This window comes from Wolffia australiana, chromosome 12 (assembly GCF_029677425.1).
Source record: "Wolffia australiana isolate 7733 chromosome 12, ASM2967742v1".
NCBI lineage: Eukaryota > Viridiplantae > Streptophyta > Magnoliopsida > Alismatales > Araceae > Wolffia > Wolffia australiana.
The window spans coordinates 9,088,670-9,156,778 of NC_135846.1; the positions used below are offsets into that span (position 1 = coordinate 9,088,670).

Genomic DNA, 68,109 nt, shown 5'->3' on the forward strand with positions numbered 1-68,109 from the left:
TCAGCCACGCCGCGCAACTCGCGCCGACGCTCGCCACCCGGGGTTAAAGTACCCCGCATAAGAACTTTTATCTTTTTACTTATGCTCATTTTCATGTGTGTTTGTATTTTCGGATTCATGGACTGGGCCAATTTAGTTAGGCCCCGTCCTCGTCGTTTTAACTTTTTATGTTTGTATTTTAAATTTGTAAGGAGAGACCAAAGCACGTCTCGTGACGTTTCGTCGTCTCCCACCTTCACTTGGCACCCATCCTCACTATATAAGGGGATGGCATGCCCAAGGAACACCTTGGAGTCATTGTTGAAAAGTTTATTCACAATTCGTCTCCCCCCTATCGTAGAGAATAGTGTCGGAGGTTTGGCTAGGCCCACCCCACGTCGAGATCACTCCGTGGGTAGAGCCCACGTCTCTCCCATCGAGATCACTCCGAGGGAGACGTGTTAAAGCGCACCGTCGAGATCACTCTGGTACGAGGAAAGAGTTTCAAGAAGCCGCCGCCATCAAGAATCGAAAGAGGCCTTCGTCGAGATTACTCCGGGGGTCTTGGGAGATTCAAGAAGCATTGCCGACATGCCATCAACTGGGGAAATCTGCTCCGCCGAGGGAGCACACCCTAGATCCATCAAGAACTCCTCTTTCTTGGAGGGTTCTTGGTTGTTACAGTTCAAGAAAGCCATTTCTTGGTACCTTTTCCCACCGTTCCACCATTCCTGATCCATACCCCACCCTTCTCTTCGTTCTTGATCCACCCCACCACCGTTCTTGAACATCCTCCCACATTTCTTGAATTTCCCCTCTTTCCCCTCCCCCACGTTTTCTTGATTCCTTCCCCTCGCCCCGTTTCTTGATTCTACCACGTCCCACCCAGTTGCTTGAACTTCTTGATCTGTCCCTCCACGTTCTTGAACCCTCCCCATCTCGTTATTGATCCTTCCCATCACGTTCTTGAACCTTCCCATCTCGTTCTTGATCCGTCCCTTCACGTTCTTGAACCCCCCCATCTCGTTCTTGATCCTTCCCATCACGTTCTTGAACCTTCCCATCTCGTTCTTGATCCGTCCCTTCACGTTCTTGAACCCCCCCATCTCGTTCTTGATCCTTCCCATCTCGTTCTTGACCCTTCCCATCTCGTTCTTGATCCATCCCTCCACGTTCTTGAACCCTCCCCATCTCGTTCTTGATCCTTCCCATCTCGTTCTTGATCCGTCCCATCTCATTCTTGGTCCTTTCCCCATCTCGTTCTTGACCCTTCCCCATTACCATTCTTGAACCCTCAATTCTCTCACACTTCTTTCCTCTCGATTCTTGGCCCCTCGCCCTCGCCTCCCGCTCGAGCACCCTTCCACCGTTCATCACTCGGCGCCCCCGTGAGAGGGTACCCCTCCCGCGCACCTCTCCGCCTGCCGCTGCAGGCGTCCGCGCGCCCTCGCCTGCGACCACCGCGCGGTGCGTCCGCTCGCTAGTGCGCGCGTCGTGTTCCTCGCGCCGGCCCGTGCGCGCACGCACCAAAACACCTCCGCGCGTGCTCGTTTGCTGCCACATCCTTTGCCGTGGTCCCAAGGTCGGTTGACTTGATCACCTTCAGCGCTCATCGGTCTGACGTCCGAGCAATCACGCCAAAGTCATCTACCAACACGTTACCATCTACACCACATCACCTGCCAGAACGAGATTTGACGTCGTGGATTAGTGGGACTTAAGGTTAGTCTCGTCTCCCCTCCGTTTACCAGCATTATTATCTTTTCCAGTCTCATCTTCCGCTATTGCGTCCTCTGCCATTATTTTCATTACAATTCACGGATAGGATAGCCACCATCGTCGAGTGTAGGAATTCTTTGAGGTTGACGAATATTCTTTGGCCTAGACGCCGAACACTCCATGGCCGTCATACGCCGTCATTATCTAGACGTCTAGTTGATTTCGCGGGTCATTTGGGAGTTTGATCTAGGGATCATTCTTCTCTCGTTGACCAGCACGGCCGACACCGTTATCCGTCGATTCCCTCTACAGCTCATCCGCTATTTTCCCGTGCATTGAATTACATCTCACGTCATCGCATCATAATTCCTGTGACGTAATACGAGCCGCTCGATCCCGGCCGACATCATATTACATCAAAAAGAGTCCTAAAAATATTAATCACATGCCCAATTTTCCTTTTTGCTACTCCGTTTTGTTGTAGGGTGTTCACAGACGATGACTCTTGCACTATTCCATGTGTCAACAAATAGGCATTCAACGCCTCATTAAAGAAATACTTTGCACTATCCGATCAAAAAAATTTAATAGAAATATCAAATAGGTTCTTCACTCCAACACAAAACTCTTGTATCACTCTCATCATTTCTGACTTAGGCTTAAGTAGATGTTCCCAAGTCAGTCTTGAGGAGTCATCCACTAGGATAAGAAACCACCTCGCACCTGTAAGAGAGGACAGGGGTGCTAGTCCCCACACATCACAATGAACAAGATAGAATGGAGTTCTCCTTCGCTTTATCCGTCTATTATATGAGGCCCTATTATGTTTTGCGTGATGACATGACGCGCGAATAAACTTTGACATGTTAATATCTTTTGCAAAACCAGGAAAGATTTGTTTCATCAATGCAAAAGATGGATGTCCCAAACGAGAATGTAAAATTTTCAGATCTTTAAGTCCTTTGTTGATGGAGGACCATCTCGAGGACGACGCCACGATGACGAAGAACCATCTCGAGGATGACGCAACGGGATGTCGTCAGTCACGCCGAGCAGCTCGCGCCGACGCTCGCCACCCGGGGTTTAAGTACCCCGCGTAAGAATTTTTATCTTTTTACTTATGCTCATTTTCATGTGTGTTTGTATTTTTGGATTCGTGGACTGGGCCAATGTTGTTGGGCCCCGTCCTCGTCATTTTTACTTTTTATGTTTGTATTTTGAATTTGTAAGGAAAGCCGAACCACGTCTCGCGACGGTTCGTCCTCTCCCACGTTCACTTGGCACCCATCCTCACTATATAAGGGGATGGCATGCCCAAGGAACACCTTGGAGTCATTGTTGAAAAGTTTATTCACAATTCGTCTCCCCCCTATCGTAGAGAATAGTGTAGAAGGTTTGGCTAGGCCCACCCCACGTCGAGATCACTCCGTGGGTAGAGCCCACGTCTCTCCCATCGAGATCACTCCGACGGAGACGTGTTAAAGCGCACCGTCTAGATCACTCTAGTACGAGGAAAGAGTTTCAAGAAGCCGCCGCCATCAAGAATCGAAAGAGGCCTTCGTCGAGATTACTCCGGGGGTCTTGGGAGATTCAAGAAGCGTCGCCGACACGCCATCAACCGGGGAAATCTGCTCCGTCGAGGGAGCACACCCCAGATCTGTCAAGAACTCTTCTTTCTTGGAGGGTTCTTGGTTGTTACAGTTCAAGAAAGCCATTTCTTGGTACCTTTTTCCACCCTTCCACCATTTCTTGATCGCCCACCCCCCTTTCCCCATCGTTTCTTGATTCCCAACCGCCTCGTCTTGCCTTTCTTGATCGCCCACCCTCCTTTCCCCATCGTTTCTTGATTCCCAATCGCCTCGTCTTGCCTTTCTTGATCGCCCCCCCTTTCCCCATCGTTTCTTGATTCCCAACCGCCTCGTCTTGCCTTTCTTGATCGCCCACCCTCCTTTCCCCATCGTTTCTTGATTCCCAACCGCCTCGTCTTGCCTTTCTTGATCGCCCACCCCCCTTTCCCCCTCTTTTCTTGTTTCCCAACCGCTTCGTCTTTTCTTTCTTGATCTCCCCCCTTCCTTTCCCCATCGTTTCTTGATTCCCAACCGCCTCGTCTTGCCTTTCTTGATCGCCCACCCTCCTTTCCCCATCGTTTCTTGATTCCCAACCGCCTCGTCTTGCCTTTCTTGATCGCCTACCCTCCTTTCTCCCATCGTTTCTTGATTCCCAACCGCCTCGTCTTGCCTTTCTTGATCGCCCACCCTCCTTTCCCCATCGTTTCTTGATCCCCAACCGCATCCTCTTGTCTTTCTTGATCACCCACTTTCTTTCCCCTTGATTTCTTAATTTCTTGATTTCTTGAATTCTTGATTTCATGATTTCTTGATTTCTTGATCTCACCATATCTCCTTGATTACCCTTCGTTCTCCCCTTTGCCCTCATCTTTCTTGATTTCTTGATTCCCACCCTCTACGCCATAACCGATTACTTGGTTTTCTGCCCCACCCCCACGACTATTCCCACGATACTTGGTTCGCTGTCTTGCCCGCCCACACGACTACGCCCTGCGCCAGCCAAGCGCGTGCCTTGTGCGCCCTCTGCTCCGACTTTTGTTGCACGCCACCCGTGGACTCAGCCCTCTGCTGGTAGTTACGACCGCACCGTCCGCACCCGGTTTTGTCCTCGCCAACGACACTCGTCCGCACGACCCGACACTAAGCATCCGCTCGACGACTTGGACGCCTTGGACTAAGCGATACAAAGGTCAGTCTCGTCTCCCCTCTATAAACTCCAGTATTATTATCTTCGACAGTCTCGTCTTCCCCTATCGCGTCCGCTACCGTGATATTCTCGAACATCATCGGATAGGACTAGCCACCTTGTCGAGCATAGGGATTCTTGTGGTGGACGGACTGTCATCCGACTTGGACGCCGAACGCTCCAGGGCTGTTAGATGCCCCTCACTTAGTAGACGTCTAGTAGGTCCAGCGGGTCATTGGGAGTTTGATCTTAGGTTCACTCGTCTCTCATTGATCGGTACGGCCGACGTCGCTATCCGTCAAGTCCTTATCTGCTCATTCGTATTTTCTCATCATTCGGCTTACATCCCATACATTCGCATCATAACCCTATGACGTGAAACGCGCCGATCGATCCCGGCCGTCGTCGTATCACATCATTTGTTGTTGTTGTCTTCCATCATTTGAGAATTCACCATCATCCCTGCCTTCATTTCATCTTTAACATAGATCAAGCCATTCCTCTCCTTAGAGGGAGAAATCTTTAGGTTCCTTGCTTTGTCATACACAAAACAACCAGTAGAAGCAATAGTTAGTGCACAATTAATATTATTGACCAAATGTTGAGTAGATAACAACTGGGCCTTGAGGTTAGGAACATTTAAAACATTTTTAGTACTCCCAATGCCTCTATTTTCACGTCACCTATAACCATCACAGATAAGATTTCACCTCCTGCAGTGAAGATCAAAATTTTGATCAATATGGAGTCAGATGACCTATGGCCCCGGAGTCCAAGATCCAATCCATATAAATATGGTCAGGAGAAAGATGCTTACCAGATACAAGATAAAAGTTGGTCATGGGCGTAGAACTAAAGAGTGACTTTTACTTCTCTAGTTCCTCCCTCAAGGAGTTGACCTCATCATCCCCTCTCTTGGACTCATTCTTAGTAGTATTTGAGATTGATGTTTCTCCTTCTTCTTGGCGCCTTTCTAGACTAGATACAAAATAAGAATGGGTCTTCGGAGGCTGGCCCTGCAAGTCCCAACAATTCATCTTTGTATGGCCTCTTCATTTACAATAATTACACACTACATTATTTTGATAAAATTTCCCTCCCCAACCTTTCCAAGTTGGATCAAAGATTCCTTGAACACTGTCAGCTTGGGTTTTGCTCTATTCATTTAAAGTTATCTGTCTCATTGATCAACCATTAAACCTGAAAATTTTCTTCCTTAGTAGTCCCCAAATTCAGCTGTAGACAGGGGCTTTTCTTGTCCAATACGATATTGATAGCTTCTTCAAGGTTAGGGACTCTCTCTTGATTTAGAATTTCCTTCTCAAGACCTCATATTCAGCTTTCAGACCCATAAGAAACTTAAACATACGGTCTCTTAGGGTGTACTCCCATTCATTTAGATTTAATATTGGTTGATAGTAATCTAATTCAAGCTAGATAGATTGTAACTCACTCACTTAGTCCGGCACGGTTCTGCCTTCCATGTTGTATACTCCACGCCTTCACAACCAGGTCATACATTCCTTTTGAGAGTTGTCTTCTGGACATAATCCCTAATTTGCTTGGCTGTTATCAAAAAGGACATCTTCGGAAGCATACCTTTCATCATACTAGCTAAGAGGAATACATGGACGTTTGCATCATCAGTTATGAAGTGATCACTTAACTCTCTACCAAGTAGAGTAAGCTCGACCATCTGACCCCACAGATCAACGTTTCTATCATTATATCGTAAAGGCTCTACAATAGGTAGATTTACAGATGGTACCGCATAGGATGTTGCACTTAGATCGTCAACCGACTCATGTGTTGAGCCACCTACGCTGGATCTAGGCAGTTCACAAAATGTCTGTAAGTCTCCCACCACTCAGAGACAATCAGACAAAAAAGGGCGTCACAAACAGCTCCAATTGGCCAAGAGCAGGACTAGTCGAATACAGCTCAAATCAAGCAGCTCCAATCACCAAGAACCAAGAGCAAGACAGCTTCAATCAAGATAACTTCAACCACCAAGATAGCTTCAACCAAGATACCACTCACCACTCAAAGACAATCAGACAAACACTTACACAGCATCACAAACAGCTCCAACTAGCCAAGAGCATGACCAATCGAATACAGCTCAAAATGAGCAGCTCCAACCACCAAGGAGCAAGATAGCTTCAACAACCAAGAATCAAGACAGCTTCAACAACCCAGGTAGCTTCGACAACTAAGAACCAAGATATCTTGAACCAAGATACCACCCGCCACTCAGAGACAATCAGACAAACACTAACAAGATGTCATAAACGGCTCCAACTGGCCAAGAGCAAGACTAGTCGAATACAACTCAAATCTTGCAGCACCAACCACCAAGAACCAAGAGCAAGATAGCTTCAACCAAGATTGCTTCAATGACCAAGATAGCACTCAAAGCGAGCAGCTCCAACTGGCCACGAACACGGTGAGCTCCTACCAGATCAGATCAAGCAGTCACGAATGCAGAGAATACCACTCCGTTGACGCCCTAGCTGCAACCAGCTCACGATTAAAGCTCTGATACAATGAAGAACTTGCAGCCAGCATAGGACGTTCAAGCCCTAGATCATACGAGAGAGAGTCCACTGAAAAAAAACATACTAATCCCAAAAGACCCACGTACCCTTATATAGGGTACTATTATAGGTTACAGCATATTGGGCCTATCAGAATGAGCCATACAGTACATAAGAGAAAATATAGAAAAAGAAAATATATACAAAGACATAATTAAAGTTAACACACTCTCCATATGACCCTCTCCTCCCATTCTTTTGTCACGATCATTTTCATCAACATCCTTACCAAACCCGTCAATTCTTATCATTTTCTTTAATTGTACTCTCTCATCTACACTTCTCCATCTCAGCTCTATTGATGTGCCTTCATATCCATCTCCCCTGCCTTCCCTTTGCCTTTTGTACTGTTAGTAGAGCTGCAGCTGAATGTCAGTCAAGGTCATTCGACATTACATCAACCTTCTCATTGGGTTCCATATCAGAGGTATATTGTTACATCTTAGATTTGATATAGTTATTGGTTAGTGATAATTATTGATTTGCTCTCAATGTTTGTGTGATGTTGTGGTTTTGGTTATAAACTTTGATTGGGTATTCTTGGACCATCTAATCTCATTAAATTAGTAATCATTCCCTTAGTTGGTCAATTCTTCGTCCGCGGAATTAGGTTCCGCTGTACAAGGTTAAAACAGTCCAGATCACCCTCAAAGTGTAACCTAATAGACATGGGCACCGCATGGTAAATGTCGGTCCATAGTAGATTGCGGGTTTACGATCTTCAGTTGACCCACAACAGAGGCCACCAACATTTTTTTGTTAGACGCATTGTGTTTAGTGATGGCACAAAACTTCGACTTGATGCCATATTCATATGCAACTTCCATGACGATCCGCACCAAGTTGGTGCCGCATTGGGATCCCTTGATTTGTCGAAGAGCAAGAAGTAGCTCACAGAGCTTCCAGTCGGCGTCAATCCAGTGGACAGTGACACTAATAAGGGCGAGATTATTTGGGATGTGCAAGCATCCACAGTAAGCGAGAAACTGTGGATGTCAGCAAACATCTCTATAAATTTTTCTTGGACTTCTCTCTACATCTTATCAACCATTGCTTTAACCGCATCCATACTAGCAATGCCCCCAACCACTTGTGTCCCGTAGAACCATATCTCTGGACTGACTTCTTCTTCACAAGTTGCCATGGAAGATCGTTGTGGCAGTTGAACCTAACGAACTCCTCCTTTATACGCACCACATTGATGCCGCGTAAGTACAACTTGTGGGACAAAAATTCTTAGTGGTGAATAATTCTCTGCTTCATCGAGCCTCCCCTAATTTCTTCATGAAATTTACAGTGTGCTTTCTCTAGATGTCTCCAAAATACGTTTGTGCTCTTATCTTTATTGCGATTGCTGATGACCTTATGGGGAGGGTTCTACGCTTGACAAAGCATACACTTGTACTTGTCTAGGCCAACTTTAACAAAACGATCTAAAACTTTACACCAATTATGTCTTATGCTTTGAGATGAGACGTTGTCATCAACCTCTACGGGATAGCAATCCATGGACACTGACGGTGTAGCCCTAGCCATTGACTTTGAAGTGGTAGAAGATGTGAACTCCATAACTCTACCAAATTAATTCATGATATGCAATGATTTGTACAATGTGTGTGACGCAGAATCTTCCTCACACACTAGAGACACATTCAAATATAAAAAAATAATGTGATGCGAAACACCGACGGCCGGGATCGAGCGGCGCGTTTCGCGTCACAGGAATAATGATGATATGATGCAAACACAATGAGATTTTATGATCGAGCAGTTAAGACACAAGGAGATAACGTGATGGACGGTGACGATCACCAAATAGATTGATCCGAAAGTCAGACTCCCAATGACCCTCAAGACCACTAGACGTCTAGACGAGAGGGGCGTCTAACGGCCCTGATAAATTCAGAATTTAAAGATCAAGTGACAGACCGTTTACCTCAAGAAAGTCCTGCTCCCACAACAGTGGCTGTTCCTAATCCGTCGTTGAGTGATGAGTGGCGGCAGAGGATGCGATAGCGGAAGACGGCACTGGAACAGGTAATAATACTGGTTGAGGATGGAGAGGAGACGAGCTGACCTTAAAATATGTAGTCCACGGCGTATCGAAGACGGGCGTAGAGATAGCGTTCCGGGGATGGATTCGTCTTGTCGTAGGCCAGAATGCCGGGAGGGATCAACGTGGCTTGGCGCCAGTGACGGGGCGGCACCGGTCGCGACTGGCAGTGGCGGTGGCGCAGAGCCGCGGTACAGGGCAGAATGGCAGCGCAGGGCGGGTTGATGACGCGGGGCGAAGCCTCGGCGCGGCGTGGAGCCACAAAGTGCGGCAGAGCCGTGGCGATAAGCGGACCCGCGGCGGGGCGCGAACTCGCGGCGCGCGGTCGGATCACGGCTGGGCGCGAGTCCGCGGCACTGGCGAAGCCGCGGCGCGGCGCGGGAGTCGCGGCGCAGAATGGGTCCGCAGGGCGGCGTGGGGTCGCGGCACAAAGCGGGTCCCCGACGCGGGCGGTGATGCGGGGCGGGGCGACAATGGGAGAAGTGGTGGTCGAATCAAGAAGGGGGGGGGAAGCCAAAGGGTGATGCAAGAATGGGGTGGTTATGGTCAAGAACGATGGAAGATGGTGGGGAATGGTCAAGAACGATGAGGGTGAAGAGGAAGATTCAAGAAACGATGGAAAGTAGTGGCAGATGGTCAAGAACGATGAGGGTGAAGAGGAAGATTCAAGAAACGATGGAAAGTGGTGGAAGATGGTCAAGAACGATGAGGGTGAAGAGGATGATTCAAGAAACGATGGGAGGAGAAGGGGAATGGTTAAGAACGATGAGGGTGAAGAGGAAGATTCAAGAAATGATGGAGGGGTGAAGGATGGGGAGATGGACGGGTAGAGCCAAGAACCTGGCGTGGTGAGTTCTTGGTGGGTCGCGGGTGGTTCTCCTCGTTGGAAATGATTTCCCGAATGCAGCGCGGCGCCGTAGTCGTCGCGAACCTTCGAGGACGTCCAGAGTGATCTCGATGGGTGCTCTCTCGATTCTTGATTTCAACAGCTTCTTGAAAATCTTTAACGTACCGGAGTGATCTCGACGGTACGGTTGAACACGTCACGCCCAGAGTGATCTCGACGGACAGGACGTGGGCTCTACTCCTCGGAGTGGTCTTGACGAAGAGGTGGGGCTAGCCAAACCCCCTACGCTACGACTACGATAGGGGGAAGATTCTTGAAACAATTTCAATTCAAAAACTTCCAAATGTTCCTTGGGCATGCCCTCCCCTTATATAGGGAGGAGGGGTGCCAAGAGAACATGGGGAGAGATCAAACCGTCGTGAAACGTGGTTCGGTCTCTCCTTACAAATTCAAATACAATTCTAAAATATAAAATCAAAGACGAGGACGGGCCCTACGATAATGGCCCAATCCATTATTCGGAAAGAAATACAACATGATGATGAAAATAATAAAATGGTAAAGCCTTGCTTACCCGGAGTACTTAAACCCCGGATGACGGAGGTCGACTCGAGCGCCTCGGTGTGGCTGGTGGCGCGTCATCGTGGCATCCTCGGGTGGCGTCGTCGTCGCTGAGCCGCCATCTGCTGGATGGTCCTCCATCATAATGGAGATTTAAATAAGCGTTTTCTAAACTTTAAGTTCATAGAAGTAAAACAATGCAGAAAGTAATGATGTTGTATTACAGTTAATCAATTGAAGGACCCTTTTGCAATCAGATCAAACAATCCATCAATCAGATTTACTCAATGGACTGATCGAATCCTAGGTCACTGAGTAGAATGGACTGATGGATCCATTACAGTAGTGCATATGTGAAGGAGGGTGGGTGGAAAGAACCCATTTCTTCTTCTCCATGTTGTCAGTCCCATTTAGTGAGGACCATTGATAATTAAGCACAACTTTTTTGAACAAACAATAGATCGATGGTTAAAAAAAGTTCTGGCTGACTCTTACACGTTTCACATAACACATGCTACAAATTGATATATATGTAACTAACAAATTGCTATATACGAAAAATTGAAAAATTAATATATATATATATATATGACCAATTAATATATATGTACCTGTTTGGGTCAACGACAAATACGCACGAGCTCAGGTGGCTACACTTGAGTTATATTTCCCCTGCTAAGTAGTGACGGTAGTGACGTGCTCAGCAATGCCACGCGGACTTCTCTAAAGTCCAAGAAAGCTGAGGTATAAAGTGAGTGAGAGCTTTAGAACTATAGAAATCAAGAGAAAGAGAGATTGAGAGAAATGGAGAGTGAGAGGATGGAAGAATAACAAAATTCTGAGAGATAACAAGCAAAAGTGTGAAAAGGAAAGATTGAGTGATTGAGAAATCAAGAAAGAAAAATGGAAATAAGAAGAAAGAGATTGAAATCAAACACGGAGATAGACTAGAAAGAGGAAGATAGATAGATAGCAGATAAAGAGATGGAAAAAAAGAAGAAAAATAGCAGAGAAAGATCGAATAAAGAATTAGACTTATCAGAGGAGGACAAAGAGATGAAGTAAGACATAGAATAAACGTAGGAAGAGATAGATTTCAATAAAACACGGGGACGGACTAGAGAGAGGAACATAGAGAGAGAACAGCAAAAGAGATGGAAATAAGATAAGAAAAATGGCAGAGAAAGTTCAAATAAAGAATTAGACATAACAAAGGAGGACAATAGAGATGAAGTTAGACATAGACTGAAAGTAGGAAGAGAGATATTTCAATGAAACACGGGGATGGACTAGAGATAGGACGATAGAGAGAGAACAGAAAAAGAGATGGAAATAGGAGAATAAAAATGGCAGAGAAAGTTCAAATAACAGGATATACTTAACAGAGGAGGAAAAAGAAAGATGAATTAAGACATACGAAACGTAGGAAGAGAGAGATTTAAATACAACATGGGGATGGACTAGAGAGAGGAAGACAGAGAGAAATCAGCAAATGATATTGAATTAGGAGAAGAAAAATGGCAGAGAAAGAGGAAATAACAGTATACTTAACAGAGGAGGGCAAAGAGAGATGAAGTAAGACATAGACTAAACGTAGGAAGAGAGAGACTTAAATCAAACACGAGGATGGACCAAAGAGAGAAAGATATAGAGAGATCAGCAAAATAGATAAAAATAAGAGAAGAAAATTACAGAGAAAGATGAAATAACGGGGTATATTTAAGAGAAGATGACAGAGTGAGATGAAGTAAGACATAGAATGAACAGAAAAGAGAGATATGAAGATCAAACATGGAGATAGAATACAAAGAGAAAGAGAGGGAGAGTTTATGCAAAAAGATAGATTATACAGATGAAGATGGAAAGAAAGACAAATCATGTACAGACCTCGGGGAAACGATCTCCGACGATGAGGAAGCAATCTTCGAGACGTCCTTCGGGGAAGTGATCTCCGACGATGCGGTCGTCGGTGAAATGAATACCACGTATTGATGGCGCGTCGCCACCGATCGTCATCGAGCCAGCAGCAGAGGAGCAGCAGGACGTCACCGACCCAGCACACGAGGAGCCGTCACTACCCAGCTCGCCACCGAGACGGATCCAGCCACCACGACGAGCCGCCGCAGCAACACGGGATCCCGGATTCCGTTATACGGCATGACACGGACACCGACCACCGGGGCACACCGACACCTTCGGTTACTTTATTCTATAGCTTTTCGCTCTTATCGTGTTGTCGTGTAGCGGGGGAAGGGCCCATATGAGGAACTCTTCCCCCCCCCCCTTTTTTTCTATGTTGGGCCTGACAAGCCTGCTTTCCTTATTTCCTTTCCTTTTTGTTTTTGTTTTGTTGTTTTTGGACTTAAGGAAGGGCCCATCTTCACCCATATATAAGGGGAAGAGGTGGGCGCTTCCCCTTACGCTAAACCTAATTTGAAGAATCGTACGTTGAAAGAAAAGCGTCAGGTCGTGGGGAGAAGAGGAGAAGAAAGAAGAAGAAGAAGAAGAAGAAGAGGAGAAGAAAGAAGAAGAAGAAGAAGAAGAAGAGGAAGAGGAAGAAGGAGAAGAAGAGGGGAAGAGAGAATGCCGCCGCGCCGCCCTCCTGTCGCTGAGCCTCGCCGTACCGCCGTCGCCCTACATCAGGACCTCCGCGGCGCCGTCCCCCAATGCCAGGACCGTTGCCCTGCTGCTCCTGCCGCCAGACCTCGCCATCCCATCGTCGCCCTGCTGCTCCCGGCCGCCAGAGTCCGCCCGCGCCGCAGACACCCTGCGCCCAGGCCTTCGTGCAGCCGCCCTCCCTCGCCCGGATCGTTGCTTGCCCCTCTGAACGCCGAGGCCGCCGCACTGCCGTCCTCCGGCACCTGGATCATCGCGTCGCGGCTTCCCAGCCCAGAGCCGCCGCGTCGTTTCCCCGAGCGCCACACTCCGTGGCCGCCTGCTACTTGGCCACAGGGCCGCTCCCCGAGAGCCCTACAAGTGGTGCCCGCCACGCCTTGCACGGGATCGGGACCACGCCTCGTCGTGGCTGCTACGTTACACCTGCGCCCGCTGCGCGTGCCGCTGCGCTGGCCGCCCGCCGGCGCCGCACGGTCCTAGCAGCGCTCACCAGCTGCGCCCGCTGGTGTGCTGTGCGACACCCGCAGCGCGTGGCAACAGCGCGCGCGCCGGTGCATCGTGCGCCATCTGCTGCGCCCGCTGGCCGTGCTCACAGGTGCCTTATGCGCCCGGCCGTGTGCCACCGTCCTCACGACGTGCCCGCCGTCCGTGATCCGCGCGACGTTCGGGCTCCTGTTCTGCTCACACCGACGCCGCCGCCCCTCCGCACCAGTCACCCTCCGGCGCCCCCGACAACTCCCTCCTCTGGAACCAGTTGGTACGAAGATCCCGTCGCCAGCGCGACGAAGGTACTCTGCTTCCCTCGCTTCTTTACGTCCTTTATTTCCTTCAGTATTCTTTCGTATTGCCTCCACCGCGCTCGGTTAGATAGGTGAGTGGGACAGGTTGAGCGAACGACGAAAACCAAACGAGCGTCTTACCCGTCCGGTACGAGTCGGGACACCCCGACGCGTGTGAGCAACCCTGTGGGGACAACCCCCCATTCGACGGCGTGCGCGCCCTCGACCCCCTCTCAGACGACTTGGAAGACCGGTTCGGCCCCACTTGGCGACTCCGTCCATGCCCCGGGTTGGCATACCATCGCTTGTCGGCGCATTGCACATACCAGATCAGGGCCATCATTATCGTTATTGTGATACATACATTCCTGTTTCCCGCATACCCCTCGGTTGACGTCGCGGACGTGAACCGACTAGTTAGTATCCGACACCGAGTTCCTACCCTCGGTGACGGTCGGACGCCGTTGAGACGACGTCCGGCATCGAATTGGTATTAGAGCCCGGCTGTGGTCGCCCACAGCACGTCTCCGACTTCGCATCGCATCGCATCGCATCCATCAATTTTACGTGCATTCATATAGGTACCCAGGGAATGGCCGTAGAGACGCGATTCGCACGGATGGCGCAACGCGGAGGTTCTACATCCCCGCGACGAGTCGAACCGTCGCGAGACGAGAGAGGCAACGAGATTGCCCTCTCGGGACCTCAACCGGCCTCGCCGGTTGCGGATCCTACCTTACACCATATCGAGGACACGCCGGTCCCACCCGACGTCGCGGGTGCTTCAGGCGCAGCGAGATCACCGGCATCGCCCGGTTGTTCACGCCGATCACAGCACTCCCCATGTGGTACACCGCGAGTCCTCGACGACTCCCGATCGAGTGACTACAAAGACCGGGATACCACGAGACGACGATCACACGGGAAATCTCCCGTCGTCGAGTACACTCCCAGAGCGACCCCTGCACGGGGTAGAGGACGAGGACGAAGAGGCGCCACTCGCCAGTACCCGCCAAGAGAAGAACTTCCGGAAGACCAAGGAGCTCAACGTCGCGCATCGGCAGCTAGGACGGAGCGCTTGGAGCGGATGCTCGCCGACACCCGAGTGTCCGAGCACGGAGTTGAGGCAGGACCGGTTGCACGAGGCCCCCCTCGCCCCCCTTACGGGGCTGGTAGACCCGAATACCGTGGTCACCCCGACCCGGACCTCGCTAATGATTACGAGGTCCCTGATCGCCCATTTTTCGGCGTACCGCCACCGGTACACCTAGCTAGGGAACCCGCGCGCGACCCACAGGATGTCCGCGCTTGGGACATGCATCGCCCGCGGGACGACTACGCCCGTGGCTACGACGGGGACCCTTATGCTCGACCTGATCTCCCTATACGTCAGTACGAGTGCGACCCGAGCCGTGACTACCCGGCTCGTCGGTTCGACCCCGTCCCTCCCCGTGGTCCGCGGTTCGACGAGCCACCGGCACGACGCGAGGACTACCCCTGGCCGCCACCCCCGCCATATTACGGGGCTGACGGTGCATACCCACCCCCACATCGTCCGGTGCCCTTGGACCGAGCACCGCGGGATGGTCGTCCCTACCACGAGGACGACCGTGGACACGACCCATTCCCGCCCCGTCGCCCCATGGACCAGCGACGAGGGGACTACCCCGTGCCCGAGCGGCACTATGACGACGACGAGCGTCGGCGCGAGGAGCATCGTGCACGCATCCAGAGGAGCGTGCGCACTAACGTACCCGTCTACGAGGGCTCGAGGAAGCCCAAGGAGTTCATTGACTGGGAATCAAAAATGAACTCGTATTTCAGATGGATGACGACCTTTGCGTCAGTGCGCGAGACACGCGGCAGACGGACAAGCCAAGATCTTCTGGGAGAATGAGCAATTCTCGGCCGAACGACGAGGACAGCCCATCATGTCGTGGGCAGAAATGGCGCGGAAACTAAGGAACAAGTACGTTCCTCGTCAGTACCAGATGACACTCTTCCTCTCGTGGCTCGACCTTAAGCAAGGTCCACTCCCGGTGTCGGAGTACATCGAGGCTTTCGAGGAATGCCAGATGCGTTGCCGTTTCGTGGAGGATCCCCGCGTCATCATCGGCCTCTTCGCCCACGGCCTTCGGCCCACCTTGCGCAGCAAGGTCCTCGACTGCCAACCGGCAGAGGTCGACGAGGCATACCACCTAGTGGAACACCTGGATCCGCCCATCGAAGACGCCCCGGCCCCCAACGCGCACACCCCGCCGCGAGTTCCTACGGTTCGGCCTGCACCCGCTCGTTCCACCCTACCCGCGACCACTCGGGTCACACTGGTCACCGGGGGCCAAGGAACGACCCCAACCACCTCAGTGGGGTCTACCCCGCAAGCCCGGGCCTCGACCGGCGATGCCCCGGCCCGTAGCGCTGCACCAAGTCAAGCACACATCACGTGCTACAAGTGCCAAGGACGAGGGCACCGGGCACACCAATGCCCATCTACACTTTTGATTGATGTCGGGGAAACCGAACAGGATTATTGCGATGGAGCCGACGTACCCCCGGAGGACCACTATCACGGGAACGAGGAATGCGCCCTTGAATACGAGGAGCCCGATGGACAGATAGGATTCATCCATATCATCGAGGCGCGAGGAGCCCCACCCGTGACAGGCCGAGCGTCCGTCCGGCCGTTAGCCAACATCGCTGTCGACCCACCCGGCAGCAGTAGAGATAGGATATCACCGCGGGTTGACAACCCCGCTAGACTTCCACAGGCTGCTCATCAGCCGACACCGTTCGTTGATGCGGCCACCCGTACATCGATCTTCTACACGTACATCAAGATCAACGGCAAGGCGTGCAAGGTGATCGTGGATAGCGGTAGTTGCATCAACGCGATCTCAGATACTATGGTCAGCGGCTTAGGGTTGACTTCGATAGAGCACCCCACGCCGTACGACGTTTCATGGATCGACGCTTCATCACTATCTGTGAAGCGTCAGTGCCGCGTCCCCCTGAAGGTGAACACCTACGCCGAGGACGTACTCTGTGATGTACTACCCATGAAGGTGGGTAGCATCATCCTCGGTCAACCATGGTTATATGATCACGACGTCACCTTAGCAGGGTGCGTGAACACCTGCTCCTTTATGCACCAGGGGCGACGAGTTACGTGGCACCCGTACACCACGAAGCCGGCCAGCAAGGCAGCCGCGACCAGACCAGTAGGGTTAGTGATAGTCCGAGGACCCTTATTCACTCGCGACCTTGGCCGCGAGGGTGACGATACGCCTTTGTGTCTGGCCGTCACCCTTGACGTCCCTGCTGACAGTGCAGTGATCCCTCGCACCCCAGAGGTTGAGGCTCTCCTATCGGAGTTCGGAGATGTCTTCCCGGAAGAGCTACCAAGCGGATTACCCCCGATGAGGAACATACAGCATGCCATCGACTTGGTGCCCGGCGCGTCACTTCCGAACCTACCGCATTACCGCATGGAGCCGCCGAAGTACGAGGAGTTGCTACGGCAAGTGAGGGAGCTTTTAGAGAAGGGCCTCATTCAGAAGAGCATGAGCCCCTGCGCAGCACCCGCTCTCCTAGCGCCGAAGAAGGATGGCACGTGGCGCATGTGTTGCGATAGCCGTGCCATCAACAAGATAACGGTCAAGTACCATTTTCCCATTCCGCGTGTGCAGGATCTATTCGACATGATGGCAGGATCCACTATCTTCTCCAAGATAGACTTGAGGAGTGGATACCATCAGGTACGGATCCGTCCTGGCGACGAATGGAAGACCGCCTTTAAGATAAAGGAAGGTTTATATGAGTGGAGAGTCATGCCCTTCGGCCTCTCCAACGCGCCCAGTACCTTCCAGCGACTCATGAATGAGGTATTGCGCGCTTTCATAGGGAAGTTTGTGGTCGTCTACTTCGACGACATCCTCGTCTACAGTAGATCCAGAGACGAGCACGTGGAACACCTCCGGCAGGCTTGCACCGTCCTACGACAGGAGCAGCTCTATGCCCACCCTAAGAAGTGTAGCTTCCTCACGTCTGAGGTTGCCTTCTTAGGCTTCATCGTTTCCGCCCAGGGCGTTGCCACCGACCCGGAGAAGGTCCGAGCCATCACGTCGTGGCCGACACCGGCAAGCATGCGCGACGTTAGGAGTTTCGTAGGACTAGCGACCTTTTATAGACAATTCATACGGAACTTCAGTTCCGTTATGGCCCCCATCACCGACTGCCTCAAGGAGGAGTCGTTCGCGTGGACACCGGCAGCAGAGAGAGCTTTCCAACAGATAAAGCTCATGATGACACAGGCGCCGGTACTACGGCTTCCCGATTTCGGGAAAGTGTTCGAAGTTACATGCGATGCCTCGGGCATCGGCATCGGAGGCGTCCTTAGCCAGGAAGGCCACCCCGTCGAGTTCTTCAGCGAGAAACTGAACGAGGCGAAGCTTCGATACTCCACGTACGACAAGGAATTCTACGCTGTCATCCAAGCCTTACGGCATTGGAGACATTATCTCCTATCATCGGAGTTCGTGCTCTTCTCGGATCACGAGGCGCTCAAGTATCTTCACTCGCAGCAGAAATTGAGCGATCGGCACGCCCGGTGGGTAGAGTACCTACAGGACTACACCTTCGTCATCAAGCACAAGAAGGGCAAGGACAACGTCGTGGCCGATGCCCTTAGTCGGAGAACCCACGTGCTCAACGTCATGAAGGTGACAGTCTTGGGGTTTGAGACCATCCGAGATGGGTACGATAGCTGCCCTGATTTCGGCCCTATCATCGCGGAAGTCCGCCGAGGACCATCCCTGGACTACAAGGACTATGTCCTTACGGATGGATATCTGTTCTTTAAGAACAGATTGTGCGTACCCCGCACATCATTGCGTGACTTCCTCACCTGGGAATGTCACGCCGGAGGCCTTAGCGGTCATTTTGGCAGCGATAAGACAATCGCAGCCATGGAAGGCCAATTCTACTGGCCTTCCCTAAAGCGCGATGTTGGCAACATAGTTGCCCAGTGCCGTGTATGTGCCTTGGCCAAGCAGGTCAAGAAGAGCGCCGGACTTTATACCCCATTACCGACGCCGAAGCGTCCATGGGACGACATGAGCATGGATTTCGTCTTGGGACTGCCCCGCACGGCGAGGCACCACGACTCCGTCATGGTAGTCGTGGATAGGTTTTCGAAAATGCCCCACTTCGTGCCCTGCGCGAAGACATCTGACGCCATAAAGGTCGCCCAGATCTTCTTCCGGGAGATCGTGCGCCTCCACGGCTTGCCATCCTCGATCGTGTCCGATTGTGACGTACGCTTCACCAGTTACTTCTGGAGGACCCTGTGGAGCGTCTTGGGCACGAAGCTCAAGTTCTCGACTGCCTACCATCCGCAGACCGACGGTCAAACGGAGGTGGTCAATCGTAGCTTGGGCAACCTACTCCGTTCCCTCGTAGGCGAACACCTCGCGTCGTGGGATATCGTCATACCACGCGCTGAGTTCGCATACAACTCCTCGGTGAACAGAACCACCGGGTTGAGCCCCTTTGAGATCGCCTACGGCCAAGCACCCCGTCGACCCCTAGACCTAGCTCCCATAGATCCTCATGTTAGGGTTTCCGAGGACGCACTTGCATTTGCCCAGCATGTCTCTGCATTACATCATCGCATTCATGATAGGATCACGCAGCAAAATGCATTGTACAAGCAAGCCGCCGACTTGCATCGCCGACCCAGAGCATTTGACGTGGGAGACCTAGTGATGGTCAGACTCAGGCCGGAGAGATACTCTCCCGGGACGGCAACGAAGCTGCATGCTCGCAGCGCCGGCCCGTTCCGGATCCTCCGAAGAGTGGGCGACAACGCGTATGTCGTCGAAATTCCTCCTACGTGGGGAATAGGCTCCACATTCAATGTGGCGGACCTAGCTCGGTACCGGGCCCCTTCTTCCTCCCCAACCCCAGCCTCTCTAGACCCCTTCAGCGTGAGTGAGTTTGCCGCGACCACTCCCTCGATTGTTTCGCCCGATAGGCACGAGGCAATCAATTGTGTACTGCAGGAGGTAATTGACCATGTAGGTGGGGAAGCATCGAGGAGGTTCCTAGTACGGTGGGCAGGCCACACCTGCGCGGACGACACTTGGCTGGCAGAACATGAGCTCCGACGCCTTCGTCCCGACCTCCTTCCACCGTCGCCGATCCTCCACCCTGACTTGCCGGAGTCGAGTCCTTCCCACCCCGGGAGGGTTGATGGCGCGTCGCCACCGATCGTCATCGAGCCAGCAGCAGAGGACCAGTAGGACGTCACCGACCCAGCACACGAGGAGCCGTCACTATCCAGCTCGCCACCGAGACAGATCCAGCCACCACGACGAGCCGCCGCAGCAACATGGGATCCCGGATTCCGTTATACGGCATGACGCGGACACCGACCACCGGGGCACACCGACACCTTCGGTTACTTTATTCTATAGCTTTTCGCTCTTATCGTGTTGTCGTGTAGCGGGGGAAGGGCCCATATGAGGAACTCTCCCCCCCCCCCCCTTTTTTTCTATGTTGGGCCTGACAAGCCTGCTTTCCTTATTTCCTTTCCTTATTTCCTTTCCTTTTTGTTTTTGTTTTGTTGTTTTTGGACTTAAGGAAGGGCCCATCTTCACCCATATATAAGGGGAAGAGGTGGGCGCTTCCCCTTACGCTAAACCTAATTTGAAGAATCGTACGTTGAAAGAAAAGCGTCAGGTCGTGGGGAGAAGAGGAGAAGAAAGAAGAAGAAGAAGAAGAAGAAGAGGAGAAGAAAGAAGAAGAAGAAGAAGAAGAAGAGGAAGAAGGAGAAGAAGAGGGGAAGAGAGAACGCCGCAGCGCCGCCCTCCTGTCGCCGGGCCTCGCTGTACCGCCGTCGCCCTACATCAGGACCTCCACGGCGCCGTCCCCCAATGCCAAGACCGTCGCCCTGCTGCTCCTCTCGCCAGACCTCGCCATCGCGTTGTCGCCCTGGTGCTCCCGGCCGCCGGAGTCCGCCCGCGCCGCAGACACCCTACGCCCAAGCCGTCGTGCAGCCGCCCTCCCTCGCCTGGATCGTTGCCTGCCGCTCTGAACGCGGAGGCCGCCGCACTGCCGTCCTCCGGCACCTGGATCATCGCGTCGCTGCTTCCCAGCCCAGAGCCGCCGCGTCGTTTCCCCGAGCGCCACACTCCGTGGCCGCCTGCTACTTGGCCACAGGGCCGCTCCCCGAGAGCCCTACAAGTGGTGCCCGCCACGCCTTGCACGGGATCGGGACCACGCCTCGTCGTGGCTGCTACGTTAAACCCGCGCCCGCTGCGCGTGTGCCGCCTGCCGCGCTGGCCCGCCGGCGCGCGCGGTCCCAGCAGCGCTCACCAGCTGCGCCGCTGGTGTGCTGTGCGACACCAGCGGCAGCAGCAACAGCGTGCCGGTGCATCGTGCGCCATCTGCTGCGCCCGCTGGCCGTGCTCACAGGTGCCTTATGCGCCCGGCCGTGTGCCACCGTCCTCGCGACGTGCCCGCCGTCCGTGATCCGCGCGACGTTCGGGCTCCTGTTCTGCTCACACCGACGCCGCCGCCCCTCCGCACCAGTCACCCTCCGGCGCCCCCGACAACTCCCTCCTCTGGAACCAGTTGGTACGAAGATCCCGTCGCCAGCGCGACGAAGGTACTCTGCTTCCCTCGCTTCTTTACGTCCTTTATTTCCTTCAGTATTCTTTCGTATTGCCTCCACCGCGCTCGGGTTAGATAGGTGAGTGGGACAGGTTGAGCGAACGATGAAAACCAAACGAGCGTCTTACCCGTCCGGTACGAGTCGGGACACCCCGACGCGTGTGAGCAACCCTGTGGGGACAACCCCCCATTCGACGGCGTGCGCGCCCTCGACCCCCTCTCGGACGACTTGGAAGACCGGTTCGGCCCCACTTGGCGACTCCGTCCATGCCCCGGGTTGGCATACCATCGCTTGTCGGCGCATTGCACATACCAGATCAGGGCCATCATTATCGTTATTGTCATACATACATTCCTGTTTCCCGCATACCCCTCGGTTGACGTCGCGGACGTGAACCGACTAGTTAGTATCCGACACCGAGTTCCTACCCTCGGTGACGGTCGGACGCCATTGAGACGACGTCCGGCATCACCTATGGCCTCCCGTAGAAGGCTGGTTGAACCGGAGGGGGTGGAGGAGGGTGGCTGCAGCTGCGGTAACCCTGGTCGCCTTGTCAGCCTTTTTCTTCCTTCAAAGACAAAGAAACAATTAGGGCGGGCCGGTGGGCACCTTGTTGTTCTAAAAACGATTATTAACTTACTAAATTTAACTTTATTTTTTCATCCTAGACGAGGGAGGGGACGGTTTTTACCCCAGATGGAACAAAAATCATCCAGGGAAGATTGGAGGGGACGGTTTTCGAAGCTTTGGAAGGAAAAGCCATCCCATCCTTTATCCCTAAACTAACTCTTGACATCAAACAGGACAAAATTCGTCCCCTCCCATCCATCGTCCATGTCCGGGACGATCCAGATCTATATAGGGAGGTAGAGAGAGAGAAGATGCAGAGAGATAGAGAGAGAGATAGAGGGAGAGAGACAGAGAACAAAATGGACGGGAGAGGAGAGAGAGGGAGGGAGGGAGATAGAGAAGGGGAAGGGAGGGAGAGAGAGAGAGAACAGGGGAGGAAGGGAGAGAGAGAGAGCAAAAGAAAGAGAGAGAGAGAGAGAGAGAGAGAGAGAGAAAGAGTAGGGAGAGAAGAGAGAAAATTTGAGGGAGGGAAGGTGAGTGAGAGGGAGAGGGAGAGGAAGGGAGGGAGAGAGACAGAGAGGGAGGGAGGGAGGGGGAGAGAGAACGAGGGAGGAAGGGAGAGCGAGAACGAGGTAGGGAGGGAGGGAGAGAGAGAGGGAGAAAGAAATAGAGGGGAGAGTAGAGAGAGAGGAGAGAGAGGGAGGGATGGAGGGAGAAAGAGAACGAGGGAGGGAAGGAGAAAGAGAGGGAGAGGAAGGGAGAGAGAGATACAGAGAGGCAGGGAGGGAGAGAGAGAATGAGGGAGGGAGGGAGGGAGAAAGAACGAGGGAGGGAAGGATAGAGAAAATAATATTCCTTATATTTTATTTATTAATTATTCTTCCAGTCTTGCCTTAATCCAATGGTGCAGTCTTCAAGGGTTCGAGGATCTATAAGAGCCATTTTTTGTGTTCGTTCAAGAAGCGTTGCTGCTGTGATGAATTCATTGCGGCGTATGATACTCTCGTATTTGCAAACTTAAACTTCATGGCCATGCATGCATCCCAGATGGATTCTGTCTGTAAGTTTTGTAACATGTCCATGACGGCCAAAATACCATCCTTGTCAAATCGGTCCTTGACATCGTTGAGGTGGTTCGATACAATCTTGATCACAACGAGCACCATTGTTGTAGTAACAACCTTGGAACTACTCATGAAGTTTTTTACTTCGAGAAAGACTTCTAAGATTTTGAAAAAATCTTCCAACATCAGCGACTCATCTACCTCTAAGCTATAATTCTTTATGCTCGTCAGAATGAGCACATGCCCCATGTGATCAAGATCGTCTCGCTTATCTATGGCACCTCGCATCATAGTGTACGTCCAGCTCCACCTTGTTGGACAGTCCATCAGCACCTTATTGTCGTTTGGCATCACGAAATTGATGGAGGACCATCTAGTCGATCGTGTCCCGAACTGTCGCCAGCCACGTCATGGGGCCCGAGCTGACATGAAGAATCTACAGTTCCACTATCAGGTTTGAGAAGCGACGTCGTTGTATCGCTTCGTGTCGTGTGTCTTTATGTAATTTTCATTTTCATCAATGTTGGACTATTGGGAGGCCCCTTTTGCATGAGCACCAGCCTCTTGTACATTTTTTTTAATTTATTTTGGTGCCCTTTTTAGGGGGAGGAAATCCAGGTTGGACTTTCTTCTCCCCCCAAAAGATCCCTTTTAAAGGGAAGCCCAATAGGCTTTCCCCTTAAAAGGGGGCCCGATTGCACCACCCACAATTGCCACTTCCCTTCTATAAGATGGGGAGAAGAGGACATGGGATGTCATGCTTGTTTTTTTGAAAATCCACATCAGTTGTTTGTAGCAGTTATCTTTCTCTTTTTTCCCATCATTTTGCTCTTGACTTCCTTTTTGTGGTGTTTTCTCTTCTTTGTTCTCAGATTGCATCTGGAATTTTCAAGACTCAGTTAGCAGATCCAACCATTCAATCTCAAGATAATCCGATTGCAGACTGAGTGACTAGCGGACGGATTTTACTTGTTGATTGAACTCATGCAACAGCGGCTATCCATTGACTTCGTTGTGACTCTAAGATTCTGACGCGTTAAGTGGAGATTTCAACCGTTGAAGAATTGGTGAAAGCTGCTTATTAGAGGCCTTTGACAATCCGTAGGTTCTTACGGCCAGCGTAATCATCACGGTTGATTCGTACTGCGACGGTTATCTGTCCTCACCGGCTCTCGCCCATCGTGGATCGTCACTATTCAAAGTCTAGTGTTGATATCCAATCGACAACGGTAGATCTGTGTTGCGATGGTGCTGGGTGCCTCGTTATCAAAAAGTGCAAACCGCTTGCGGACATTCCTCTCCATTAACTCAACGAACTCCGCTATAGTGTTCCCTCCGATCTGGTATACTTGTTGGTCTGAGGATCGCTCAACCCGACGGTCAGTCCTCCCCGAGCGTCTTTATACTTCCTCACTTGCTCCTGTCTTCGGCGTTTTCACAGCCATCATCAGATTCCAACAATCAAGCTCGAAGGTGTCACCCTGAAATCTTTGCTACGACGTCTTCTCCACCGTCATCATCACCGGGAGAATCAACATCATCATTCATCGCCTATTTTTCCTGGTTTCGTCATGCGGATTCTCCACTCTCCCTTCACCGAGCCACGGCTATTTATCAAACCTGTGTTGCTGTGAAAAACTCCCATCTTCCTAAGCCTGCCACTCTACCGTATCTGTCGTATCTCAATGGTGGGGGTTCTACTACTTCTTTCTAGGGGCCTCCTCGACGACGACACCTCCAGATCATGACTTGGGCTTCATTGAGTCCTCCAGTTTAGATACAACCTCAAACTTCCTCAAACAACTGGGCTCCAGGCCTGCACAAACCAATTCTGCAGACCCGGCTGGTGTTTCACCACTCACTCATGCTGGTGCTTCGAATCTTCCTCAGTCTGGTCATGATATCAGTTACACTTCACTCTGCATGCAATCACGCTACGCTCTTGGAATCCTATCGTGCCAGGATCAACTTTGATTATGCAGCAACTTGATTCTCTCTCGACCCTTTGCTCCGACCCCATAGGTTACGTATTCTCCTCCCAACATATACAGCATTATTTATCTCTTTTAGTGTCGATCTCTAAATTGCTCAACACTACGAGTGAACTTAACGTGAATTTAGGCGTAGCCACCAAAATTGAGTTAAGATTTCCTTTTTCGATACCGGATCAGTTTGTTCGCGGGGAGGGTGAGGACACCCACAGACTGTGAACGTTCCCCATCACGTCGGCTTGTTAATCAAACACTCGAGTCACTGGGAGCCTTAACCATGACATAACCCGTCCGGTATCGTCTAATTGCATTTCGTCTCGGATCATCTGACTTCCGCCATACTTCTCATTGAATTTTTCTAAAATATTCACATCACTACTTTCTATTTCATTGCATTCTTATTTCGACCTTCTTTGGTGGAATACGAACCTCCTAGAGCTAGTCGCTGTGTTACTGACGTAGGACGACTATGGGATGAACGATTTAGGGCGGATGACGAGGCTATGGGTAGGAATGGGTAAGGGATAAAACAATCCACAGAAATCACGGTCGATTCTCGGACTTAAAACCGATGAAATCTGGTGGTGCAGCTCCGACCCTTATCGAGGGCGGGAGTACTGTCTTCCCCCACCGCGACGATGCCTAAGCACCGAAATCAATACCTCGAATTCACGTCGCGAAGAAACACTCGAGAAAAGGAGAGAAGAAGAGGAAATCCAAGTCTAATTCTGACGGCGGTGGAAACTTCCCGAGAAAATACTGAGCGGAGAACACGTCGACACCACAGGGTTCAGGTATACCTCAGCACCGTAGTGCGTGTAGAGGCTGCAGGTAATTCTGCTCGTGGCGACGAAGCGGCGTGATACTGGAGCAGGCGCTCGGGCGTTGTCTGGCCCTGGTTGGCGTTATGAAGCGGGGGCGCCGGGTCGAGCGCGGCGAACTCCAGCGCAGCGCGGCGCGCGCGCAACGCCGCCCGGCGCGCAGCGCCCGCGACGCGGCGTCACGGAGCGCCGCGGCGCGAGGATACGCAGCGATGGCGTCGCGGTCGCGGCGTGTGACGCGCGGCTGCGTAGCGGTGATGACGGCGCAGCGGCAGCGCGGCGGTGGCGGCGGCGGCAGCGGTGATGACGGCAGCGGCAGCGGCGACGGGAAGGTTAGGGCAAGATGAGGGTAGGGCAATCCTCCAAGAAGAGTTAGAAAGAAAACTCAATTCTTGAATTATGATTGCCTAATGAGTTCTTGAAACAAATGACCTTATATAGGCCTTGGAGGAAAGAGAAAATAAATAGAAAATAAGACGCGCAGGAAAGCGTGCATCACGTCACGCCAAAGGGCAGTTGTGGATCTGCCTTTGGCGTCGTGTCATGACGCCGCGTGGAGACGTCTTGCGGGTGGTGACGTGGCGGACGACGGTTGTGGCGTGTTGACTTCTTTGTTGACTCTTGTTGACCGAGGTGGGTTGACTTCTGTTGACTTCATCTTTGGATCCGTAACGTCTGTGTTGACCCCGACTGCCTGCGGTGACGTGTCCCAGGCTGATGCATTGGCGTCCTCGCCATCAGTTACATTAGAAACTCTTGCATATCTACTTGTAGTCTGTCCTCCTTTGGGAGGAGCAAGAAATAACCTTCACTAGTTCACAAACTTGGGCCATTGCCTCCCTTAGGGAGGTCCAAGTGCATCCAAATGATGTGTCAATGGAATCTCTGACTTCGCCAAACACAGTCATCTCTGTTTCCTTGGGTGTCGCATAGAGGCTCTTGAAACCCGCCTACACAATCAGGTTCAAGACGTGTGCACTACATGGCACATGTCGACTGCTACTGAATAAACTATACTATCAGAATAACACCAAAGCATTTTCCCATAAATAAACTATACTATCAGAATAACATCAACAGCTACAAAAGAATATAAGCAACTAGCAATACCTAATCATTTTGGAAAAGATCAACTAAACTATCAGAACATTATCTACAGCTACACCCAACATAAACAGCTATACAAAACCAGAGCACTATCTGTTGTGTATTCAAAATGTCAAACATATGTTTAAATTGATAGAATCTCAGATCACCAGGCCCAATCAAAGATCCAGTGAGCAAATATCCAAGAATCACCTGCATATAATTAAACTCCTAATCAGTGTACATGCTCTACCGAAAATACAAGCACCATCCCATAACATCCCATCAAAAGTCTAAATTCTGAAGGAGATGACTAGAAACTAATTTGATGTATAAAGACTGAGGCCTAAGCACCAATCCGGGGTCAAGATCTTGATCTTTTTTGAACAAATGAAGGGAGCAAAATAAAAAAAAATAAAGAGTTTGGACTCAATGCCGATAGATGATACCTGAAAAGAAGATGCACCTCTCTTGCTCTTACAACAAACAGCCCTTATAATTGTGGCTGGTTATTTTAGAAGGAAAATCTTAAACCTGATTCATCTGGCATTGCGAGAATGTGGTGTTCAACACAGCAAGATCCGTAGGGCCATGAAGAGTTTGAGAGCCGAGAGATAGACAGAGGGAGAGATGTGGCAACCACGGAGAGGGGAAGAGATGCTTTGAGGGGAAGAGAAGGGACAGACTGAGAGAGGGAGAGGGGTCAGATACAGAAAGGGGGAGAGAGTGTCCGGTTGAAGAGGGGGCAAGGCCACAGCGACGAAGGGGAAGAGAAAACTACGAGTGGCGACAGACACCGGGGGGGGTGGGGTGTGTGTAGGGAGAGAGGGGGGAGAGGGGGAAGAGCGCCAAAGGGTTCGTGAGAAGAGGGGAAGGGGGGGGAGGGGGAGAGAGCGCCGAAGGGTTCGAAGAAAGGGGGGGAAGAGCAACGAAGGGTTCGTAAGAAGCGGTGTAGAAGGGGGCGAGTTCAAGGACGTTCATTTTCCGTCACAAGGACATCTGTTCCGTTCCGTTTACGTCAATAGACGAATGACACAATGGAAGAATGATGGAATCATGCAGATAGCGGAACAGCGACGAATGAGGCAAATGACAAAAATTTTGCTCTGGACAGATATCGTAATGGAATTCCGTTCAGATATGTTCGTCTGTTCAAATTCCCTATTAATTTTCGTCCTCCAGCTCTAATTCCATGATCTTATACATAATGTTTTTAATTGTTATTTCAGTTATTCTATCGTGGTTTCCACCGCGACATCCACACTCTACGCAAAATCCCGTGTTTCAAGAGAGATAAGAGAGAGAGACAGCAACGGAGGAGAAGGAGATAAAGACATGGAGGTAGAGAGAGAAAGTGAACGCGAGATGGACAAGAAGAGGGAGAAAGGGGTAGAGATAAATAGAGATAGAGATAGAGAGAAAGGGAAAAGAGAGAAAGAGGTAGAGAGAGAGATAGAGATAGAGAGAGAGGGAAAGAGAGAGAAAGAGGTAGAGAGAGATAGAAGGAGAGAGAAAGAGGTCGACAGAGATGTAGGGGAAGAGAGAGATGGAGATAGAGATAGAGGGAAGGAGAGAGAAAGATGTCGAGAGAGATGTAGGGGAAGAGAGAGATGGAGATAGAGAGAGATAGAAGGAGAGAGAAAGAGGTCGAGAGAGATGTAGGGGAAGAGAGAGATGGAGATAGAGAAAGAGGGAACGAGAGAGAAAGAGGTAGAGAGAGAGATGTAGGGGAAGAGAGAGATGGAGATAGAGAGAGAGGGAACGAGAGAGAAAGAGGTAGAGAGAGAGATGTAGGGGAAGAGAGAGATGGTGGGAACGAGAGAGCACGATACAGAAGAAGAGAGAGAGAGATATGGATGAAGAGAGATCACGATGATGAAGACGAGGAGGATCTCCTACAGGCATCAACAACGCCGACTTCTATAATCATACAAATATTAAATAATAACTTACAAAGGATCATCACCCAGATTTCAAAACTGTACTGACTTCCTCAATGGATATACTCTTCAACTGGAGTTATTTCTTCAATATTGATGGCGCGTCACCACCGGACGTCATCGAGCCAGCAGCAGAGGAGCAGCAGGACTTCCCCGACCCAGCACCCGAGGAGCCGGCACTACCCAGCTCGCCACCGAGACGAGTCCAGCCACCACGGCGAGCCGCCGCAGCAACACGGGATTCCGCATTCCGTTACTCGGCATGACGCGGACGCCGACCACCGGAGCACACCAACACCTTCGGTTACCTTATTCTATAGCTTTTCGGTTTTATCGTGTTGTCGTGTAGCGGGGAAGGATCCATATGAGGAACTCTTTCACCCCCCCCTTTTTATGTTGGGCCTGACAAGCCCGTTTTCATTATTTCCTTTCCTTTCCTTGTTTGTTTTGTTGTTTTTGGACTTAAGGAAGGGCCTATCTTCACCCATATATAAGGGGAAGAGGTGGGCGCTTCCCCTTACTTTGACCTAAATTTTGAAGAATGGTATTTTGAGAAGAAGGGTCAGGTCGTGGAGAAGAATAGAAGAAAGAAGAAGAAGAGGAGAAGGAAGAAGAAGACGGGAGGAAGAGGAGAAGGGGAGAGGAAAGAGGAAGGGCAGCCGCCGCATGCCGCCGCGCCGCGCCGCCGCGCCCGCGCCGCCAAGGCCGCCGCCGCGCCAGCGCCGACGCGACCCGCCGCCCGCGCGCGCCCGCGCCGACCGGCGCCGCCCGCGCCCGGCGCGCGCCGCAGCCGCCGCAGCGTCGCGCGCCGCTGGCGCCGCCGCCGCGCGCCCACGCGCCGCGCCGCCCGCCGCCGCGCGCCGCGTGCGGCCTCGCGCGCCCCGCGCGCGCCACCGCGCGCGCCGCCGCAACGCCACTGCCGCCGCGCGCCGCGCGCGCCATCGCCTTATCGCCGCCCGCGCGCCGCGCCGCCGCGCCGCCGCCGCAGCGCCGCCAGCCGCGCCGCGCCGCGCGCTTATCACCGCCGCGCCGCGCCACCGCGGCCACCGCCGCTGCCGCGCTGCGCTGCAGCGCGCGCGCGCGCCGCCACGCGCCCGCCGCGCCGCGCCTCCGCGCTGACTGCGCACAACCGCCCCTCCGCACCAGTCAACCTCCGGCGCACCCGACAACTCCCTCCTCCGGAACCAGTTGGTGCGAAAATCCCGTCGCCAGCGCGACGAAGGTACTCTGCTTTCCCTAGCCTCTTCGTCCTTTATTTCCGTCAGTATTCTTTCGTATTGCCTCCACCGCTCGGGTTAGATAGGTGAGTGGGACAGATTGAGAGAACGGCGAAACAAAGACGCAGCGTCTTACCTGTCGATGCAGTCGGGGCGCCCGGCGCGTGTGAGCATTCTAGTGGGAGTTGCCCCATTCGACGGCGTGCGCGCCCTCGACCCACCTCGGACGACTTGGAGGGCTGGACCGACCCAGCTTGGCGACCCCGTCCCCGCTCCGGGTTGGCTCTCATAGCTTGTCGGCGCATTGCACGTACCGTTGTAGAACCATCGTCCTCGTCATCGTCATACATATATTTCTGTTCTCTGCATATCCATCGGTTGACGTCGTGGACGTAACCCGATTAGTTAGCGAAACGACACCGAGTTCCTTCCTTCGGTGACGGTCGGACGCCGTTGAGACGACGTCCGGCATCAAATATAGTCCTTGATTTTCCTTCTTCTCCCGTCCTTGATGGTCCATCTTCTCGGACATATCCCGGATTATCAGGAAGAACCGAGCGGCAAGAATGCACTACACACTCTGGTTAAGCAAAAAAAAACCAGAGAACAATCGAGAAAGTACGGATTAGATAGAACAAACTCTGAATTTTGTCTACCGTGATGATTCCCTGCAGTGCGAGAAGCATAAGGAGATAGATCAACTGGACTACTTTCAGGCGTTTTCCCTTCTATCAATACGATTCTCTTCTTCAAATAAGGTGGATACTCATTTTATTGCTCACACAGAGAAAATCATCAGCACCCAGTGCGGGTTGCGGGCAGAGATGAGCCGAAGAGGGGTCGGCGCAAGAGCCGTAGGCGGTATCCTGAGTCGAGGTGAAAGAGAGAGTGACAGCTTGAATAAGTATGGGCGACAGTGATTTTGGCGAGCAATATCCGAGCAGCGGGGCCTCCTCCGACATTAGAGTGATTCGGCTGAGAGTTGACTCGACCAAGCCTCTTGGTGTGGGGGTGGGGGAGAGTAACACTCAGACTTGACTCGACCGAAGGTGAGCTGGTCCAACGTCAGTTCAATTGCGGCAGTCTTGCAGGGGTCTTGCTGGGTCGTGCGCGATCAACATAATGAAGATCGCTGACCGCAGAGCCGGACAGCCTAGGCGATGGGCAGGTCGGCAGACGTAATGTAGTCGACTCTGGCGGGGAAGTCCATGGTCAACGGCTGAATCTGATAACCCTATGCTGGCTAGGACACTCGAAGGTGAGTCGGTCCAGCGGCAGTTCAACCCGGGCAGTCTCGTAAGGGGGGGTTGTCTTCAACAACGTGATCTTCCTCAAACTTCATCCTCTGCCACTTCTATTTCACACATTCTCCTCTTCTCTCCTGTTCAAGGTGAGACCCGAGTTCTGAACGAAAACTCAATTCTACGATCTGGTCTGCTCTTCCTAGGGCACCTCTTCTCTTAACAAGGGAAGTCAAAATGGGTCCTAGGGAGGTCCATTAAGAGAGGGGGGATTCATTAAGGGGCCTTAAATAATGGGTCCTAGGGAGGTCCTAGGGATTCATTAAGGGGCCTTATATAATGGGTCCCTATTACAAGCAAACAAAAGCAAAATAAAGAGAACGTAAAAAGACGGGTATGGACGCACAATGGACACATCACGACACAACGAAGACGGTTACAGACGCGATGAAAACGGACACATGAACGCGATTAAACATAGAACATATGAAGCACGTGCCGACGAAAATCAAAACGATCGGATGTACAGAGGTGCTTTACTTGGGGCATCAAAGCCCTTGGCATCTCCACTTCATCTTGGCGGGCCAGTCGGTGGAACGCTAACAGGGGGGGCCGTCGATGACGAGAATGACGGTGCTGAAGGCGTCTCTGAGGGAGCAAGCTGGCGCGCTCCATCAGGTAGTGGTAGTTTCGAGCGGCAGAACCGACAACTTGGGGCATGGCACAAGCCTGGGGCTCAATACAGCTAAGGCAGCTTTAGGCAGCGACATCGGTGGCTGCGGGTGAAGTTGAGAATTACTAGTGTCGAGCCACATGATGCCCACGACGCACACGCGGCTGATGACAGTTCTAGACATAACTCGGCACTAGCAGCAATCGCAGCTGGTGAACCAACTTGTGGCAATGTAGCTTGATGGACCCCTCAGGAAGTTGGGGTATAGGCGGCTCAACGGACACATGCACCATGAGCGCAGCGTGTGGCGAGAGAGTCGGGTGTTCAAGGCAGCCAGTGCAGTCTCGCTTGAAGTCCAATTGGCATTGACAGAGCAGCGGCATTCAGCACCGGCAGCGCAGCTGTCGACCCAAGGTGGAGCCACAAGGGGTTGCCATCGAAGGGGTCAAAGGGCCTGCACCCTACGGGAGGGCTGTAAAGGCGCCGCGGGGTGCACTCTCGGCCAACGCGTCTCAAAGGCATTAGTGGTCGTCGTGTTGGTTCATACGCAGGGTCACATGATAGGGTTCATGGCGCGGCACGTGACTTAGGGTGTGGCACTCGCTGGGCGCTAGGGAGTCACCCAACCAAATGTAAGAAGGGCGACGATGACTGGCCCTGGCAACGACGGGCCGTGGTGACGGCCAGAGATGTCTGAACCCCTTGTCTTCCCTTCTACTTTACTCATTGTTCTCTTCTCCTTTCGTATGGGAGACCTAGGGCCCACATAGCTTTCCATAAATGATAACTCCAGGTCTATCGACCTAGGGCGCCCATCTCTACCGTATACGGGTGGAGGGGGCGGTGGTCAAGATGGGCTCCTAAGGTAGCCCCAATAAGGGGTTCATTTAGGGCCCCTATACATGGGGGTCTCTTTACAACCAAAACAAGGAAGCAAAAACATAAAGACAAAACCACATTACACATGATGAGCACAAGATGACACGACAAACATGGGTAAAGACACGACAAAAACAAACACACGAACACAATAAACACTCAACTGACAAGCACACACTAATGAAAATCAAGACATTCGAACGCATGGATGTGCTTTCACCCGGGGTATTTGAACCTAGATGTCTTCTCCTTCAGCTTGGCGTGTTGGTCGGGTGGGATGCAAAATGGTGAGGCCCTCGATGACGATGATGGTGGCTCCAAAGACGTCTCCAATGGAGTGGCCTGGCGTGCTCTATCATATACCTTCTTCCAATGCCCTGTATTCAGTCTTAACACTTTATAATGAAACTCCATGTTTCTTCTGGATCTTCCATGTAATCAGATTTTCCCAGGGAAATGCACAACATCCTGTAGTAGAATGTTGATCAATGAGAGAACCACCATAATCTGAGTCCGTATATATCTCCAAGTTCATATCACACCCCTTCTTGAACATGTCCATATCCTGCAGTACCTTTCAAGTAGGATAACACTCTGTATGCTTCCTGTCAATGCGTCTCCGGGACTCTGTCTAGGAAGTCCACCAGCAAATCCAATATCTGGCATTGTATGATTCAAGTAGATGAGCTTTCCAACCAATCTCTGGTATCTCTCCTTGTTTTTAGGACCTGATTCTTCACGTAATCCCAACCTTGTATTAGGTTCAAATGGAGTAGAAGATGGCTTACAACCACTTATTCCTGTCTCTTCCAACAAATCAAGGATGTACTTTTGCTGCGAAATAAAGATAGCATCTTTTGAGTAAGATACTTTAATACCCATAAAAATACCTTAGTTGTCCGAGTGATTTTACTTCAAATACTTCAGCCAGTCGATTACCCATAGATTCCATTTCTTCCACAACATGACCAGTAATGATTATATCGTCTATGTACATAAGAAGAACTGTAATACCACCAGACAGAGGTGATTTCACAATTAACTTGTGTGTACCACATATTCTTTAGAGCCTGAGAAAATTTCCCGAATAAATTCTTATGTCTCAAGCATAAGAATTTATATGCTTGAGACCATATAAATTCTTCCTCAGCCTGCAAACTTTATGACTCGGCAATTGACAATAGTAACCTGGAGGAGGCTGCATATAAATCTCTTCGCCCAAATCATCGTGCAGAAATGCAATTTTACATCATATTGGTACAACTTCTAGCTAAAACATACATTGGCAATTTGATTCCACGAAAATTTGATTCAAATTCAACTTACATTGGCAATTCATTTGCAGACACAACATTATTTTATTCTACACCAATTGGTATTTTATTATTAGCTTTGCGTTCATCTTGTTCTCCGGGTACTAAACGATATGTAATCTCTTGGACATGTCCCTCATGAACAGTTACCAGATGATTGTGTGCAATCTCCATTCTAAATACATCATTTGGAGAGGATGATTGGTCATCCAACTCATCTTTGAAGAACTGATGACTCTAAAATATGTCATCAAATAATCAAGTTCTTAAGTTTAAATTCATTACAATTATCTTGTGAATTCAAGCTACGTTCATGCATATGTATTGTTGTATGAAATCACTAACCCCACTTGATTCTTTGAATCAAGTGGAATATATTTAACATTTTATGGCTAGTGAACATTCAGAAACAGGTTAAGAAGATCAAGGAAGAGAGGAGGATCAAGAGAAGTGGACAAAAATTCGAAGTGGCAAAAATTACGAAAATGCCCCTGGGCATGACTTAAGAGAAAACCTATAAATACTCTCTTAAGAGAGGATTTTAGGTTGTTCAGAATTTTCTCTAAGGAAACTAGGGCTTGGAGAAGAGGATTTCTGCACCCTCCAGGAGCTGATGAGCTTTTGGAGTTGGAGAGGAAGAACAGACTGAAGATAGCTTGGATTGAAGAACCACGCCTCGCCGCAAGGACGTGACACCCGACGTGGGGAAATCTCAAGCTTCAGCCCTGTAATCCCTCTCTTCTCAGACAATTTTGGTTGGGTTGGAAGAGTCACAAGATCTTCCAATGTTTTCCAACTGAGGATTGTTTCGTTTTAGATTTGATTTCAGTTGAACTTTGTTTCTTTCTTGTTCTGATCATCCTCCCCAAACCTCCCCAAAAATCCCTTTGATATAGCAGAACCACTGCGGCCGCCGCAGCAGCAGCAACTGCGCAGCAGCCGGCCGCGCCAGCAGCCCGCCCGCGCGCCAGCAGCCAGCGCGCCAGCAGCGTGCCGGCGCCAGCCACGCCGCACGCAGCAGCACGGCGCAGCGTCGCGCAACAACGCCGCCGCATGCAGCAGCGCCGCGCAGCCACGCCCGCCGCGCAACAGCGCTGCTGCGCAGCAGCCGTCGCGCAGGCACGCCGCGCAACAGCACTGCTGCACGCAGCAGTGCCGCGCGCAGCAGCGTGGCGCGCAGCCACGCCGCACGCGACAGCGCCGCTGCACGCAAACACCTTGCGCGTAGGTATCCTGCACGCAAGGTGTTTGATCCTTTGCCCCCAAGGGCAAAGGTGCTGTTTATAGAGAACTCCTCTATAGACAGCCTCTATTAAGTTAAATCTTTAACTTAATCAGAGCAATAGCAGTTAAATCTTTCGACCAAAATGGGAATTAAAGAGGAATTCTGTGATTTTCCTAAGGATCATTTAACATAGTTTAATATTTATTTTAAATTGATAAGTGACATATCTATTGAATAAAGAAGGAAATTTCTGCTGTTTTCTCCTGCTCCCTGTGGATCGACCCTCACTCGCCTTACACCATGAGGTTTATAAATTTGTTGCATAAGCTCTGAACCTCACACGTCTGAACTGCTAAATAACCAGTAAAAAACACACAAAATCAGAGCTTATCAACTAGCGCCGTTGCCGGGGAGCACGGTATTACAATAGAATTTTTTTTTTTTTTGAATCTACAGTTATCTCTCTAAACCTAGAGTCGTTTTTGTGAATCTACAGTCATTTTTGTTGATTTTTCTAGAGCTGCAGAGAAATAGAGAGGAGAGGGGAGGGCGACGTCGCAAGGCCGTGGCAGTGGCGGCAGCGGTGGCGGCGGCGGCGACGGCGACTAGGGTTTGGAAGGTGGAAGATAGGAGAGGCTGGGCAATCCTCCAAGAAGACTTAAACAAAAACTCGATTCTTGAATTATGATTGCCTTATGTTTCTTGAAAACAATGGCCTATATATAGGCCTTGGAGGAAAGAGAAAATGATGAGAAAATAAAGACAAGAAAATAAAGACGTGTGCCGTGTCACGCCAAAGGGCAATTGTGGTTCTGCCTCTGGCGTCCTGTCATGACGCGCGTAGGGACGTGCGTAGGTGGAGACGTGCTTGTCGACGGTTGTGGCATGTTGACTTCGGTTGACTCTGGTTGACCGTGGTCCATAGTGGGCGTGTTGTCTCTGGTTGACCGTGGTGACGCGTTCGATGCTGAAGTGTTGGCGTCCTCGCCATCAATTCCCCCGGGGTGCGGAGAACTCGACTCCGTTGAGTAGACATCTGAAAGCTCCAGCGGGGTCAGTAGGTCGGGCGCAGGCGAGCCATGTCTTCCTCCGTAATCCACGTGTCGTCCATCGATGCCTTGCCCTGCCAACGAAAAAGAAACTTCTGCACCGTTCCACCTTTGGTGAAGGTGATTACTTCGTCCAGTATTTCCTCGATGATTTCATGCCAGTCAGAGGGTAGTGATGGGTGAGTGGACAAGTCAAACTCGCTCACCAGAAAGTCCGAGGGTAGAACGCGGCTATTAGAGGAAGGAGGTGGGGCTTTAAACGTCACTAAATCCGAGATATTGAAAGTAGTGCTTATTCCCCACGAGGAGGGTATGTCAACGGCATAGGCATTTTCCCCAACTCGTTTGAGGATCAGAAATGGCCCGGCACTACGAGCATGAAGCTTAATAGCCCGTTTGGAAGAAAATCTTTCCGGCCTAATCCGCACCATCACCATTTCACCTTCTTTAAATTCACAAAAAAGACGGTGCAAATCTGCGGATTGTTTATATGAGGCATTACTATTTATAATGCGTGAACGGATTTCCTCATGTAAACTTCTAATATGATGCGCAAATTCACGACCGTCATCTAAGACTCTCGCATGCGGCAACATAGGTATAAGGTCGGTAGGGGTACAAGGGATATGACCATGCACAATCTCAAATGGACTCATACCGGTAGTACGGTTGACGGACGCGTTGTAAGCAAATTCGGCATGCGGAATGACAGAATCCCAAGACTTGAGGTTGTCTCCCACCAATGACCGTAATAGGTTGCCGAGGCTCCTATTTACGACCTCGGTCTGTCCATCTGTTTGGGGGTGAAAAGCCGTGGAAACCTTAAGCTTTGTCCCCAAAAGATGCCAAAGGGTCTTCCAAAAGTAGCTAGTGAATCGGACATCTCTATCCGACACTATGCTTTTTGGAAGACCGTGGAGACGCACTACTTCATTGAAAAATAATTGGGCGACATGAGACGCATCCGAAGTTTTAAAGCAAGGGATGAAATGAGCCATCTTCGAAAAACGATCTACAACCACCATGATGGAATCATGGCGTTTGTTCGTCCTCGGAAGCCCTAGCACAAAGTCGATGCTCACATCCTCCCAGGGTTTTTGAGGGACTGGTAGTGGGGTGTAGAGGCCGGTGTTCTGCTTTACCTGCTAAGCAAGAGCACATACACGACATTGAGAAACTATACTTGCTACATCTCGCTTTAGGGAGGGCCAAAAGAATCGATGCTCAACCATAGCTATGGTTTTATTTCTCCCAAAATGACCACTAAGGCCTCCGGCATGTGTTTCCCATACGAGGAAATCCCTAAGAGATGAGCGTGGGATGCATAGGCGACAATCGTAAAATAAGAATCCATTCTCCAGGATATAATTTTGATTATCAGGATTCGGATATTTGCCTAAGCTCTGAAGAATGGGAACAAAATCTGGGCAATCTGTATATAGGTCCTTCATCTGATCAAATCTGATAACCTCAACTTTCGTAACATTCAACAAGTGGACCCTTCTACTCAAAGCATCGGCGACTCGGTTCTCAACTCCTCTCTTGTGTTTAAGGACAAAGGTATAAGACTGAATGAATTCGACCCATTTAATATGCCTAGAGTTTAATTTCTGCTGGGAATGGAGATATTTCAAGGCTTCATGATCAGAGTAGAGGATAAATTCCTTAGAGAGCAGGTAATGACGCCAATGACGTAAAGATTAGACGATCGCATAAAATTCTTTGTCGTAGGTAGAATATTTGAGCTTAGCATCATTCAATTTCTTACTAAAGAAGGCAATAGGATGATTTTCTTGACTCAAAACTCTGAAGCATCACAGGCAACCTTGAATACTTTATCAAAATCAGGTAAGCGAAGAATAGGGGCCTGAGTCATTCTAAGTTTGATCTCCTCAAAAGATTTCTGAGCTTCTACCGTCCATTCAAAATAATTTCCCTTAAGGCATTCAGTCAAGGGTGCCATGATGGTGCTAAAGTTGGATATGAATCGTCGATAGAAAGTTGCTAGGCCGTGAAAACTACGAACATCATGGGCATTTTTAGGCATTGGCAACTGGGCTATGGCATAGATTTTGGCCGGATCAACGGATACACCTTGGCCAGATAGGATAAAACCTAAGAATGAAACATGACTGAGAAGGAAAGAACATTTTTTTGAGTGAGCATACAGCTGCTCAGTTTTCAGTACTTCACAAACTAAACGTAAGTGTTGGAGATGATCGGGTGTGGATCTGCTATAGATAAGGATATCATCAAAATATACGACGACGAAATTTCCTATGAACGGTCTAAGTATATGGTTCATCAATCGCTGAAAGGTGCTAGGTGCGTTTGATAATCCAAAGGGCATGACCTTCCACTCATATAGTCCGTCCTTGATCTTAAAGGCGGTTTCCATTCGTCTCCGGGTCGGATACGAACTTGGTGATAACTGCTCTTAATATCAATTTTGGAGAAAACTGTCGAACCTGCCATCATATCAAACATATCGTCGATGCGGGGAATAGGAAACCTATACTTGACCGTGATCTTATTTATGGCTCTAGTATCAATGCACATACGCCAACTCCCATCTTTCTTGAGAGCGAGCAGTGCAGGAACGGCACACGGGCTAAGGCTCTCTTGGATGAACCCCTTGTCCAAGAGTTCTTGGACTTGGTGCTGTAATTCCTTGTACTGCGTAGGGTCCATTGGATAGTGAGGGAGGTTGGGTAATGATGACCCCGGAATGAAATCAATAGCGGGCTGGGTATCACGCATCGGAGGTAGGTCATTGGGCAAATCATTGGGGAAAACACTAGCGAATTCCTCTAGTAGCTGAGAAATCTCGGGGGGTGGGGTGGAGGAATCCTCGGAGGAATGATCGGGTATCATGGCCAAGCACATAGTCATTTCACTATCGAGTTCTTTCTGAGATTAGGATCTAGTAACAACACATAAGCCTACGGATGGAGATTTCGGTGAGGTTCTCTGCGGACTATGAGTGTAGGGATGCCACGTGATTTTATTGCCCTGATGGATAAAAGAACAGGTATTGCTCCGACCATAGAGGTGTACATCATTATCATACAACCAAGGGCGGCCGAGGATAATGCTGCCCACCTTCATGGGTAGTACATCACAAAATATCTCCTCTTCGTAGGATTGAACCTTCAAGTGGAGACGGCATTGGTTCTTCACAGGGATGGAGGTAGCATCGATCCAAGATACAAAATAGGGGTGAGGGTGATCAATCAAAGGTAATCCCAAACGTGATGTCATAACATCAGAGACGACGTTAATACAGCTACCACTATCTACGATCGTTTTACACATCTTATCACCAATTTTAAAATATGTGTAAAATATGGATGTCCTCAATGCAGAATTATCAGTGGTAGGCTGAGTAAGGTTGCAACGGATAATGCCCCTAACTGACGTAGATGGGTCGTGATGAGGAAGAGACGGGGGACAGTCTGTGATACCAATGAAACTCACTAATCCGTCATCATGCACAAATTCATCGACAACATAGCTCTCAACTCTATACTCCTCCTCATCTATAGGTGGCTCATCAAAGGTAGGGTCACTATCGAGGGGCTCCTGTCCTATGTGCAAGGCTCGTGAAGGGCATTGGGAAGCTCTATGACCTCGACCTTGGCATTTAAAACAAGTCAAGCCGTAAGGACCGAGTTGTGCAGAATTGGGTTGAGGAGGAGCCCTAGCGGTGGACTCTAGGGAGGGTGAGGGACGAGTATTCGGCGTAGTTGATGACTGATTCGGAGCGGGTGGACGATGTTCGGTGGGAGTACGAGTAGGGGTAGGAACGGGTGGTGGTGGTGTCAGGAGAGCTAAGGGAGGATTACGCTGGGTCGCACGATTGGAATAAGAAGGGTTAGATAAGTGCGACCGACCCGTAAGAGCAGGGCGATTGTACACGGGAGTATGGTATAAAGTTCTGACAAAGTTCTAGGTCCTCTACAATCTGATAGGCCTGCTCGAGAGTCGTGGCCTTACGGACAAGCAATTCCGTCTCTAGATAAGGGTTAAGACCAGTCCTAAAATGAGAAATAACGACTCGAGGATTCTCTTCAACTCGACACCTCATATAGAATTCCTCAAATTGAGTGATATACTCGGAGACGGGGCGCCTACCCTACTGCAGTTTGTGCCATTGGTCAAGAAGGTTGTCAAGATAGGCAAGTGGGACGTATTTTTCACGTAGTTTGTCCTTCATTTGGGGCCATGTATCTATGGGTGCCTCACGAAGGTTATAAATAAAAAATTTAAGATTTTCCCAAAAGATCTTGAAATAACACTAGAAATAACTAATCTCATCTCGGCGTACTGGACCTTCTACCACTATAGCATATTGTACCACTTGAAATAACTATTCAATTTAGACTCCCAATCAAGATACTCTTTAGGGTCCCTAGATCCCTCGTAGTATGGAACATCGACTTTGACGCTACGCTGAATCTGCTGCCATTGGTTGTCGTGATCCACACGATGGTGATCGCGATGGGGAACCACATCCTCGGGTAGGAAAGGATCATTCCTGTGTGGACGATTCCCGTTCCATCCGTGATATCTATCATCGGGCGGATAAGGATCATTCCGAGGGGGATGATTCCTATCGCGCTCCGGGATCCTCTCCTCCGGTGGACGGTAGTCGTCCCGTAGTGGACGATTTGCATCATGCACCGGGGCTCTATCCACAGGTGGATAGGGATTGTTCCGTGGAGGACGATTCCGATTCTGACCTGGGGTCCTAGGTTCGGGATGATAGTAATCGTCGCGATGATTTCTATCATGAACCGGAGTGCGAATATCCGGAGGAATCTGATCGTCTCGCTCGAGACGATTCTGATTTCGGCTTCCGGATCTATCTTCGGGTGGTATAGGATCATCAATGTCGCGATGATTCCTATCACGATCTCGAGATCTAGGATCTGGGGGAAAGTGGTTCTCGCGATCGCGACGATGTCGATCCAAACCTCTATTTTCGAGTTGATAAGTCAGTTCGCTCACCGCATCGATCGAACTAGTTAGACGATTGTCCATATTGGCAATTCGTGTATTGACATCACAAAAACCGTTCTGGACAGCGTCTAATACAGATCGATGTCTCCTCGAGAAGAGGTCGGTGGTACGGATGACGACAACTCGTGGACAGGGACAGACACCTCACGATCGTCTTGGGGTTGGTCTGTCATCGGAGAGGCGACTCGTTTGCCGGAACGCAAATGCATGCAAGGAACTGACAAATGATGATGAATGTAGACGTCTACGATGGCGGAAACGGCTGGGCTAACAGGTTAGGCTCTGATACCAATTTGACGTAGGACGGCTACGGGGTAGGCGAAGAAGGGCGGGACGACAGGACTAGGGGTAGGATAGGCGTGAGGGATAATACAATCCACAGAAATTCACGGTCGGATCCGAACTTTAAAACTGATGAAAATCTGGTGGTGCAGCTCTGACCCTTATCGAGGGCGGGAGTACTGTCTTCCCCCACCGCGACGATGCCTAAGCACCGAAATCAATACGTCGAATTCGCGTCACGAGGAAACACTCGAGAGGTAGGTTGAAGAAGTAGAGAATCGAAACCAATTCAGATTCCGACGGCGGTGGAAACTTCCCGAGAAAACACTGGACGGAGAACACGTCGACACCAAAGAGTTCAGGCGTACGTCAGCAACGCACTACGTGAAGAGGTTGCGGGCAATTCTTAACGTGACGAGGCTGGGCAAATTTGGGCGTTGACTGGTCCACTGGACGAGGATGAGGCTGGATGTTCCGGTCGTTGAACGGCCTTGATTAAGGGCGGTTGTCATGGGCGCAGCGTCAAGCGTGGGCGAACACCCACGCGCGCGAAGCGCGCGGAGCGCCGACGCGCGTGCGGAGTGCGACAGAGCGCACCCGAGCGCACGCAGCGCGCGCGGCTTGAAGCGCCGATGGCGTCCGGACAGGGGCAGTCGGAGTGCGGTCTCGGACGGCCTTGGCGAAGGCTGTTGGGGCAGGCAAGGGCGGCGCGTGCGCGTGCGCGCGCAGTGCGGCGGCGGGCGGAAGCGGCGGCGCGGCGGCGCACATGCGGCAAGCGGGCAGCGCACAAGCGGCGCGCGGGCAGTCTGGGTGGCCTCCTTGGAGAGAAAGAGAGAGGAGAGGGGAGGCCGATGTCGCAAGGCCGCGGCAGTGGCGGCAGCGGTGGCGGCGGCTGCGGCTGCGGCGGCGACAACGACTAGGGTTTGGAAGGTGGAAGATAGGGGAGGCTGGGCAATCATCCAAGAAGAGTTAAACAAAAACTCGATTCTTGAATTATGATTACCTTATGTTTCTTGAAAACAATGGCCTATATATAGGCCTTGGAGGAAAGAGAAAATGACGAGAAAATAAAGACGTGCGTCATGTCACGCCAAAGGGCAGTTGTGGATCTGCCTGTGGCGTCGTGTCATGACGCGCGTAGGGACGTGCGTGGGTGGAGACCTGCTTGTCGACTGTTGTGGCATGTTGACTTCGGTTGACTCCGGTTGACCGTGGTCCATAGCGGGCGTGTTGACTCTGGTTGACCGTGGTGACGCATTCGATGCTGAAGTGTTGGCGTCCTCGCCATCAGAGTTCTGAAGTTAACCATCGGAAACAATCGTGAAATGCTCTTTACAAGGCTCTCGTAGTCCAAGGTCTTTGATGGGAGATGATTGATTCGATGCACTGCAGTCAGCACAGCCTCACCCCATAAATTCTTAGGCACATTCTGAAGAAGGAGAAGAGTCCTGAAAATATTAATCACATGCCCAATTTTCCTTTTTGATACTTCGTTTTATTGTAGGGTGTTCACACACGATGACTCTTGCACTATTCCATGTGTCAACAAATAGGCATTCAACGTCTCATTAAAGAAATACTTTGCACTATCAGATCAAAAAAATTTAATCGAAATATCAAATAGGTTCTTCACTCCAACACAAAACTCTTGTATCACTCTCATCACTTCTGACTTAGGCTTAAGTAGATGTTCCCAAGTCACTCTTGAGCAGTCATCCACTAGGATAAGAAACCACCTCGCACCTATAAGAGAGGACAGGGGTGCTAGTCCCCACACATCACAATGAACAAGATAGAATGGAGTTCTCCTTCGCTTTATCCGTCTATTATATGAGGCCCTATTATGTTTTGCGCGATGACATGCCGCGCGAATAAACTTTGACATGTTAATATCTTTTGTAAAACCAGGAAAGATTTGTTTCATCAATGCAAAAGATGGATGTCCCAAACGAGAATGTAAAATTTTCAGATCTTTAAGTCCTTTGTTGTTGTTGTCTTCCATCATTTGAGAATTCACCATCATCCCTGCCTTCATTTCATCTTTAACATAGATCAAGCCATTCCTCTCCTTAGAGGGAGAAATCTTTAGGTTCCTTGCCTTGTCATACACAAAACAACCCGTAGAATCAATAGTCAGTGCACAATTAATATTCTTGACCAAACATTTAGGAGATAACAACTGGGCTTTGAGGTTAGGAACATTTAAAAAAAATTAGTACTCCCAATGCCTCTATTTTCACGTCACCCATAACCATCACATATAAGATTTCACCTCCTGCAGTGAAGATCAAAATTTTGATCAATATGGAGTCATATGATCTATGGCCCTGGAGTCCAAGATCCAATCCATATAATTATGGTCAGGAGAAAGATGCTTACCAGATCCAGGACAAGATTTGTCCATGGACGTAGAACTAAAGAATGACTTCAACTTCTCTAGTTCCTCCCTTAGGGAGCTGACTTCATCATCCCCTCGCTTGGACATATTCCAAGTATAATTTGAGATTGATGTTTCTCCTTCTTCTTGGCACCTTTCTTGAATAGATACACAATAACACTGGGTCTTCGGAGGTCGTCAGTCCAAGTCCCAACAATTCGCCTTTGTATGGCCTCTTTATTTACAATAATTACACCATGAATTATTTTGATAAAATTTTCCTCTTTGACCTTTGCGAGTTGGATCAACACTTCCATGAACACTGCCAGTTTGGGTTTCCTCCTGTTGATGTTGGATTATTCAACAATGAATGGTCTAATAGGGGGGTGAATTAGACTAGTCCTCTTCGATTAACTACTTTAAGTGTTACTATAATCCTAATATTATCTATTTATTAACTACGGATGATGAAAGAGGAAGAGGACACCAAAGATTTTTATACAGATTAGGGCTAGTCCCTTACTCCTGTCCAGGATATCCAACTGGAGTTTTTAACAAGTCCCTAACAAGCCCCCCAAGCTATAACCACCTGGTTATAGGGATACACGGATATCTCCTATCTAGAAATTGAAAACGTAAATGACCTTGAGCCCCCTTAGCTTTTGAAGGTATGCATCCTTTCACTTTTTCTTCCAATGGAGCACTCAAGTCTCTTACAGTTGGCCCAATCTGCCTTCACTCAATGTTGTATGCTTCAAATTTTCTGGGATGTTAGCTAAAAAAAACAAAAGTATTCCAATTTTCAATATAAAATTGTTTTAATGCAACATGAATATTTTTTAATCCTTAATATGTAAATGTAACCAACAATCAATGTTTTTCAAATAATATATTTGTTACCTTCTCAATCAATCTGCTTCACCCTGTAACCAACATACAAACGAAGACAACACACATATATGCAGGTAGATAATATTTTCTTCAGATTCTAAAATTTTCACATAAAAATAAAATTCAAATATAGATCTCTCTTGATCAACTGTTTAGCAGATACTCAGAATATGTTTAATTTCAAAACCTTGCAACATCAATTGAATCAAAGATGGAGGATTAAGATTGACTCATTTGAAATTAGTGATAATAGAAAGAAATCAAGATCAATAGTCTGAAATGGATTATTAAGACTGCAAATTTTGTTTTGAAAATTAAATTTTCAAAAAGTCAAATTAAGAATGTCCCAATTTCTAAATTCAGGTTATGAATGTCACAATTTTTAGATCCAGATTATGAAAATCACAATTTTTTAAAAAATTCAGATTATGAATATCAGAAATTTTTATCTAGATTTTGAATGTTGAGATTTCTCACCAGATTTTGATTCACAAAGTTGCAAACAAGATTTATGAGTAATGAGATTGAAAATCAGATTGTGAATAATGAGAATGCAAATCAAATTTTGAATGACGAAATCAAAAAATAGATTGTGAATACTGAGGATGCAAATCTGATTGTGAATGATGAATCTAAAATTAGATCAGAATGCAAATCAGATTTTGAATCTCAAGATCAAAAATCAGATGAGATTACAAATCGGAATATGAATGTCAAGATTGAAAATCAGATGAGATTGCAAATCGGAATATGAATATCAAGATTGAAAATCAGATGAGATTGCAAATTGGAATATGAATGTCAAGATTGAAAATAGATGAGATTGCAAATAGGAATATGAACGTCAATATTGAAAATGATATGAGATTGCAAATCGGAATATGAAGGTCAAGATTGAAAATCAGATGAGATTCCAAACCAGATTGTTAGTGTAGATTTTGTTGGTCACCGAGATTGCAACAATGACAATATTGCAGCTTGCCAAGATCTCAAAATTGCCAAGAATGGAAAATGCACGAAGCTCTCCAAATCCTCACAATTTCAAAGCGCCAAGATCTCCAAATCCTCAAGATTGCAAAACACCAAGTTCTCCAAGTCACATTAATTGCCAAGATTCAACGCCCCTTTTTCACCAAATCTTCACGCCGGTGTCCTTCTCGTTCTCCAACTTGGTGCCTCTTTATTTCCCCTTTTTTATATTTTACTAAAATTCCCTTATAACTCTCATTGATGTTAAAATAGAAATAAATTTGAAACCTATACATTTAAAAAGAAACTGTAGACTTTTATTTCCCTTTTAACCTAGACCTTGATCTTGACTCTTCACAATGTTTGAAATTCATCAAAATTCATAATGGAAGATTTTGTTTATTCAGCAATCTTCAATTCATTTAAATTTTTGTATCCATTTGATCAACCATTAGACATGCAGAATTTTTTTCTTTTGTTCCCCTGAATTCAGTTGTAGATGGCAGCTTTCCTCTTCTAGTATGACATTGATTGCTTCTTCAAGATCAGGGACTCTCTCTTGATTTGGACTTTGAATCCTCAAGTCCTCATATTCAGCATTCAGACCTATAAGAAACTTAAACATACGCTCTCTTAGGGTGTACTCTCATTCATTTGGATTCAATATTGGTTGATAATAATCTAATTCAATTCAGATAGACAGTAACACACTCACATAGTCCGGCACGATTCTGCCTCCTTGTTGTATACTCCACACCTTCACAAGCAGGTCATACACTCCTTTTGACAACTGTCTTCAGGACGTAATCCCAAATTTGCTTGGCTGTTTTCAAAAAGGACATCTTCGGAAGCATATCTTTTGTCAAACTAGCCAAGAGGAATACATGGACGTTTGCATCATCACGTTTCCACAATTTGCATCATGGAGCTGGTGGATCAACCTCAGTTATCAAGTGATCACTTTAACTCTCTACCAAGAAGAGTAACCTCGACCATTTGACCCAACTGATCAAAGTTTCTACGATTGTATTGTAGAGGCTATACAATAGGTAGAATTATATATGGTAACACATAGGATGTGGCACTTAGACTCCTGTGTTGAGCCAACTATGCTGGATCCAGCCATTTCACAATATGTCTGTAAGTCTCCCACCACCTAGAGACAATCAGACAAACACAAACTAGGCGTCACAAATATAGATCAGGGATGCAGACCGGATGATGTTTCCATCCCTAGATAAAAGAATAATCACGTCCAGGGGTATGGACAAATTTCTGGACAAAAAATCATCTTGGGGATGGCCAGACATGACAGTTTTCCTCACGTGGGATGAAAAAAATGTTTGTGCAGAGGTCCTTGATAGTGGACGGACGAAGGCTGGATGAAAAAATGATTAAATTGCACGATTAAATTGCCAAAACATTATATGGATTTCTGAGAAAACGTGGAAAAGTCAATGTTAAATATTTTATTAATTATTCATATATTTTTTGAATACATGCCATTATCATATTATCATAGTAATTTCATGCTTAAATTAATTACGTGAAATGAGTACTTTAACAGATAATTAGTGCAAGATAAGCTTTTTGTATCCCATTCATCTTTTGATTAAATTCCCAAAATATGCAATAAAACTCTAGAGAATTGTAGAAATTTCACTGTTTAATCCCTAGCATTGTAATATTATTTTTACTAGAATTGTGTCCTTTTGCGATTCAATTATTCAAATCTTTGTCAAAATTTAATTCTGAAAATTCAATAGATTTCTAGATAATTGTCTAACACTTATTAATCGATCCCCAAATTGAATAATACCACTTTTTTGTAGACATGCCATCACCATTTTACTATAGTAATTTGAAGCTCAGATGATTGCGCAAAACAAATATTGTAAGAGATAACTACGGAAAAAGCACATAACTGAATTTTATATTTGAGCTAACTAATTCCTCAATTAAATTTCCAAAGAATTCTATGGATTTCCAAGAGAATGTGGAAAAGTCAAATTTTAATCCCTCATTAAGTCAGAACATTATTTACTTTTATATTTGCCCTTATCATCTTATTATAGTATTTTTTTGTTTAAATTAATTTAATGGAATGAAAAATGTAACAGGTAATTAGGGTAAATTAAATAGGCCAAAAAATGCAATTAAATTCCAGATAATATTGAACTTTCATTATTCAATCCCCAGCTTTGTCAATTTTAGAAATAGTGTTTGAAGAAGCCATTTAAATTTTTACACAGAGGGGTATTCCATGCTTAAATAAGTCACATGACATGCATAGTTGAACATATATTTATATTATTTACTCTCCATCTAAAATTGAAATGTCTAAATATGTGTTATAATGGAAAATTGCAGATATTTCTTTTGTCGACACTTTGAAATGTCTATTAGACTTAAAAGGAAAGCACACGGACAAAGATATAAAAATTGTTTTTCAGAGTAGGGCAAGATGTGGCGTTCATCCATCACACAAAAGGTGAATGAGAAAATACGCAGCATTCAATCAGAATCTGAGACAAAATAATGACATAGAGTTCACTCAGTCATCCATCCAAGTCGCCCAAAATCACCTGCATCGTGGTGTAGAATGGTGGTGTGGAGACGGCCTTCTCATCTCTCGTGGTTTTAGGCAGTCCATACTAAAACCATATCAATGACATATCTGCATAACAAAAAATCGGTAATATTGCCATTTCCTAAAAATCGTTGTATAAATAAAATGTTCCAAATTTGTAACTCTCCAAATGTGTTATGTGGGAAAAACTCAATAGCAACACGTCGTGATGCAATACAATAAAGCAAAAGATTTTGAGATGTGGAGAGCGATAGAGTGTGAGATAACAAGAAAAAGAGAGATTGAGATATTAAGACAAACAAAGAGTGAAAAAACGAGAGGGTGGCATATTGAGAACGAATATAGAACGAAAGAAGTATCACTCAATTTAATTACATTGAATTTCCATTTATTTCTTTGCCCAATTAATAAATTTGATCCATAGTTGTAGAGTAAGAGATTTGTAATGGATCAAATATGGAGAAAGGGAAAGATGCTTATTATTAATTACATTCTTAGGGTGTTTTAATGGGACAAAAGCCATTGATAAAGATTTATGAGAATAGGAATTGCATAAAAAGTCAGTTTTATGGTAAGATTTAATTCCATAAATTTGTCATAAATAAGTGGAACTCTGCAATCATCTAAAATCTCAATAAAAATACCCTAGACACAAAACATTAATTTCCATCCAAAATTTTTAGAGCATTGAAATCACATATGAGGGAATGTGAAAAAAATCAGTAAGGATTAGAATCATTTCCCACCGCCCTATTGTTTTAAACAAAAGATATAATGTAAAAAGATGGGGAACTAGCACAACTTTCAGTAAACACTACAACGTAGCAACAACATAAACCTTTCCATTGCCTTCCTTTTGTTTCCCCTTTACTCTATTACATGGAAATGGGAGAGTTAAAACAATAAGCATGCTTACATAGAGGTCAGCACGCGAGCTGTCGTCGTCAACAGAGTCATTATCGGAGTCAGATGAGTGCTGGTCTACGCAACAAAACCATGCCCGAAGCATCATCTACATCTCAATGCTTTCTACATCTACATGTGATTATCGATACGTGGTAATGCCTCAACCAAATGAAAACAGCCGCTCCACCGGTGCACTGGTCAGGCTTACACCAAGAAATCGGCACACAATTTTGGTCAAGATCAGAAAGTATCATGTCCCGACGTCCTTCCACAAACTTAGCGGATTATACTCCTTGTTGTATGGGATGTTTAGATACTAATCCATCTATTGTTTGGGCATTGAGCATGGTTGCCGACTCTTGCACGGACGGGTATACTGGCGCTTGGAGGAAACATATTATTGTGGATGGTGACTTTCAGACAGTTATCCATGCTCTGAGTCACATTCAGTTGCTTTTGTGTTAGATTTTTAGTTTAAAAGACTGCCAAGATAGGAAAGCACATCTTGGCGACATGACGAATGCACAACCTCTATTTTAGAGAATGGATCCAATGTCGTTGTTGTCGAGGCCGTATGATTGGCCCAAAGTACCATTGCATATTGCACCAACTTGTTATGCATAACAGTGCACAGCGAGCGCAACAGATCCCTCCACTCAGCATCCAATGCTGCCCCAACATTATACATAGCCTGCTCAAGTTGTCTTAAGCTCTGCAAAGAATGACGCTACCTCAGTGATTGGAAATTTCTTCCCCGAACACACAAAGTCAGAACCCTAGCATAGTGGGTCGAGGATGGGCAGATATTCATCAATCAACTCCCAGTCCTCTTGACATGGGTTATAGTCCTTAGTCGACGTCGAAAGGAACCTCAATGCCATGTGGTCCAGTACCTCTCTCTTGGCAAGAGCGCGCTCTAAAATAATGAAAGTGGAGTTCTAACGCATTGGGCAGTCAACCTTTATCTTGTTTGAATTCAGGAGCTCAAACATTTTGCACATATCAACATATTTCTTCATTCGTTGCATGGATCCCTGAATAGGATTAGTGATGGCTCTCACGCGTGAAATGGCTAATCCCAAAGGGGCAACTATCATCGTAGTATTTTCATCGACTTGTGATTCGGTCGGTTCATCCGTGTCCATCGTTGTATCTGGGAGAAAATCTTGAACTCCTTGCATATTACTTCCCGGTGCCTTTGGATTACGAATGATCTTCAGTCTGGTCTGGACTACGAGGTTGCGTACATGGGCAACGCATGGTACGTGTCGGCCCATAGCGAAGTGTGGGCCTACAGTCTTCAATTGTTCTACAATAGACGCCAGCATTCTTGTGTTGTTAGACACATTGTCCTTGGTGATGGCACAAAGCTTCGACTCGTTGCCATATTCATATGCAACTTCTATGACAATCCTCCCCAAGTTGGTGCCGCAATGGGATCCTTGATCCATTTGTGAGCAAGAAGTAGCTCGTAGAGCTTCTAGTCAGGTCACTCCAGTGGACAGTGACACCTAGAAGGGCGAGGTTATTTTCGGATGTCCAAGCATCCATGGTAAATAGACACTACGGACGTCAGCAAACATCTCTATCAATTGGACTTCTCTATACATCTTATTAGTCGTTGCTTTGACCGCATCGAGACCAGGGATGTCCCCAACCACTTGTGTCCCGTAGAACTATAGTCTTCAGAACGACTTCTTCTTCACAAGTTGCAAAGGAAGACCGTTGTAGCAGATGAACCTGAAGAACTCCTCCTTCGTACGCACCACATTGATGCCGCGTAAGTACAACTTGTGGGACAATAATTCTTAGTGGTGAATAGTTCTCTGCTTCATCAAGCCTCCCCTGATTTGCTCGTGAAATTTACAATTTGCTTTCTCTAGATGTCTCCAAAATACATTTGTGTTCTTATCTTTATTGCGATTGATGATGACCTTATGGGTGGGGTTCTACGCTTAATAACGCGTACACTTGTATTTGTCTAGGCCAACTTAAACAAATTGAGCTAAAACTTTAGACCAATTATGTCTTACGCTTCGAGACGAGACGTTGTTATCAATCTCTACGGGATAACACTCCATTGACACTAACGGCGTAGCCCTAGCCATTGATTTTGAAGTGGTAAAAGATGTGGACTCCATAACTCTACCAAATTAATTCATAATATGCAATCATTCGTACAATGCGTGTGACGCAGAATTTTCATCACACACTAGAGACACATTAAAATAAAAAAAAATAATAGAGATATATATAAGTGTTTTCCAAACTCTAAGTTCATAGAAGTAAAAAAATGCATAAAGTAATGATGTTGTATTACAATTAATCAATTGAAGGAAACTTATATGAATCAGATCAAACAATCCATCAATCAGATTTACTCCATGGACTGATCGAATCCTAAACGTAGGGAGGGAGGGAGACATAGACTAAATGTAGGAAGATAGAGATATAAATCAAACACAAGGATGGACTAGAGAGAGGAAGATTGAGAAATATCAGTTAAAGAGATGGAAAAAAGAGAAAAAAAATGGCAGAGAAAAATCAAATAAAGAATTAGACTGAACAAAGGAGGACAAAGAGAGACGATGATGGAGGACCATCGAGTCGATCATGTCCCGACCCGTCGTCAGCTGCGATGCGGAGCATGTGCCGACATGAAGAATCTACAAAACCACTATCGGGTTTGAGAAGTGACATCGTCATCTCGCTTCATGTCATGTGTCTTTATGTAATTTTCATTTTTTTAATATTTGGATTGTCAGGAGTCCCCTCCTGCGTGAGTAACGACCTCCTGCTTGCGTTTGTTTTATTTTAATTCGTGAATTAGTGTCATCTTTAGCGAGAGGAAATCCCTATTGGACCTCTTCTCCCCCTAAAGAACCCTTTTAAGGGGAAGCCCAATAGGCTTTCCCCTTAAAAGGAGGCCCAATTGGGCCACCCACAACTGCCACTCCCTCTCCATAAGAAGGGGGAGGGGTGGACGTGGGAAGTAACGCATGCTTGTCAATTTGAAGTTTCCAGATCTCGTTTTCGTTCATTGGCAGTTAGTCTTTTCTTTATCGTGCTTCATACCTGAAGGAAGAAGAAGAATAGATCATCGAACAAGCAGAAGAGGAAGAAATCATCGTAAAAGAAGAGGATTGCGTAGAAGCGGAATCAGAAGTTCATCAAAGAAGAAAGGTAGAAGAAATTCAGTCATTGTCGAAGGTTTAATTCAGTGTTTCAACAATGGTATTTGAATAAGGAGATTCCTGTTCTTCATCATCATCATTTCCCCACACCACTGAGGGCCCTACCCCTGTCGGATGGACCCGTGGTTTGTTAAAAGACATGGCGCATCAACTTCTTGTCGCAGAGATCTGCAACACGGTAGGTTGAACCTTCAACTTCGACTATCAAGCTCCGTCGGTTTTCCCTCCAAAAGGAACATGTCGTCAACCTCGACTGATGTTGGCAAGACTCTCTTCGCCTATGGTGGTCCCAATATCAGAAACGATTGTCAGCGGTTATTCCATCGTCCCATTCAATAAGGTGACTGCATCGACCTTTCCAGATTCTTCCATATTCGGTTGTAGTGATTCCCAACACCTCCACAACCACAACGAGGTCCTCCATGAATAGGATCCCTCTCTTCACGGCCATGATTGGCAGTCCTAACTTCTGCGGTGGAACGCTGTCATCGCCCAATCCCTACAACCATTTTGGCTCTCAACATCATCTTGGCAATAGAGACAACTGTCGTGGGCATGACCAACGGTCACTAGATTGCTGGCAGTCGATTGTAGTTTGGTTGTTCCGTCGACAATTGGACAGCAGCCAACCATTCGGGCCTCCGACCACTTTGAACGACTGATACCAGCCAACACCGATTGTGCTGAAAAAAAGATGGTAGCGACCACGACAACGCATCAGCACCGGACGTGCTTCCACCTTCGCACAAGACATCGCGTGTAATGACACGTCATCAACACCAGCTTCAAAACTGTCCTTTGACGTGACACGTCAACACGTCGGCGACATCGTTTAAATATAAGATTTTTAAATTAATAGTTATCCTATTTTCTCTTTCCTCCAAGGCCTATACATAAGCCAATGTTGTAATAAACACTTGGGGAATTTTCTTTGTAATTGAAGTTTCTTCTTCAAAAAAGGACGTTTACCTTAGCTTTCGTCCCTCCCCAGGCGTTGCCGTTGTATCTTGCCACTGCTGCCGCCGACGAGGGAAGACCCTTAGCCTCTAGCCCCCGCGTCCTTCGCGCGCCGAGCCCCCCGCCAGCATCTGCCTCGTGCAGGTCGCCCACCGCGCGCAAGCCGCCTGGCCGCGCGAAGAGCCATTGCCCGGGCCACGGCGATAAGCTGCCCGCCCGTGCCTGCTGCACGCAGGCTGCCCGCCCACGCCCGCATGCGCAAAGCCACTGCCCGCACTCTACGCACGCAGAACCTCCATCTGCCCCCATAGCTCTCAGGCTCCCGCTCGCACCCGCCGTGCGCAGGCCACCCGCGCACACCCATCGCGCGTAGGTCTTAGGACTCTCTCAAGATCAGTAGATCATAGGTCGTCTCAATAGAAATAATTACCAAATCAAGAAAAGAATACCAGATTCCCGATGTAGAAGAGTCCAAGAACAATACAATCTCCACGCCCGTAGTCTCCGAAGAGGGGTCAACGAGAATGAAGAAAAGATAGAAATGTGATGAGGTGGATCGCTCTCGTCGTCCAACGAGTCCGAGGATCTCCACTCGAGCTAGATGCGCCAACTGACTTCCTGCTCCTCAAGACCCCCCGTCCCCCCCCCCCGCCTTCTTATTTATAGGCTTCTTTTCCCGCCTAATGGTCTTCTTGAAGGTCGTCCGACGTGGCCGATCTTGTTCTCCCCTTCTTTCTTCTATTTTCTAAATATGTCCTCAGGGGGTTCATATCAGTAGGCCGCCCACCTGTGCCCTCCGCACGTACATCTACCTGCTCACGCCTTGTTCTGCAAGCGCACGCCCCACATGCCATTTAGGTTGGATCCGCAACACCCTGTCGAAGCACACGTCGATCGTCTTGTCAACGACTTGTGAAAAATTTCCCGGCATCGCCACGACGCATTACTCTAGTGCTGAGGTACTTTCTGCACTCTTTGGTGTTAGTGTTCTTCGTCCAGTGTTATTCGAATGTTTGTTCACCGCCGTCGGAATTAGGTTTGGGCTTTTGAATCTTTTAGCGATTAGTTGATTAGGCCTTTGAATCTTCTAGCGATCGACCGCTCGCATTTATTGAAATTGTTACTTTATTTTCACCGCGATAGTTGTAAGATAGTACTCCCGCCTTCGAACGAGGAAAGGGGCTACGCCATCAGTATTTACACTGGACTTAGATCTTCGAACTCGATCGTGTGAATTGTGGTCTGGTTTATCCCACTCTACACTAGATAGTCTTTCCTACCCATTCTCCCCTAGTCATGCTGCATCCAAAAACTTGATGTTTTTGGTCTTGCTTGTGCGTCTTGGCTCCCTCAAACTCGCCGACAGTACATAGACCGGCGTTCCAGTGGTCTAGTGTCATTCTATCTCCTCAACGCTACCAGCTACCATTGGCCCTGATTGAAAATGCACTCAAGCTACTTCACGAGTTTGCGCAGACAACACTCTCTTTCAATGATTGACACGGTTCGCAGGTCACTTCCTCTCCCCTTTCTTTACAGTTTTACCACTTTCAGTGCCGGTTTTCAACTACTCATCGACCCGAGATAAATTAACAGTATGATTCAAATAGCCCTTGTCTCTAGTTAGGGAATTTCCTAGTCGATGCTGGATCGGTTCGTACACGCGACGGTGTGGACATCCTGGGACGAGAGTCGTCCCCCACTACATTGTCTCCTCGAACCGATTCGTGGGTCATTGGGAGCCTGTTTGTGATAAACCCATCATATGTCATTAACTGTTTACGCCTCGGGTCGTTTGGCTTCCGTGTTTCATTGAATTCTCTTAAATATTTGCATCACTACATCGCATTTCATCGTATTCCCGTTCGACATCCTTAGGTGGAACACGAACAACCCAAAGCCGGTCGTCGTGTTACATCAGATGAAGTTAGACATAGATTAAACATAGGAAGAGGGAGATTTAAATCAAACATGGGGATGGACTAGAGAGAGGAAGATAGAGAGAGATCAGCAAAAGGGATGGAAATAAGAGAAGAAAAATGGCAGAAAAAAATGAAATAACGGGATATACTTAACAGAGGAAAACAAAGAGAGATGAAGACATCGACTACACATAGGAAGAGAGAGATTTAAATCAAACACGGGGTTGGACGAGAGAGAGGAAGATAAAGAGAGATCAGCAAAAGAGATGGAAATAAGAGAAGAAAAAATGGCAGAGAAATACGAAATAACGAGACATATTCAACAGAGGAGGACACAAAGAGATGAAGTAAGACATAGACTTAACGTAGGAAGAAAGATTTGAATCCAACATGCGGATGGAGTAGAGAGAGGAAGATAGAGAGATCAGCAAAAGGTATGGAAATAAGAGATGAAAAATGGCAGAGAAAGATGAAATAACGGGATATACTTAACAGAAGAGGACAAAGAGATAGATCAAATAAAGAAGTAGAGTAAAGATAGAGCAAGAAACTGAGTGAGAGGGAGGAGGTAACTGAAAAGCGAGTGATAAAGATGAGCGAAAGAGAGGGACAAATTCAAAGAAACTAAGGAAGGGAGAAAAATATCACAGAATGACTAAAGAGAGAGAAAGGTTTATAGAAAGAGATGCTGATCAAGAGAGAGATTGAAGAAAGCGAGAGGGGGCAAGAAAGAAAGAAATAACGAGTTAGAGAGCGGGAGATTGAAGAAAGATAGAACACGGTAAAGGACCAGAGATCAACGAAATAAACAACAGGATAAAGAGTGAAGGATCCAAGAAAGAAACAACATGACATGAAGAAAGATATCAGAGATTGAGCGATTGAGAGAGGAAGAAAATTGAGGGAGGAAGCAAGATGGATAACGAGAGAAAGAGACGGAGACGGAGCGATGGATAGAGGGAAAATTGAGAGACTGAGAAAGATAGAAATCAAGAGAAAGAGAGATTGAGTGAGGAATGCACATACCTGGGGGAAACGATCTCTAACGATGAGGAAGCGATCTTTGAGACGTCAATTGGGGAAGCGATCTCTGACGATGAGGTCATTGGGGAAACGAATGCCACCGACGGCCTCCCGTAGAAGGGTGGTCTCACTAGAGGGGGTGGAGGAGAGTGGCTGCAGGTGCCGTCCCCCTAGTTGTCTGGTCGGCCGTGTTCTTCTTTCGAAAACGTAGAAACAATTAGGACGGGCTGATGGGCGCCTTGTTGCAAAAAAACCAAATTATTAACTGATTGAAATATGACTTTTTTTTCGTCCGGGACAAGGGAGGGGATGGTTTTTACCTGGACGGGACAAAAAATAATCCCGGGAAGATTGGCCAGGACGGTTTTTGAAGCTTCGAAAGAAAACACCATCCCGTCCTTCGTCGCTGAACTAACTCTGGACGTCAGACAGAATGAAACTCGTCCTATCCCGTCCGTCATCCACGTCTGGGACGATCCACCCAGACCACGACGGTTCAGCCAGGGAATGGATGAACCTCTTTGGAGCAATTTCCAACGTCGGCTCAGCCAAAATCGAGTGATCAACTCAGACCACGACGGCACACCAGCGGGGCAAGACCACGGTTTGGAGTGGCTTGTTCAGGTGAAAGGGGGTTGAAAGTCTTGTGGTGCAGAAGAGTGACGCGCGCAGGTAATCGCGCCCAACAGCGTCGAGGTGATGGTGACGTGACCAGATGCGGCGCGCGTGATGACGCACGGCGAGACGGCTTGTCGGAGAAGGGAACGACGGCGCGACAGCTTCTGCAACGGGTGCGATGGCACGTCGGGCGAAATGTGCGCGGGCGCACGGCGAGACCCACGTGCTGGAGAAAAGGTTCGTTGGAGCACGGCAACGCATCTCCGAGGTCCACGATCTGGGAATACCGGTTGGGGAAAGGGGGTCCAAGAATTGGTTTCTTGGACCTTCTTGCACCAGGTTCCCAAGAACGAGGTTTTCTTGTTCTTGTCCGGTGTTGGGGAAAAAAAGGTCATCACGATCTCGCACACTAGGACAGGCGATGACACTTTCACAGATCTATCCAAGCAGGTTCTTCTTGCGTGAACTGGTAGCGGCAACGTGATCAAGAAGAAAATTCCTGATCGAAGGATCACATGCAGCAGGGACTAGGCATCGCTGGCGACTTCCACGGAATCCTGCGTCGTGGAGTCGACCACGTTTGCCCACGATCTTCTACAAGCTATCAACGATCTCCAAGCTATCTGAGGGTATCTAAACTATGAGAAACGGGAAAGAATACACAATTACTTGATTTCACCAATTCAGTTTGTCTGTCCTCTTGGGCATGTCGTCCTTAGCGGTTCTCTCAAAACGACGAGAAAATAAAAATCGTTCAAAATGGACAAGGCCAAAACACGATAGGCCCAGTCCAAAATACAATGGGAAATTACAACAATAAGAGAATTTAAATCAAGGCTGAAACAGCTTCATCTTCATGTGGAGTATTTGAACGAGGCGTCGCGGCCGTCAACTTGTGTGGCTCGGTGAGGTTGCTGGCGTCGTTCGGTCTTGATGGCGAGATGATCCCCCATCAAAGGGAGAGAGCAAGTTCGGTCGGGAGGGAGAGAGAGAAAGAGAGAGAGAGAGAGAGAGAGGAATGAGAGGGGAGAGGAGAGAGAGAGGAGAGGGAGGGAGGGAGGGAGAGAGAGAGAACGAGGGAGAGAAGGAGAAAGAGGGCAAGGAAGGGAGAGAGAGAGACAGAGAGGGAGGGAGTGATGTGACACGACCTGTCGGGATCGAGCGGCTCGCGTTAACACCACAAGGAATGGAGGGCAGAGCAACGGAGCGGCAGCACGGGGCGGACGCTTCGACAGTGGTTGCGGAGTGGGCCCGGCTTCGTTCTGCTATCAAGCGGCAAAGTTAGGCGTCGCCGGTGCGGAGCGGCGGATGTATATCCTACTGCGGTCATGTACTTGCAGCGGTAAACTAGCGGCGGCGTGTCATCCAACAATCGTCTCCTCTAAAGCTTCACTAGGAGACCAGAGTGACGGGTAGGTGGCTACGGACGGCGCAGCGGCATAAGGCGGCTGCATCTACATTCTATTGGTGGACTACGAAGTCTCTAACTACGAAGGCCGTAACTACTATGGCTCTATCTAAGAATGCTCTAGCTTACTACGAAGGACTACGCTTCTCCAAACTCTTCTTGAAACTACTCTAACGGATACTAGGCATGTGTCGTCCGACGACCACTCTACTCAAATCTACTCTAAGAACGCTAGGTGCGCATATGGCGCAGGTGGACACTACGGTGCAGGTAGGCACAGGTGTGGATCTCTAAATCGTGCACGGTATGGATGACAAGGTGATGCACGGTGATCTAGGATGACGGAGGCAGGCGATGGAAATCAGGTCGGCTAAAGGGCGGACAAGGCAGAGGCGGGCAGTAGAGGTGTTCGTGGCGGCTACAGAGGCGGAGGGCGGACGAAGGCGGCAACGGACAACGGCTGGTGGATGATCCTAGATGCGTCCATAGACGGTTGCCAGTGGTTGGCGCTGACGGAGGTGGCAATCTGATTCGAGGTGATCGTGACGCACGGAAGGCAGCCTGAGGTGGGGCCATTTCGGGCGGAGGCCGACCGAAAGCAGTCGGAGGCCGTTGGAGGAGGCCGGAGGGGCTGGAAGCCCGTGGAGGGCCGAAGGCGGACTGGCGGACGGCGGTTGGGGAGTCGTAGGCAGTCGGATGACCAAAGGCGGCTGAGAAAGCATTGGCGGCAGCCAATGGCCAGGGAGGCAGAGGGCCAACCAAGGGTGGTCGGTCGATCGAGGGCGGCCGGGCGATAGTGGAGGCCGTGGAGGCCACGACAGCCAAGGATTCGTGGCGGTTGGTGGTGGCCATTAGCAGCTGCAGACGGCTGGAGAGGCCGCGGGAGCGTCCGAGGGCGGCTTGGTGACCCACGGTGGTCGGCATACGAGGGCGGGTAGGCAGCCATGGCAGCTGAGGGCGGCATGGCAGCCGAGGAAGGCCAGGCCGCCGAGCAGCCAATCGACGGCGGCCGGGCGACTAGGCAGCCGAAAGGTGACCAGATCGTCTCAATAGAGCGCCCAGACAGTCATTGACCGCTGTAGGACGTCGGATATGGCCGAGCGATTGGATGCGGCGGGTTCCGACGGTGACTAACGTAGGGCCAAATGTTAAAGTTTCGAGCTAGGAAGAGGAAGAAACAACTAACAAAGTAATATATTCAATGGGATGAGAATGGATAAAGAGAGAAGAAGACAGCTTGTGTTTGAGATACAGATTAGCGCTATTTGTAGAGTTGGAGAAGACGAGCGTTGAAGCAGAATTAATGAAGTGTAATCATGTCGGCGTGGCCCGAGAGGGCGGCACGCTGGGCTCGAGGTGGCGGGCGGATACAGCAGCGGATTGGCATGACGTCATCCTTCTAGAAGCATCGGCTGACATTGGGCCGTCCGATGTGCCACCTGGCGGAGGAGCTTGGTCGTCGAGGGAGCCAGGTGGTGGAGAGTCCTTAACACACCCCCGCAAGCTCAGCGTTGAGCAGAGGTTGAGCTTGGACCGAAGGGTGAGAAATGACTATTTGGGCAGGCTCTTGTTGAGAAGATCAGCCAGCTGGGAGCGACTGGAGAGAAAAGCGATGCGGAGATGGTTGGCCGCGACTTGCTCGCGAACGAAGTGAAAATCAATTTCGACATGCTTCATGCGGGCATGGAAAACTGGATTTTTAGCAAGGTAGGTAGCGCCGAGGTTGTCGCACCAAAGAGTGGGAGGGCTCTGGAAAGGAAGACGAAGTTCCTGCAAGAGAGATTTAAGCCAAATAAATTTACTAGTAACATTAGCCATCGATTTGTATTCCGCTTCAGTGCTGTAGTGGGATACGGTGGATTGTTTCTTGGAGCTCCAAGAAACAAGGTTGGCGCCGAAATAAATGAGATAGCCGCTGGTCGAGCGGCGGTCTGAGGAGTCCCCTGCGCAATCTGCATCAGTAAATAAAGTTAAGGAGGAGTTAGTGTGACGAGTGTAGAATAAACCAAGATCGGAGGTGCCTTTCAGGTACCGAAGGAGGTGTTTAACAGCTTTCCAGTGATGCGGTTGGGGCTGATGCATGTGTTGGCAAGCCTTATTTACAGCGAAACAAATATCGGGGCGGGTGAGCATAAGATATTGCAGGCCGCCTACGGTGCGACGATAAAGCGCTGCATCGCACGGTGGGCCGGAGACCGGGCAAGAAGATACGGGGGCGGGAGTGACGGTGGCGTTGCAATCACTCATATTGGCACAACGAAGAAGGGTAGAAAGATATTGAGACTGCGAGAGAACAAGACCATCAGGGTGAGGGAGAAGTTGAATGCCGAGAAAAGTGCGAGCAGGACCAAGGTCACGAATGGGAAAACGTTGCATGAGAGAGCGAAGGAAAAACGTAACAGCGGAAGAGTGAGAACCGATGACTAGAAAGTCATCAACATAGATGAGAAGATAAAGTCGATAAGTAGAAGTAATTTTAAAGAAAAGAGAAGTGTCGGTGCGAGAATTTGAAAAACCAAGAGAAAGAAGACAAGTGGAGAGTTTTAAAAACCACGCGCACCCGAGCTTGTTTTAAACCGTAAAGGGATTTTTGAAGAAGACACACATGCGAGGTCAAAGTAGGATGAGTGAAACCTGGAGGTTGCTGCATATACACGGTTTCCGTGAGGTCACCGTGGAGGAATGCGTTGCTGCCGTCGAGTTGGTGAATACACCATCGCTGGGAGACCGCAATGGCGAGGAGATGACGAATTATCATGATTTTGACCACAAGGCTGAAGGAGTCAATGAAGTCAACGCCGGCCTGTTGGCGAAATCCTTGGGCGATGAGACGAGCCTTGTGACGGTCAACGGAGCCCTCGGGATGAAGCTTGAGATGGAAGACCCACTTGCAGCCAAGGATACGGGCGTTGTGCCGAGGGGGGACAAGAGTCCAGGCAGAATTGCGAAGAAGAGCGTCGTACTCAGCGTGCATGGCAGCGCGCCAAGCGAGATCGGCCGCGGCGGCACGGAAGGAGGATGGTTCGATAGGGGAGGTGGTAAGGTTGACGTAGGGAGAGTCGAGAGGCATTGTGCGGGCGTACATATCGCGGAGGGAGCGTAGTGGGCGAGGGGGCATGGCAGCATCAGGGGAGGTCGAGGACGGAGAGGGAGGTGAGACGTTGGGTGGAACGAATGCAGGAGAGGGGGAGGAACGATTTTGGTTTGGGGAGGGTATGGGTCGGTCGGGGATCGGGGTCGACGAGAAAAGAGGCAATGGGGCGAGGATGGGACCAGGATCGGTGGCGGGAGTGGCGGAGAGGGGGGCAGGAATGCCTGGAAAGGAGGATTCGTCGAAAATGACGTCGGGGGAAATGAACAACTTACCAGAGAGGAGAGAGAGGCAGCGATAACCGTTATGATGAGGGGTGTACCCTAAGAAGATGCAGCGTTCGGAGCGCGGCGCTAGTTTGTGAGCTGCATACGGACGAAGATAAGGGAAGCAGAGACAACCGAAAGATTTAAGAGAAGAAAGAGAGGGCTTAGCTTTGTGAAGAAGCTCATAGGGAGATTTGTGCCCGAGGATGGGTGACAGCATGCGGTTGATAAGAAAGGTTGCCATCACTGCAGCCTCATCCCAAAATTTTTGCGGGAGATTGGCGTGACTGAGCAAGGAGAGCGCAGTTTCGATGATATGGCGGTGCTTGCGCTCGGCCGCACCGTTTTGTTGGGGCGTGTGAGGGCAAGAGATCCGGTGGTGGATGCCGCTTTGCTGAAGATGAGTGCGGAGGCTTTGAAATTTGCCGCCCCAGTCAGACTGAAAACTGACAATTTTGGAGGAAAATTGTCTTTCGACTAGAGATTGAAAACAAAGGAACATTCCAAAGATGTCGCTTTTTAATTTCAAAGGATAAAACCATGGTGTAACGGCTATAGTCGTCAATAAAAATTATGTAATAAAAGAAATTGAGATGAGAGGAGACGGGGGAAGGTCCCCATAGGTCAGAATGAACCAACTGCAAAGGTTTTCAACTACGAAGGTGAGAAGATAAAAACGGAAGCCGATGCTTTTTGGAGGTAGCACAAGAAGAGCAGATAGAGGGACGACCAAGGCGATGGTGCCAAACGTCTGCTGGAGCGCGCTCGTGCAGAAGGGCTGAGGGCGAGCTTGCCGGCGTCAATTGGTACAGGCTGCCTTCAGTGCGACCCGTGAGCAGAACCTGTCCGGTGGTTATGTCCTTAACAAAACAACGATGCGGGTGAAATTCAAAATAAACATTATTATCTTCGGCAAGTTTTCTAGCAGAGAGAAGATTTCTAGTAATATTAGGAACATGAAGAATTTTGTTAAGGGTTAATGGAAGTGCTGTTGAGGAGAGAATGGAATGGCCTGAGTAACGGAGAGGCAAACCTGACCCGTCGCCGATGTAAATCTTGTCATTTCCGGAGTAGACTTGTGGGTCAGCCAGGAGACTTGAGTCGGAGGTCACGTGGTGCGTCGCCCCGCTGTTTGGGTACCAGAAGGCAGAGGGTGCAATGGATGATGTCGTACTGTGGGCTTGTGGTGCTTGACGGAATGGATCGTGCATGGAGGGAGGTCGGCTATAATTGCTTCAGTTGTCGAACGACGGACACTACGTGTGGGGCGGCATGGGATCTTGTGGAACGTACGACCGGTTAAATGGATCGTAGCACTCCACTGCTCTATGACCAGTGCCCGAACATATCCGGCACCGTGGCGGTGGTCGATTTCCTCCGTTGTGTGGGTTTCGTCCTCTGCCCCTGCCAGCATTGTTCCTATTGCGGTTAGTGTATTAATTCTTACCTTTGTTCGACGTATCGTTGCTAGAGTTAGACTGAGCGAGATTGGCCGTGGCAGGAAGCTCGGCCGGTTCCTTGTTGAGGAGATGGCAATTCAGCATCGCTTCGTGGTCGCGGAGATGCGAGATCATAGTTTCGAATGACATAGCTTCTGTTGATGCTCGCACGATGGTGATGACGGGTGCGTATGGTGCGCCCAATCCCCGAAGCAAGGCTTGGACCAGTGTCTTTTGATCGACCTTTTCTCCAACGGCAGATAATGCACTACTCAGGGTGCGAACCTGAGATATATACTCTTCTAGACTCAAATTCCCTTTGGTCTGAGTGTGGAGCTTTCCGAGCAGCTTCTGGACGCGAGCTTCTACTAAAGATGCGAAATCCTTGGCGAGAATGTCTCATGTGATATTCGCTGTTGTCGCTTCCGTTACGCAGCCGATGACTGCTTCTGTCATGGACAGTAATAGAAAAGCCAACACATGTTGGTCGTAATACCACCACTCGTCCTCAGGGTCAGAGGGTCGTGTGGGTGGTTCCTCCAGGATATGAGAAAGCAAACGATGAGATCTGAGAGTTGGTATAACCTGGGTTTTCCAGATGATGTAGTTATCCTTGTTGAGCTTCACGGTCGGCACGAGTGCTGCTGAGATTCTTGCAGGTCCGATGCGCTGATGACTTCGTGCCGATGGTGAGCTATCCAACCTGTCTGACGAACAATCTTCTCTTCCAAGACTGGCATCGGAGATGAACTCCGACTTTGGCTCTGATACCATGATAAAGTTTCGAGCTAGGAAGAGGAAGAAACAACTTAGAAAGTAATATATTCAATGGGATGAGAATGGATAAAGAGAGAAGAAGACAGCTTGTGTTTGAGATACAGATTAGCGCTATTTGTAGAGTTGGAGAAGATGAGCGTTGAAGCAGAATTAATGAAGTGTAATCATGTCAGCGTGGCCCGAGAGGGCGGCACGCTGGGCTCGAGGTGGCGGGCAGATACGGCGGCGGATTGGCATGACGTCATCCTTCTAGAAGCATCGGCTGACGTTGGGCCGTCCGGTGTGCCACCTGACGGAGGAGCTTGGTCGTCGAGGGAGCTAGGTGGCGGAGAGTTCTTAACACTAGAAACCTTCGGCTGGGAGGCCTCAGCTTGGCGGCCAGCGGTGGCCGGAATCGGCCAAGGGGTGGCCGAGGACGGCGAGGAGGCTGAAGTCCCTGTTGGAGATGGAGAGAGAGAGAGAGAGAGAGAGAGAGAGAGAGAGAGAGAGAGAGGGGGAGAGAGAGAGAGAGAGAGGGAGAGAGAGAGAGAGAGAGAGAGGAGAGGGAGGAAGAGAGAGAGGGAGAGGAAGAGAGAGGAGAGGGAGGAAGAGAGAGAGGGAGAGGAAGAGAGAGGAGAGGGAGGAAGAGAGAGGGAGAGAGAGAGAGAGGAGAGGGAGGAAGAGAGAGAGGGAGAAAGAGGGAGGGAGGGAGGGAGAGAGAGAGAGAGAGAGAGAGAGAGAGAGAGAGAGAGAGAGAGAGAGAGAGAGCAAAATAAAAACGGAGAGGGATGAAAAGATGGATAAAGGGAGAATACTTCTAGGACCCACTTTGCTCACGATTCTTCGTTTTTGCACTGATCATGAGCACTTGCTTCTCAGTGTCCCCAATAAAAAGTGAACTAATATCTTTTACGATAACAAAAATTGACTTTTTACAAAGGAAAAAAAGTAACCAATGAATCTATGATCATATGGCAAATTTCGTAACGGCCCCGAAAAGACGCTGAATATACGATATAGGGAAAATAATATTCCTTATATTTTATTTACTTTTTATTCTTCCAGTCTTGCCTTCATTCCATGATTCTATCAATAATGTTTTTAACTCTTATTTCAGTGATTCTATCTCGGTTTCATCGGCGATATCCACGCTCTATGCAAAATCCCATGTTTTAAGAGAGCTAAGAGAGAGAGAGAGACAGTGACGGAGGAAAAGAGAGAAAGACGTAGAGGTAGAGAGAGAGAACGCAAGCTGGAGGAAAGAGAGAGAAAGACAGCGGTAGAGAGAGAAAGAGAACCCGAGTTGGAGGGAAAGGGAGAGAAAGACACAGAGGTAGAGAGAGAAAGAGAACGCGAGATGGACGGAAAGAGAGAGAAAGACATATAGGTGGAGAGAGAAAGAGAACGCGAGATGGAGGTAAAGAGAAAGAAAGACAGAGAGAGATGTAGGGGAAGAGAGAGAAAGACATAGAGGTAGAGAGAGAAAGAGAACGCAAGATGGAGGGAAAGAGAGAGAGATGGACATAGAGGGAAATGTAAGGGACGATAGAGAGGGAAAGAGATGGGCGTGGAGAGAGAGATGGAGGGAACGAGAGCGCGCGAGATAGAAGAAAAGAGAGAGAGAGAGAGAGAGAGAGAGAGAGAGATAGAGAGAGATGGAGGAAGAGAGATCATGATGATGAGCACGAGGAGGAGAAGCAGGGGACAATTAAGGAGGAGAAGAAACATCAGGAACACCGACTTCTATAATCACTCAAAGATTAAGTAATAACTTACAAAGGATCATCACCCAGATTCAAAAACTGTACTGATTTCATCAATGGATATACTCTTTGGCTGGAGTTATTTCTTCAATCTAGTCCTTCTTGATTTCCTTTCTTGTCCTCTCTGCTTCTCCCATCCTCGATCGTTCATCTTCTCGGGACATATCTCGGATTATCTGGAAGATCCGAGCGGCAAGAATGCACTATGCAATCTGTTTGAGAAAAAAACACCAGAGAACGATAGAAAGTACGCATTATATAGAGAAAAAAACTCCGAATTTACTCCACCGTGATGATTCCTGTACTGCAAGGAGCATCAAGAGATCCATCAAATCGACTACTTTTCCTATGTTTTTCCTTCTATCAACAGGATTCCCTTCTTCCGACAATGTGGATGAAGAAGAAGATACAAACTCTTCAGTAGAGAACGGAGATTTGTTTCTAAAACAAGGAAGTCCGTGTTCGGGGCTCACTCAGTTTGTTATTTCCAGTTTCAGGTTCGATCGCAGCCGTCCACAATCATGAGTTATAACGGTGATCGGTGCTCCACGTCACATGCCAACTCATGTGATGGAAGATTACCGTAACAACCTTGGACCGGGTTGAGAGGCACGGGCGACCTTCGCGAGGAGTCTACAAGTGGTATCAGAGCCACAGGTCCCAGGTTGACATCAAGAATTGCATCTATGGCGAGGAAGAACGGAGAAGCGGGCTTTGGAGGCGAATCATCTCTGTCATTGCCAACTCTCAAGCTATCCCGAACGAACTATCGGATCAGGTCCATGACAATGGAGGTATATCTGGATTCTCATGATCTCTGGCAGGCTGTTGTAGGAGAAAATGTGACCAAGAAGAAGGATCGAATGGCGTTATCGGCAATCATGAGTGCTGTGTCTGAGGAGCAGCTACTGATGCTGGATGCCAAGAAGACGGCGAAGGAGAATTGGGAAGTCCTGAAGCAGAGGAATCTTGGAGTAGAGAGGGTTATTCAGTCTCGTATACAGGCTTTAAAATGAGAATATGAACTACTCAACATGTCCAAGTCTGACACGGTTGATGATTTTGCTACAAAGTTCACCCGGATTGTGTCAGATCTGAGAAGTCTCGGCGAAGAAATGGTGGAGAAAGAAGTGGTAAGGCGTTTTCTGAGAGCAATGTCTTCCAAATTTGATGCACTTACTTTGTCTTTAGAACAGTATGGAGATCTGGACAAAGTAAGCCTGGATGAAGTAATAGGCTCACTTACAGTGCACGAAATGCGTCTCAGGGATAGAGAATCCCGAGAGGAGGAGCAGGCTTTACTCGCTAATGCAATGAGTAAAGCCAGGATTGATAATGAAGATGGTTTTGCACCAGGAGGAAGAGGAAGAGGACGTAGGCGAAGTAGAGGTCGAGGAAGAAATCTGTCCACTGATGGCAGAGAGAAGAGACACTTTGACAAATCGAAAATCCAGTGTTACAATTGTCAAAGGTATGAGCATTTTTCTTACGAATGTCGTAACGAGAGAAGGGAAAGAAATGACATTGCCTATCTTGCTGAGACTTCACACACTCTGGCGACAGCAGAAGAAGAGACGTCAGCACTACTGATGGCATTTGAAGAAGTGATGGAGGACCATCTCGAGGACGACGCCACGATGACGAAGAACCATCTCGAGGATGACGCGACGGGATGTCGTCAGCCACGCCGAGCAGCTCGCGCCGACGCTCGCCACCCGGGGTTTAAGTACCCCGCGTAAGAACTTTTATCTTTTTACTTATGCTCATTTTCATGTGTGTTTGTATTTTTGGATTCGTGGACTGGGCCAATGTTGTTGGGCCCGTCCTAAATCATTTTACTTTTATGTTTGTATTTTGAATTTGTAAGGGAGGCGAACCACGTCTCGCGACGGTTCGTCCTCTCCCAAGTTCACTTGGCACCCATCCTCACTATATAAGGGATGGCATGCCCAAGAACACCTTGGAGTCATTGTTGAAAAGTTTATTCAC

General features: G+C 48.7%; 1 long non-coding RNA gene across 1 annotated transcript; it reads right to left on the reverse strand.

Moving 5' to 3' along the window:
- Window positions 1-48,617: 48,617 nt before the first annotated feature.
- On the reverse strand, window positions 48,618-56,944 carry LOC144710754 (uncharacterized). The gene is made up of 2 exons (XR_013583400.1): window positions 56,783-56,944; window positions 48,618-48,864 (listed from the first exon to the last, which is right to left on the reverse strand). It is a non-coding gene; the product is annotated as an uncharacterized LOC144710754 (long non-coding RNA).
- Between the last annotated feature and the right edge of the window lie 11,165 nt (window positions 56,945-68,109).